General features: G+C 39.8%; 1 long non-coding RNA gene across 2 annotated transcripts; it reads right to left on the bottom strand.

Annotated features, from left to right (window-relative positions):
- Positions 1-37,779: 37,779 nt before the first annotated feature.
- On the bottom strand, positions 37,780-57,744 carry LOC125109605 (uncharacterized). 2 transcript variants are annotated; one of them, XR_007130296.1, is made up of 3 exons: positions 57,214-57,744; positions 53,202-53,321; positions 37,780-37,935 (listed from the first exon to the last, which is right to left on the bottom strand). It is a non-coding gene; the product is annotated as an uncharacterized LOC125109605 (long non-coding RNA). The 2 variants fall into 2 exon arrangements; XR_007130297.1 differs by having other exon boundaries at positions 53,202-53,317; positions 57,391-57,744.
- Between the last annotated feature and the right edge of the window lie 14,345 nt (positions 57,745-72,089).

Genomic DNA, 72,089 nt, shown 5'->3' with positions numbered 1-72,089 from the left:
TCTTTAATGATTTCAGCTGCAGTACAGCCTGTGAAGAAGAGTTACGGCCTGAGGGAAGTTTGGAGTCTCTTCCACACATTCTAATTGTTCCAGTACATGTGCAGGTGGTAGCACCCCCATTTTGAACCTTGTCCTTTACTGAAACTTTCTTGATACCACGCTCAACAAAATGTTTTAAGCTGCTCTTGGACCACAAGCATGCTTTATCTTTCTAAGTCTCTTCAGAACTGAGCTGTATTAAAGGACTCTCTCATTGTTTCTCATTTAAGCTTAGCTTTGGGAACTTGGTTATACTGAAGTGAGATTAATGTCTTGAAATGTTACTCAAATCTCTTAGTTCGAGTCTTGAATATTCACAGATTCTGTGGCCCAGTCACCATAACTCTTATTCTTTTTTTTTTTTTTTAAGATTTTATTTATTTGACAGAGATCACAAGCAGGCAGAGAGGCAGGCAGAGAGAGAGGGGGGAAGCAGGCTCCCCTCTGAGCAGAGAGCCCGAGGTGGGGTTCAATCCCAGGACCCTGGGAACATGACCTGAGCCAAAGGCAGAGGCTTTAACCCACTGAGCCACCCAGGCACCCCCATAATTCTTATTCTTGAAGAGGCTGAGAAAACACGTGTCCGGGTTGGAAGACTAGAGAGAAAAAGGTTTTCCAACATTCTCATAGGAGTATACAATATTCGTCAGGGAATCTTTGCCAGTTGTGTGCTTCTGGGCGTGGGTTGTGTCTGTGTAGTTCACTGTTGTGTTACAACACTTAGCACGGGGCCTGGCCCAGGTAGAGATTCAATGGATACTGGATGAAAGAGCGAATGAGAGAAAATATTTTCATGACTCTTTCAATGGGACAACCGGGAGCTCTATTTTCAATGATAGCTGGAAGTGTATATGAGAAAGCTTGTGAAAACTTTATAGAAACTTCCACCCACGTGCTATTTTATTTAATGCTTAAAGCGAGCATGTCCATTAGTGGGAAAAAAAGACCCAACTACTAGAAATATGTCTTGGGATCTCAATTCAGGTTGTTAAGATGTCTCAAAATATGACATTTATTTGCCCAAGTTCAACTCTAGTAAAAAACACTTGCCAAGGTAGGTATAGCCTAAATATCCAATGGCTTATTTAACAAAATAACTTGCCTAGAATAATCAAGAATTCTCAAAGAGCTATTGGTGATGACTAAGGTAGGCAATTAGAACATGAAACACATCATATCCTTTTCCAAATCCTTTGAACCCTTAAAGATATGTTTTTCATATATTTACAGTTTTTTGGCCTTGCATATTCTTCCCTATTTTGAGCAAAAAACAAACAAACAGACAGACAGACAAAGAAGCAAGCAAAAAAACCCAAACCTTCTCCCACCATTTTATTTCTTTTCTTCTCATGCTCTCTTCTTAGGATGTAAAGTGCTTTTCTTTGAATAGAGTAGAAAACGAGAGATTGTTTTTCAAACTCTCCTGGTAAGGTATAATTAAAAAAAAAATTCAAACATTTTGATAGCAGGCAGTGCTGTATTTAACAAATATTAATGCACTCAATATTCATATGAGTTGTATATGACCATTATTCTCATTTTGCAGGGGAAATTGAGGCATAGAGAAGTTAAATAATTTTTCCAAGTTCACGCAGCTAGGAATGAAAGAATTGGGATTCAAACACAGACAGCTTGGCTATGGTTCATGCTCTTACGCATGTACTATTACTGTATTATCAAGCTTTTCTGGGATTATTCCTTAGGTCATCTGAGGTCATTGCCTTCAACCCTGGGGTTGAAGCAGAAAAGTTTCATGCTTGAGGACTTATGGATTAGGAGGCTGCAACAACTGTTCAGATTTTCCATTTTTCTTATATTAAAAGTAATGAGCTTAAAAACCTGTAATTTGTAAAGGATAATCATTTTCTGAATTGTATAGGGAGGTTTTTCTACTATTTAAGTGGGAATTTTATGAGAATGAATGAATTTACTGAGAGAAATGTGATGTTTTGTATCTGAATTCCAGTTATGTTATTTTTTTCTAATAAAGGTTAACATTTCAAAGGGATACTTGGTGATGAAGACTCGACCTAGAAAGATGATGTTTGCGGGCATCTCCTTCATTTTTTGCTCTTTCCCTTCACCCATTCCTGTAGAAAGTGAAAATGCCAGGAAAAAAAATGAAGAAAGAGATAGTATTAAATCTAGTACAGGTGCTATTTTCATGGGTATTGGGAAGTTTTAGGTCTCCTATTTTTTATGTTCTCTATAAAGCTTAATTACCATTCTTCAGAGATAGACATACTACAACAGAGCCCCAAATTGCTAGGGAAAGAGGTTTCATTAACTTCACTTTTTTGTGCTCTCTTCTGTAGCACATATGCTAACATTTACTTGTTTTAAGGAGGAGACCATTAGGAAAGAAGAGGGAAAAAGAGTGACAACCTATGAGACCAACATTCAATTGAATGAAATTTTTGGAATTTTCTGATTTTATTTTTATTTTTAATCTTTTTTTAAAAAAGGACATTTATTTATTTATTTGAGAGAGAGACAGAGCGTGAGCAGGAGGGGCAGAGGGAGAGGGGGAGAGAGAGAGAGAGTATCAAGCAGACTCCATGCCGAGTGTAGAGCCTGACTTGGGGCTTGATTTCACACCCTGAGATCACAACCTGAGCCTGAACCAAGAGTCAGATGCTTAATCGACTGCAGCACCCAGGCAGCCCTTATTTTACCCTTATTTTATTTTTTTATGGTGTATTTCGTTTAACTTTCCAATAGAAAAATAGAAAGAAAAAAAAAAAAGGATAAGTACCCTGTGTTAGTTTCAGCTTCCCTAAGACCAGAACTTAATTTGGCAGCTCTCCAAAATGTCTTCCCAAGAAAAATCTACCAATTCTACTGTCAACTAAAATTAGTAGGGAAGGAGAGCATGGTGTGTTGAAGTAGGGTTTTATGTAATTCAACGAGCAGATTGGAATGCTTTGCAAATGAAGCATCAAAAATTTGAAGCCTTTCAACTCTAGTGGATGGATAAAGTCTTCATCCTTAATATGTAATGAACACACACAAATCATGGGAAATATTTTCTGAATGCTGATTCTTTTACCACATGTTAACAAAGACCGTTTCACAGTTTCAAACCAGTCACTGAAGTTAGTTTTGCTTCTTTCTCTTACCTCGTGAAAATATCCTGTTTGTACGCAAAATACAAATACCAATATCCTTTTGACTTCTGACTGAGAGTTGACAGATATTGCAAACAAGCAGTCAAATCCTGTCCATTCAGAATTTTGGCAATATTGTTTATGTACGTATAAATTTCAAGGATATGTGAAGGTGATTAATTAATCCCTCTGTTACGATCTTTATTTTTTCCCTTCACTTTTTTCTTTTTTTTTCAGTGTTCCAAGATTCATTGTTTATGCATCACACCCAGTGCTCCATGCAATAAATGCCCTCCTTAATACCCACCAACAGGCTCACCCAACCCTCACCCCCCTCCCCTCCAAAACTCTGTCTGTGAAATTGATAAGGAATAAAAATGACTAAACCAACATGATCTCTGACCAAGTTAACTTGATTTCCAATTTGATAATATTCTACTGAAGAATCACTTACAAGGGAGAGTCAAAAGCACATGTTAATGATAGTGCTGAGGAGGAGGTGGTCAGGAATGGGGGAGATGGGGGTGGGTGGAGTGAAGAAGCAACACAAAAAGAGACCACAGTGTTCTACCATGCTGCTGGTGTTTTCAGATTAAGATGGGGGATTAAGGAATTTTACTCAGCAATTTGAGATGCTTTGTTAGGGACTGAGGAGATTTGAGCTGCTTTGTTCTCAAACCACATGTTAGTGAAAAAGCAAACAGGCACTTAATCCTGACAGACAGCAGAACTTGACATCAATTTGCCCCTTGGGAGGTGACCAGGAGTTCTAGTTGACGGGTTAAAATGGCCAGCCCTTGTTTTCCTGGAGCCTAATGCCAACATTCCATCCTAACCTGTATTTCTCAGCAGAGTGGCCATAACATAGACAGTTGGACTGACCAAGAGTTTCTAGATATTAGAGACCCTTACATGTTTTCTAAAAAGTAAAAACAATCTTTTAAATGCAAATAATCTCCACGGTGCCAATATTTAAATAGATTTCAAACGGTTCTAATATTTTTGTCCCTCAGTTTTGAAAATGAAATATAGAGAGGCTGAGATTTTTTCCTTTTGGAAATAATGGATGGTTTCCTTTAACAATAAAGTCACAAGGCAACATATCAATTTTGAGCCTATACATGATTGTGAAATGAACATCAATTCTTATGTGGATCTTTGAGGGAAGTTCTACTGAATAACCAATTAGATTTTAAGGTCAAGTCCTTCAAAGTCACTGAAGTAGGACAAAAGCAAACAAAATGAAAAGGAAAGAAATTAATGGCTTCTTGAATTGGATTTGATACATTAGTAAACTTAAGTGTACGCAGTCATCCAGTCTGGCACATACTCTGACATTGTGGTGTAAAGGCTAATTTTGCCATCTTGAGTTGTGCCACCCTCAATCCATTCACCTAAAATGCACTTTCCGTAGGCTCTAGCTTTACTAAACTTTGGCATATGTAGGGAAACCATTTGAAAATCAGAATTGGAGCAGAAAATTTATAAAGTGTGTTTCAAAACAAATTTTATTACATTATAAGATTTTCTGGTTGAATATTCAGCTAATCAATGGCTCCTGTACCCTGGTAGGGTATAAAAATCTGTTACGTCTTAACAATTAAAAAACAAGTTTTGTCACCTGCAAGGTGGTTATAGGTTTGCACGGTTCACATACACCACTTTGAGCCAGACCATACCTCTGTTCCCACAGCTCTTGCCTACTGCTCACCCCCATATAAATTCAGGAAAACCTACTTCTTCATTAACCAACTACTAACTGCTAAACTTACCTCCACGCTAACATTGTAGGTGTATTTTCTCCATTTTGGTATGAATTCAAAAAGTTCTTCTTAAATAATCTTAGAATCATTATTCAAAGAATCTTTCTTTTTGGATTCGTGAGACCCTCTTTATGTTTAAATAGCACCAAACTCATTTTCAAATGAGCACGAACACAGGATGATGGAACTGTCTGTAGAAGAAAATTAATATTACTTCAGATGACAAAATCTGGTTGTTTTCGATTTTGAAACTTTAATCTGAAGGAAAAATGTCTTTGCATTGGCCAGTGGAAGAAAGCCATAAAGGTGTTTGTACGCTTAGTTGCCAGATCTGAAGAAGAGAGACCATTTCCATGACTTTGTATGTCCTTCGTCATTTATTACAAACACCAATGGGAGAGAAATCCAAAATTTAAAATACTTCAGAGGGACACAGAGTCATTCACTTCATTGAAAACAATCTATATTAGCTTTTAGATGGCTTTTGAGTTGTGTTGTGGTTCTGTTTGTAGGAAGCTTTACTGGGCATATTATAAGGATCGAATGCAGGGAGAACGAAAATCAGAAACATGGCATTCGTTCATTTAACTCTGGTACAGTAGAGCAAATTCAGGGTGACTCAAGGGACACAATGTCTTGTAAAACATATGTACTTAATATAAGGGTCATAAAACTTATTAAATTAAAAGCAAGGTTAAAAATAGGAAGAAAATTTATGCTGCTGTCTAAAATAGCAATAATTTCCTTTTGGCCTTTCTCTTTCCAAGTAATATGGATTCTGGTCAGGAGGAAAAAAAAAAAAAGCTAACTTATGAAATCTTCATTTTGTAGGACCATATGCAAATCTGTTTTAACTCCGGCATGCATTGTAATGGATAAGTGATATGGCTGAAAGTAGAAGAGCAGGAAGATAAAATGTTAAACCTTGAAAGTGTACTCGCGTCTAGGTTTCAGGGACCTTGTCCCTGAGCCTGAATGACAAACCCTACTAGTGCTAGTATTGTCCAGGAAGAATACTTTAAGGGTTATGAGGACAACTGAAACACTATTTTTTCAATAGTCGATCTGGCCATGGGACAACAGTGAAAGGGCATGGCACATGAACAGTCTGGGGCTGCTCGGTTGGGGTGCAACAAAACATCCCCCCCAAAACCTTTCATCTTTGTTCAAGCAAAGCCTGAGCTGTACAAAATCTATGGAGCCCAGAGAACTTGAAATCAAGATTGACCTTCTATTCACCCCTCACTCTGCAGCTGATGGGCCACACCGGGGTAGAAAATGACACATTACTCTGACAGACAACTTCAAGGGCTTGGGATCAAGGGTGGCCTCAACTTTTTAAGCACCTATGTTCCTTTTTAATCCACATAGCTAAAATAGATTGAGTTCACGCAAATGTTTACCCTCAATATGATAGCCATTTTCCTAGTTGGTGCTCCTCCGTGTAGCACCTTAGGAATTCAAAAGCAACATAAATATCAATTTCCTTCTGCTGTATTCACACAGGGATTCATTTGGAATTTTATTTCACACACAAGTCTTAAGGCTTTTGAGAAGGAACCTTGCTTGGTCATGTACCTGTCTGCTCTGAGACCCATTCCTACCCTTCCCCTGCTCTTTCATATTCTTAGGGGGCAGAGCCCTGGAAAGTCCATTGCCATCTGCCTCCTACAAAGGTTCTGCCAAGGATGCCTCTGAGTAGAGAGGACGGGAGAGGCTGGGATAGTCCATGCCCTGTCCCTGAGTGCTTTCAAAGTGGTTCTGGCAATAGCTGCATCTCCACTGAGGTCCCAGAACCTGTCCTCTTTCCTTGTTCCCTTCCATCTAGGGATGGCAATGGCTTCCCGCTATTGCCAAACCCTTGGCAGGTCTTCATTTGACTTTCAGTTCTTTCACTACCTTCGTGACTAGTTTGTTAGTTTAAATCCCCCTGTTGAACTATCTGGTGGTGATTCTAGTTTCCTGACTAGATCCTGTGATTCTGTTTGAAATCTTTGGGGGTGTTTCTTTTTCTTCTGAGCAGCGGGTAGGCTGCTGAGTCTCAGTGGTCACTTTGGCAATTGGCACTCTCGTTGGTAGAAGTGAAACAAACATGTTAGAAGGCAAAATGAGGAAGTAAGAACCTCCAAGGACCTTTATAAGATGGACATTTCAGGGGTACAAGAGAAGACACATTGAAAGGAGCATGTGGACCTGTTGTTGACCTTGGCTAACTTGGCGGAGCTGGGCAGTACAGAGCATGAATATGGAGGCTTCCTGCAGCCCTTGGAAAAACTCTCTCAAACCTCCATAATACATCTTTCTTTTGCCCTTGAGCCTATTTTGAATTAATATGGGCAATACACACATACACACTCAGAGGTACCACTAACTTCCTTCTGTCAATAAAGGATCGCTCAAAATCATAAACCAGGTTCTCTCTCTCTCTTTGTTCTCCCTCTTTCTCTACTTGATCACATTCCTAGAAGAACTAAAGTTGGTTTCCATGATGAACTTCATAGGTTGCTATCTGAAATGAGTTTGCCCAGAGGTGCTCTAAATACCGGGGGAGAAAAATACCCAAACCCCAACCCAAGCAAATTTGCCATTCAAAATACCTTCTTGAAGACTGACATTTGCAGGGACCTTGGGAATACAGTATTCGGGGATTTTAATCCTATTTCTCCAGTGATAGCTGGGCCTGGACCAAACAGTTCTGCCACTAGCGTTGTCATTGGGTGGGATGAGAGGAGCTCAGGAAACCATTCTTTTTGCTTTTAACTTCAGAGCCTTTGGGCATCCATTCCCCATTCACGGAACTCACACTGGCCTCACTGAGCTGTATTTTCATCAGGCTCTCAGTAAGGCTTGGGAAAGCTTGAGAATGGAATGCTCATTTTTTTTGAAGTCTTTCTTTTGAACCCACTAATTTTATGAAATTTAAGCACATTGTTCATTGTGTAATTATAGATGAAATATTAGAGAAGTGGACTAATTATACACAATGCACTCAAGCCTAATTAAACTAGCGTCTGTGGTGAATGTAAGGGTATTCTCTTTCACTAATAAGAAATACTTTCTGAACAACAGAGAATAAAATCGTTAAATTGGATATGCTGTGGAGATTATAAATATCCTATTAGCATAGAAAATGAGGGTTAACCTTATTTAATCACCGCACGCCAGATCATCAAAAGTCATATTGAACCCCTGTAATGTTCCTGTATCTGTTCTGGAAAATAATAATAAAAAACCCACTATTAATAAACATAGCTCACTCGATGCTATCTCGTGTACTAAATTAAACTGTTGGAGAAACTCAAGTATTCCGTTAATTGCTTAACAAAATGGCAAAAATACTTTTGTCTTTCATGGTGACATTACGGCTGATTCAGATTTATGCCATCCTAGTAGCCGGAAAGGTGTGTCTCCCTAGCTAGGCAAATTAGCCTACTTCAAAATAAGTAAAATATATAATCCCTTCTAGCAAGTACCACAGGTGACCTTTCGAAAATGTAAATTAAGTGATTGCACGCACCAGGGGTGTGTTCAAGATGAAAATGTATGTGCTTGAGACACCGTGCCGCCATTGCCACAGCCATTAATTGGCAGACCACGAACCCAGAGATATTTGTGTTTTAATCTGGGTCCCAGGACGTTCCATGACTCTTGTTTTTGTGATACATCGTCAGGTCTGGGCAGAGCAGCCGGTGTAGTTCAGCAAGAACAGGGAGTTATCCAAATTCAAGTTATCCCTTATTTAAAGTGTTGGCTATGGGCAGTCACAAGAAATTCATGACAGCAGAACCGAAGGCAGCAAGTTTATGTTTCACTCGCGTGGCTCGTAACTTGCACAGCTGAAAGACAGAAATGGGGATGGATGCCGCGGGAGCATGTCTCTTTTGTGACAGAGTGGAAGAGCTCAAATCAGTCTTCCTTTTCCTCCTTCCCTCCCTGTTCTTCCTCTCTTTCTTTTTTTCCCTCCCTCTCTTCTGAAGAGTTCTTGTTTATATCCCTCCCAAGATTTGAAGGCTGTTTGCCTTTTATTCTTGTGAAACTCTTAAGGAGCCTGGAATATAAATATATTTATAAATATTGAGAAGGACTGTGACTATTACAACTTTATGTTCCTAATTAGGTGCACATATTATTTTTTTTTTAATTTAATTTTTTAGGTAGGTTCCACACTCAGCTTGGAGCCCAGTGAGGGGTCTGAACTCACGACCCTGAGTTCAAGACCTGAGCTGGTATCAAGAGTCAGACACTGAACTGACTGAGCCACCCAGGTGTCCCTAGGTGCATTTATTAAAAACAAAAATAAAAACAAAAACAGAGGGACGCCTGGGTGGCTCAGTCGGTTAAGCCACTGCCTTCGGCTCAGGTCATGATCCCGGGGTCCTGGGATAGATCCCACATTGGGCTTCTTGTCCAGCAGGGAGCCTGCTTTCTCTCTCTGCCTCTGCCTGCGACTCTGCCTGCTTGTGCTCTCTCTCTGACAATAAATAAATAAATAATCTTAAACAAACAAACAAACAGAAACATGTACACTTTTTAAAAAAAAATTTCCAGTGGGGTCCTTCCTCTTACTATGCCTATGTCTTCTCCTCAAGAAAACAAGTTCGGTCCAAACTTCTGTGAAGGCTCAGATGGAATTTCAAAGAAATGGAGAAGAAACTGGAGGTTTCTGCAGGGGGCAGGACAGCACCCTTTCCCTGGGACGGGGTTGAGGGGGGTGGGGGGTGTTTGGGTGGCAAGCCAGGTCTGCAGAAGGGTCTGCACGGGAAGTGGAAATTTGAAAAAGCACAACAAAGACATAAATACCATGTGATTTGATCCCATATGTTTCAGGCTGCCCATTCAAAGAAAGCCAGGTGTATGTGCCAGAGAAACTATAGGGAACTGTTTTTGAGTCCTCGGGACCAAAGCCTGTTAAGCCAAGGACGGAGATTTTCTTTCGTTCCAGGGCCATACACCATTCCAGTTTTTCTGCAGGTTCCTTGGCTTTTAAGGCCACTTGCACCCATAATATATAATATATATTACTATATGTATATATGTGTAATCACTTATGGCTCCTTTCTGCTACGGAGACGGCAATATGAAATGAATACAGTGGTAATAATAACGGCTATTTTTGCCCTTTTGAGCAAACCAGCAAGTAAGAGTTTCAGCTTTTATTTTTGTTCTCCTTAAACCCAAAGAAAAGGTGCTCTGCCTTCAGGGGTAATTTTTACAATTCATTGGAAGTGCTGGGTGAATTAGACAGTCCTGTGCCTACACATTTTAGTGGAGCTGGTGGGTCTGCCATGACAATAGCAATGTAAGTGGACCTTCTTCCTCCTTTTCTTTTTTCATTCTCTCCAGGTCCAGCTTGCCTCGCCATTTAGCCAGACCTCAGCATCATCACATTATGGGTAAACGGTTTGGTTGTGACACGCGATCATTTTGACTTCAGAAAAGCAGTAGTCAGTGTCTAGAAGGGGGAAAAAAAAAAAGCTCTTTATCGAGACGATCAAAAGGGACATAAAGGCAAAAACTGACTTTCAGGGCAATAGGACTGAGGACCAGGCCTCCAGTGTCCTTATTATAATTCATTACTTGTTTCTAGGCCCCGTGATAGAATTCTTCCAGAACAGACAGAGGACTTTGTGAAATTGTAAATGAGTATGACTTCAAGCACTCTGTGGAAATATATTCTCCCCCTATAGCCCATACATTATTTCTGCTTAGTTATGGTGCCTCACATTTCCCGTAACTATCAGAGAGAACTTAATTCAACTCACACCACATCACTTTAAAATGGTGCAGCTCTCTTAATCAACCTTGGTATCAGCCACAAATGTGCAGTATGACCTAATTTGAAAATGTCTCAAAGTGCTGACTCAAACTGTTAGTGAATAAAGGCTAGTCATTACCATTATGACACTAATGTGAGGCAAAATAAAATTGAGTTGCATCAGCTAAACATTAGTTTGCAAAAATATTAGTGATTGAAGCCATTTTCTGTTCATATTTTATTTATATGTATATATACATACATATGCATATATTTACTTATTTTTTGTTTTTCTGAAACAGCCTCGCAATGAAATTTTTACGTGCAGAGGAAGGAAGTCACGTCTTCAACACTGACAAAGCCACTAGATTAAAAGTAGATCCTATGTGCATCATGAGCTCCCTTCTCTAAGATGAAGACATATGCCTGCTGAGTCCTTATTAGAATATTTATATACATATAAGCACTAATGCATGAAAATTATCTTTTCCCCTGTACTTTGGTGCCAGATTCTCAGACTTTCAACAGCCCTGGAACTGTTTATTACTTACTACTTGGCCTCACTCGCAAATTCTCTGACTTTCGTGTTTTGGAATAATAAGGATTGGAATTTATTTCTTTTAGGGACTCTCTTTCCAATTCCTTTACTTGAGCGAGAAAAGTTTTTTGAGATAGAAATACTCTGAATAAATATTGCCATTAATTATTTTTGAGAAAAAGAAAGTAGGGTAGAGGACTGGAAATTATTTCACCTCACTCCTACTCTCACTACTTTAAGGAATGGCCCATACATTATTTTTTTCTTATACAGTTTAGATGGTTTTCAAGAAACGCACATGGACTTATTTAAATCTTACACATCCCTGAGCTGGTATTGGTTTCAATCTGCAAACTGATCATTCATAGTTGAAAATAGATGGGCATGAATCTTTCCTAAACTGGAGGAACCGTCCCAGTGGTCAACCAGAAATTCTGCTTTGCGTCCCAGTTTGGGTCTTCTGAATTCTGAAAATTCTGAACAGAAAAGCTATGCTTCAATGATTAAAAACTTCTGATTTTATTTATTTCACAGTGAGAACAAGCCAAGCACACACATACAAAGGAGATGGGTTATTCTTGAAAAATTTTCAAGGACAAGGAGTTTTGGTTATCAAGAAATTATTTAACCAGATAGAGCGGCGATATATATACATGCTTGTAATATATCATTACAAGCAATCAGTAGAAAGTACAGCTAAATTAAAATGCTGACAAGCTTGGTTCATTCCCTTCTCAGAAAAACAAGTAAAACCTTAGAGCAAGATGTGTAGAAATTTGCTACTATGTGATGACTTTAGTATTTTAGTCCGTTTTACATTATGTCTTACGCGGTTTGGGCTGTTTTTATGACCTGTGTTTTATTTCCAAATTAAGATAATCCAGATCTTAAAAAAGTAAGTTTGAAAAATTTCAAAACGGACTTGCCAAAACCAGCCTTCAGCAGCATGGGAGCACACACACAAACACAGGCACACTTTCAATTTACCTAAAAAAAGAGGATCGCCTCTTTTCAGCTAAAATACCTTTGTTCTTACTTTCAGGTTCCAGGGGAAAAAGGTGTGTGGGTGTGATTGCTGTAAATGGATTGCCAGTCTCTTAACAGTCCATCATTCTTAAATGATAGACGCGTAGCAGCACCCTCTGAGAAAAATCTTTCCCGTGGATTTGACTTTGTCCATGCCAGGACAAATTGCGTGCAAAGTTGGAATAATTCTAAGATGTAAGACACCTCCATGACTGTCCTTGGAAGACTGAGGAGCTGACATTCCTCTTTGGAAGATGAGGGGAGAACGGCCCCTCTGCCCTCTTAATTGATGATTTACTGTGCTATCCCCTGGGGCCACAACCGATGATCTGTAAGCTTGTTGAATTTTGAAGCAAATACTAAATATAATCAATATATTAAAATTAAAAAAAAAAAGGAAGAAAAAATGCAATGAAAATTTATGACCTTAACATTCCTTCAGGGTCAAGCAATTTATCAAATTCTCTCACTTTCTGGTTTCAATTACACAGCCATTGTGGAAGGAACTTATTTTAGCAGGTTCATTTGCCTCAGTGGGGAATACAGGACTTTGGCCTAATGCTTCACCTTTAGTGCAGGCCATTTGAGCCTTAGAACAAATACCAATCATCACTCTTTGGGAAAAAAGAATCTGCATCGGCGTGGCCTATTGGAATGGGGTTTCTGTCAAGGTAAACGGTTGTCGGCAATGACTGTGGTAGAGTGGCGATAAATCCCATTTTATTGCTGAAAAATTCCAGCTTCTCTCCATGCCTGACAGCTCCCCACATTCTCATACCCATTTGGGCAATTTCTGCGCTATGTCCATCTGGTTCTCATTACCTCTCAACCTGCCTGCGTCTGATCCAGAAAAAGTACAGGTCAGAAACAGGGGGAAAGAGCCGAGGTGATGGACAAAACAGAAAGCAGAGTGTGGGGGGGTGGCCCTTGGGGGTCAGGGTAGAGGTGAGGAGCAAACCGGGAAGGGGGATCCCAGCTCATGTTTGGACCGGTTGTTGGAAGGGCCACTTAGAGATGTTACCGAACGATAAGGACAGAGCCCCAGCCAGGAAGCCAGAGGAACCTGTCTTTAGACTCAGGCCTTTAAAAGGCACCTGCTTGGGGCACCTGGGTGGCTCAGTGGGTTAAGCCGCTGCCTTCAGCTCAGGTCATGATCTCAGGGTCCTGGGATCGAGTCCCACATTGGGCTCTCTGCTCAGCGGGGAGCCTGCTTCCTCCTCTCTCTCTCTCTCTCTGCCTGCCTCTCCGTCTACTTGTGATCTCTCTCTGTCAAATAAATAAATAAAATCTTAAAAAAAAAAAAGGCACCTGCTTTACGGTGGGGGTGGAAGAGACAATGTGGTGGGTGGAGAGGGTTAATGAAGAGAAGCAGAGAAGGGACAGTCCAGCCCATTCCCTCTATTACAGGCACTATAGCAGGGAGTGGAGGACCCAGTCCAGAAGAGAAACAAGCATCAAACATCAAGGACCTTGGAGAGTCATATGTACAGTCGGTGTGCTTCCACATCTGGGGATAAAACTCTGCTAGAGATTCTGTTTTGGTTCAAGAATATAATCTTTGGAAGAAGAAAACTCTAGGGCTTTCAACAGAGTTGTCTCCATTCATTTTTCTGAGAAAATTAATATTTAAAGTGAACGTGTCCTAATCAGTGTCTTTAGGATGAGCTCATTCATGAAATGAAATGACAGGACCAGTGCTGAGTCACCTGGGTCTTCCTAACTCTACACATGATCACTTTCAGAACTGCTGTGCATTTGTACTATCCGAAAGTTGACCTCGTTCTCTGAAGCTGAAATCATTTTGATCATAATTGCTCCTGACTTAAAATTACCTAGAGTCATCATAAGAGGCCTTCTGGGGACAAAAACGAAATAAATATGGTAAATATCTGACAATAGGTCTTAACGATAAGCCCCCTTAAAGATTAAGCAATATTAGACTAGGAAAAATCTATATATCTATAGATGTTTAATATAAAATTTGCTTGTTATTATTGTGCTGGGATAATTATAATTAATACTGAAATAAAATTTGTGGGAAGTATATTGAAGTATAAATGATGAAGATCCAGAAGCTTTTTCATAAAGGAGAAATAGAATCAGCTGAATGGTGAGATGAAAGGTAGTTATTTTACCACCTGTTCCAAAGATGGTGAATTCTACACACAAATGTCTTAAAACCAGGTAGGCAGTGTGTTCTGAAACACGTCGGGAAGCTATGGCACTCCTGTGATTTGCAGAGGGTCTACTGTGCTTGGTGTGTTGGGACAGACATTATCTCTTAGCACTTTCTGCAACCTGGGGATGTGGGGTGCCTGTCAGGTCCTCGAAGTTCACTTTTTTTTTCTTATAATTTTTTTATTTTTTTGTAAACATATAATGTATTATTATCCCCAGGGGTACAGGTCTGTGAATCACCAGGGTTACACACTTCACAGCACTCACCATAGCACATACCTTCCCCAGTGTCCATATGAAGTTCACTTTTTTGACAGTGAGACAGTGAGACCCCTAAAGGCTGCCACGAACGTCTCAGTTTTAGTCGTTGAATTCTACTGTCGAAATTGGATTAAATTTTAGTTGCCAAGCTGGACGCTGTAGACAAGATACACTGGCTTCCAAAATTTGAGATTTAATTTCTAAAATTTTAAGCCGCGTGTGCTCCAAAGAAAGTCTACAAAATGTTCCTGGAGTTGTAAGGGAGCCCCACAAGGGACGTTCAAATGGAGAACGAGACCGTCGGGATTTTAAATTAAAGTAAATAGATAATTTGGACTGAAGTAAATAACAGGTGATCAAAAATAGAAGTTTGTTATTTGGTAGTTTTAAAATGAATACCTTTAGTCAACAAATACAGTTCTAAAACAGACACTTTTACATGTACATATTAGAAGGCATAAGCCTTTGACTAGTACCACATACCCATTAAAATGGCTATAGCGAACGGCATCTCTAATTTGGAAAGTAATTTCAGATTCTTAGCCCAAAAGAATCTCTCTCGCTTGAACTTTACTTTTCTGGGCTGTACATGTATCAGCGATGTGATCATTGGAAGTCTAAGGGATATTTGTTTCTCTTAGTAGCATAGCAGAAAATTAATGGCGTGGGGGAGGGGGAAGTGACAACTTAACTTGATGCTTGATAGCTGTTTACTTATAAATGTGTGTCCAGATTTCAGTGTCCTGTAAAAGAAAGGGAAAATAAAGAAACCAAAGCATTCATAGGGCTTTTACGCAACTTAGGACACATGGAAGAAAGTGCTTAGAAGGCTAGTGAAATATTTACTAAACAAATAATTTACATTAAACTTTTATATACGCGAAACCCAGAGCACCTACAAAAAGAGAACCCACTTGAGCTATAAGAAATATTTCGGCATCAAAATGGTTAATAGTATTATAGCTTCAAAAGAGCCTATTGGCTCACCCTCAAGGATGCCCTGCAGTTGTTGTGAAAGTCATCAGATGAAGCTAGCCTTCTCAGCTAGCCTTAGATTTGTCTGCTAACAGTAAAAATACTATAATAAATCGGTAACATATGTTGCCAGGCAAGGAAAAGTGATATAAATAAAGAGACCAGGAGACCCAAACCAAGTACAATGTGAAAAGAATTTAACTTTCAATCTATTCGTTAGCTAATTATCATTTGAAAAGTAATTTGAAAGTGTTACAGTTATTTGCTTATATTCTTCCTCATTTCTCTTTTTTTCTCTTCAGATTGCATTCTTACCCAAATACTCTTCGTGATTGCCTGCTTTGCGGCTTTGGGGTAAGTCCCAGTTTTCCACAACCTTAAGGAAAAAAAAATGCATAACATAAAAGATGCCAAAAAGACTTATGGGTCCTGATGTGCGGGTTTTGTGAAATATACATGGGTTTGTTGTGGGGGGAGGGAATAGGAAGCGATGTTGGTAATGAAATAAAGAGAAGGGGTTTGTTTCTGCAAGGATCAGGGGTGTTCAAAAGTGTGCATTGCAAACGAGGCTCCCTTCAGGAAAGCCACCTCTGGAATGGAAATGACAAAGCTTGGAACACACACAATCAATTATTTTCACTAGCATTTAAAATATAGAAAACAAAATCTGCTTTGGGAATTGACTGAATATTTTATTTAGCTTTTTTATTGAGACATCCTTTGAAAAATGGCATAATATAAATAGTTTTACAAAGCAACAATATAATCAATCTCTAAACTAGAATATAAATCAAGGATTTCATTAACTGCTAGTAGCCAGTTTAAATTGTAGTCTTGTCCATAATGTCTATCTATCTATGTATGTCCAAGTTATATTAAAAACCTTTAAATGGCTTTGTAATATCAGCTACATCTAGCTATTATAATAATTAATGGTACTGTTTTATAAATCAATACATGTATTCTTGATAAATTCATATCCAGTTAATGGTGTAATTTAAATAAAAAATTAATGTAATAAAGGACATACAGAAACAGGCAGGAAATCTTTAAAGGTTAAGAGACAAATTTGTCTAAATTCATTTTTAAACTGTTTTGAAAAAGTTTATACTTAAAATCAGCTGCGATTTACCTTGTTTCTGCAAAACCAATCTTGCCATTTCTATTGGTACCCAGGAATGAACCTGTAAGTTATTCTCTTTTTTAACTGTTAAGTTTTAATTACATACTTACGATACTACGAGATATTTTACTATCGTTACTCTTTGACAATTATTGAATATTCTTTAGAAAAATAGAACAAAACTAAAAATCTCAAACCAGTAATTTATTTTTAATACATGAATGAAATGTAAATGCTTTATGTATATATTTTTATATCTATAAATGAACTGTTCTGAGCATCTCCAAGGCCATATACAAATTTTATTTAAAGCGAAAAAGGACGATTAGTTCAATAAATTTGCATGCGCAAGAGCCCAGCGTTTTTACTGCTTTCACTGAATGAACATCCTAGGAATTTGAGAAAGAAAAGAAAAATGCATTGAAGACTCTGAAATGTATTTTAACGCTGCACACGGGTGGAGAAACGCACTACAAAGAGAAGCGTGTATCATTGCTCTGATTTAAAAAACACATACCAAAGGCATAATATGGAATAACAAGATCTAGAAAAACAACTGGATGTTGTATGTTATCAAACACGATCTTAAATCATTCCAAATAAAATTTCGCTTGGTTTAGAGAGTAAGCATTTTGCACAAAATATCTTTCAGAATTATGCAGACCAGTCTGCCCTGCCATTCTCTGTGACATGGTGCAGAAATGTTACTTTAATCCACTGAGCTTTTTCTGACATTTTTCTTAACATTGCTGAGCCTTATTTAGAGCAGCAAAGGAGACGTGTGCAGTTTCCTTTGACACTGATGGGTGTTTCAAAATGTTACAAGAGAGAGAGAGAAGAGAAGATTTGCTGCCAGTCACTTTATCAATACAGCTAGAGGAGCAATTACTATTTGTTAAAAGTTTACATTTCAAATGAAGCTAAATTTTAAAGAAGGCTCATCTTTTTAAAAGCTTGCTGCTTGGAAACGGGGGAAGAGAATGCACGTTACTGATCACTTATTAAAGTGCACTCAAGTACTGGAACCATTTAAAATGTATTGTGTTTTTAGACGAAACCTACAGCAAAACCACTCCTAAGAGGCTTAATTTAGGTTTTATAGGAGGAACATAAAAAAGACCAGGTTACAGCAACACACTGAAATATGGGGTACATTTTAAATATCTTCATTTAAAAACGTATGTTTATTTTCCCTCCTGGGATCACTAACGTGTGTCTCGACAGAGAAAGCAAGGACATGCTACATTCTTAAAAATTATCTGTTAAAGGGATCACATTCCAAGACAGGTTTGAGCATTTTTATTACTACCGATAACCTCTTAATTATGTCACTGCCTTCCACTTGTTAATCAGGGACATTCAACATGGTTAACCAGTGAATGGTTGCCTTTAGATGACTGCATTATTATTAAGAATTAAAAACTCATTTTATTCCCATCATCATGTTATTGCATCTATGATTTTAGCACTGCTGAAAACTGACTGACCTGCTTTAAATACAGAATACCTAAGAAAAGGTCTAGATGCCCATAACAATGTGGTTAATGACTTCTTGGTGCAGCTCATGGGACGTTTAAGGGAGAGATAATTTTACTTTTGCTGCTCACCCCCCCACACACCCCGCTGCCTCCCCCACTCCCCCACCTCTCCCACAATTCCTATTTGAACCAATTTTAGGTTTCTTCTGTAGCCACCAGCGTCTGAGATACTCAGAGACTTTTTCAGAGAGCAAGGTGTAAGTGGAGTAAATAAAATTATGTCTCACTGCTGCTTTATCAACCCTCCTAGGTAGTTTTCCTGCCAGCCAACCTGTGCCGTTAAGACCCAGAAAATTATGCAATAGTGACTTCTTTGAGGTCCTCTAATCAGATGATGGCCAGTGTTAGGAGGGAAGGGCCCAAGGCGATGTTGCTGGCACTTAACGCTGGGCTTGGTCATTACTTGTCTGGTAGAGAGACCAATAAACAGATGATTACTATACTATAAGGAGCCAATATTTTACATTTATCCTAGTTATTTCTTTGCTTTTTTTTTTCCATGTCTTATAACAGCAAGTATTTGTCAAGAAGATCTATGAGGAATAATCTCACAGGCCCCTTAAAAATAAGAATTTTCCTAGCGTGCAATGATGCCTTTTGTGGAATGGTGAGAATGATTTGGGTTTTTATAAGAGCAAAGGTTTGATGACTTTAAAGTTGTTTTCTTTCAGAGTGGACAGTCCCAGACACGCCCCCCCCATCCCCTTCTCTGTCCATGACAGGTTCACAGGCTGCAACCGAGGGGTTTTAAAATGCAAATATTTATATTGGATCTCTGGCAATAACAGAGTCATTTTGCTTCCTCTGTTAGCCTGTGATAATTGATGCTTCATACCTGGAACTACGTTTCATTTATCTCTTTACACATGAAGATATTACATAAATAAGAGATAATTTATGGAAAGGAAACAACCATTTGAAATAATAATCCTAAATTTGACTGTATGATCTTGAAAGACTTTAAGAGTCAAAGATGCAGATTTCTGTTTTTAAAGAAAACTTGGTCGCTTCCAGGAAATTTGTGCATTTTTGAACATTTACTGAATTTGAATGCCTGCATGGATCCAAAAAAAAAAAAAAAAGAGGGATAAAAGGAAGGCAGGAGAGAAAAGGTGTGAATTTTACATGTGCTTTAAACGACTGCATTCAACCACACGTTCAGACTTCTCGTTACAGTCTTATCGACTTTTTACCCGAAAATCATCCTTAAACAGCTAAGGCAAATTGCAAAATAGCGAGTCTTCTCAAGTGCCTTTCCTTCCCTGGGATCCTCATCTTAGAATGAACAGAGGTAGTCCCGGAACTGGACCCTGATTTCACAACCTCCTACAAAGCCAGGCGATTCTCGAGCCAAACAAACAAAGGGGGTGTAAGTGGTTTCATTTATTTTGATAATCCTCCTCTTGCACCAGACCATCTTGCTGTCTTTGTCAAAGTGAATGACAACAATTTGGCTAACTCTCTCTGAGCTGCACTCAACAGTGACAGGCAAATTATCAGAGGCCCTGCACTTCTTATTATCAGAGGAGAAGCCATCAGGGGGACGCATGGAGGATCCCTCTCCCTTGTCACTATTTGTCAGTGGGACAAGGGCCACTGCTATGGGTAGCTGACAGGTAATTTCAACAATAACAATTACTCCTATTACTGGTGTCATAAACAATTCGCCCAAGGCATGACAATAGCAAAGCTTTATAATTCAATGCCATATAAATAAATGCCAGCAGGTAACAAGTAATTTAGCTCCAATCAAGCTTTCACCCCGGCATTAATATTGTTATTGCAAGAAAATGGAAAATTGAAAAAATTCAATATGTTAATGAATTAAGAGAGGTTCAGGGGCTAGACAGAGGGGTTGAAAAAGGGAAACCAAAATTATTATGTCGTCATATTTGGTGCCATCCTAAGGACCAAAGAGCAGCACAATTACTTTAAGATAAGAAGGGGAACCAGGAAGGCTGTTGCCTAAGACCTGGGAAAAATGTGACAGGGCCTTTCAGAATCCCCTCTCTCCAATTTCCGAAGAATATAAGTAGAAATATGAGAATGTGTGTATAATGTAGCATTTCACTGGCTTTTTTTTCTTCCCCACCTGAAATATTTCACATGAAACAGAGGCATGAGTATCAAAGGAACATTTCCGTCTGTTGAAGAAAATCACATCAGCACCTGCTTCCTTTGCATTGAGTCTTGTAATGAAACTATTTTAGTGATCCTATTCTTGTCTGTGGCGAAGGTAATGCTGGAAATCCCTCTTTGCTCTCCAGCTGTCCACCTTTTGGGAGAGGACTGACAAGAGGACACAGTCCAATGTCCCTCCATAAAACTTCCTGATCAAACGAATTTGCAATTTCAGTATTTGTCCAGCAAGACAATGTGCCATCATGGTGACAGCAGTAAAAGAATTTGAAAATCTCTAATTAGGAGAGCTGCAGAGCAATTAACGCATGTCAAATTTTACTTCATCAAGTGCCACTCTAATTTTCCTCTAAAAATTAATGGATTTTTTTTTTCTTTTGGTATGTGTGTGTGTCCCCTTAAGGCAATGTTGATTCAAATCTGCTCAAGATGCAGTGTTGCACAGCTAAGCATCTTCTTGATTACAACCCGCCACACTTGTAACTGCGCTCATTCTCACTGCCACAGATACTTTGTCAACAGTCAAATTACACCACGCTGATAACAATGCATAATGGTGTTCCTCCTCCCAGGCCCCTGGCAGGAGACGGGGTTCATAGAAATGTGATGTTTTCTTCTCAACTGTTTCTAAAGGAAGTTTGTCTGACCAGGTCACTGGTCAGGCATTACGTTTTTGAAATTAATTTGTTAATTGCAAGAGAAGGAATGCAATGATACAAGATGAAAATATCTCATTGAAAAAAAAAATCAGAGGAAGGATGAGGAATTGAGAATATCTGTGGCCAAAGTTTTGCTTAAACACTTCATTTGGAGACATTTTCAAGAGCACTAGTCTTGGTAAAATACCAGGGTTTCTTTCTTCCTTTCTTTCCTTTTTTTTTTTTTCTTTACTTGTGAGCTATAAACATTGGAAGCCTCTCTTGAACAGACAGTATTTAGATTGTGAGAGAAGTTTGTTTAACTGCCGTATTTGCCAGAATCCTCAAAACATCACAGGACACAGAAGATAAATGACTTTTTTTTTTTTTTTTTAAGGTCAGGACTGTATCTTCCAGATAAATGTTGATTCATTTTAACTGTTTTTTATCCCACTTGTTTGTTGCAGATTCATGTACCTGAGTCATCAGCCATGGGAGGATTATTTCCCGCTGAAAATAAATGAGAGAAAACCACAGTGATGAGATGATTTTACATTCAGTCTTTTTAGAGTTTATTCAGATTTTATATTTTGAAGACAGGATGGGATCCAAAAAAAAAAAAAAGGTGTGGGGGGGGAATGAAATAAAATGCTGAACGGATCTCTTCGCAGATGCCTCAGGGAGTAGAGAACATTCGTGTGGATTGACATCCTAATTTTCTCATCCTGTCAGTATATTTTTGATTATCTATTTCTTTAATCATATTGATTTAGTTAAAAAAAAACTCAATTCACGGAGCATACGCTTCATTTTTTTTTTTTTAATTCGCAGGTTGAATCTCGCTTTTTCATTTACCGACAACTAACTCAAAAATCTTAAATTTGATATTTTGAGATTTGTATTTCCAAATATCCAAAAACTCTTCCTTTTCTTATGGCCCCTCCCCAGAATGTTCTGAAGTGGTCTATTTCAAACAAAAGAAGGTGACATCCCTCTCTCAACTAGCAAATGTTGGATTCTCTAAACCGACTGGGGGCAAACTGGAAGTTTTGCAGTTCGATTCACACAAACCGAATTATGTTCATTATTCCCAAACATGCTTCCTCGAACTTCACAGATATAACGATACTGAGTTCAGAGTTTCCTGTGGCTTGTTTACAAATAAAGGTATCTCGATAAAAACCAAGCTCTGTGTTATTTTTTGAGAAACGAAAACATGGAATGAGCTCATATTAAAACCTTACAAGGGATTGTAAAGGGAAATTTAAAAGGAGGAAACTTGATTATATAATGCAATCCAGCAGTAATCAATTTTACCTTCAATATCTTGCTTTTGTTTTCAAAATGCTAAATAAACAATACATAATGCATCCCTCATCAGCCAAACCATGGAGGCTCTGTGCTCAAATAACAGGAAACATATTCAATTTTCCTAACAGAAGACAGTTCATTAAGCTGTGCCACATCAAATAAAACTTTAATTTCTCCAGCATCAGAGTCGCAATGAAAGCAATTGAAGAAGATGAGCCATATGGTACTTCTATCAGCAAACACATATTGCTCATTCCCCCAAAGTTTTCTAATTCTGCTCCCCAGACCTGTGTAATATAGATAATGTGCTCCGAGAGCAGCAACCATGAGCTATCTAGTGTACACTTCTAATACTGTATTTAATGGGAAATAATGAATCATAAAAGCCTGGAGAAGACGGCTTTTGCTAACCTAAATCTCAGCTGTAATTTCATTGTTCTGTGCCTAAGATGCTGTTCGCCCTTTCCAAACAACAGCAGTGGAACATAATTATGCTGCTTCAAACCTGGGCTTGAAAAAGCATCCCTAATATAACCAAGTTTTTATTAACTCCTGAAATCCTGAATTTAATGATGCACTGACTCAGACGTGGAGATAACCGAGCATGTGTCATATTAAAACCCAAACAGGCATTTTCTCCTTCTTCTCTCTGGCCAGAAAGCTCCATGCGTTTATGTTCCCTCCTCCACCCCCTTCTCCAACCCCCAGCCCCGTGCAACAGGAGTGGCATGATTAAAAATGAGGAGATTTTCTTGTTATTAGCAAATTTGACATTTGCCTGACGAAATGCACATAAAATGTGAAAGCTACACAGTACTCAGAAGAAATGTCTCCACTCCAGTGCAAGCCACCGAGATGAAATAATTTAGGCAAAGGCGATGTAAAGATCATCGTACGTCTCTGCTGCAGAATGCTAGGATTGTATTATAAATGAAAGAACCAAATCTTGCGGAGCTTCGAGAGCATTAGTATTTTGACACGTGGGACGTGTATAGTGTTTCTTCTCTCACCTCCAGTGCTTTGATTATTAACCTAAACATCAGACGTATGTCCAAATGCGGCAGTTTCCGTGTCCTGGGTCCAGGCTGTCTCTGGCAAGATCTTGGGGCTGGGGTGCCTAATTCCTTTCTAGACAAAAAAAAAAAAAAAAAATGTTCCTTTTTGCCCTAAATAGGTTGATGATTTTAGCTGTTCCATTTTTTGAAAGCTCATCAAATCAATATTTTACCAACACAATGCTAATTTAAAACGCTATCAAATAACACCGCAGATACATATTGAAAACATATTTTAATGGTTTTGTTTGTTTTGGCATCATATGAACCAAGGGCGATTAAATTAAAAAGAGACTTTTAAAAGTTAGCGATTGCTTTTTTAAAGCTTATTAAAATCAGCATGTTACATGCCTGTCTCTGAATTAGCTCTACACACTTGATTGCCATCATTAAAACTAGTTGTTTGGGTGCTGCTCTGTGATGGTTCAAACCCTTCCTCAAAGCCGAGTCTTACCAGTTATTAACTTGAAATCTCTTTCCATTGAAATGAAAAAAATAAAAAAATCATTCCAGCCAGTGGAAGAAACAAGTCCCCAGAAAGTGAAATGGCACAGCGAGACGGCAACATTAAACCCCGAAAAGACCAACAGGTAAAATAACTACAACAACATCTTAAAACACACTCAGGAAAAAAAAAAATCACAACAACACAGAAGCAGTCCATTGATTATATTTCATGAATGCCTTAAAACAAATGTTTAAACAGTTTTCTGAAACAGCGCCGAAAACCTCTGCATGCTCCACTGGCTTGCAATGACAATGGTCTATTGCAATGTAAAACACGCTGGAGGATAAAAAGGTGCTTTTTGTTACCATTTTATCAAAGCTGTTCATCTTCGAGCTGCGGCAGCATTTTGCTGGAATTGCAGATATTTCTCTGTCCAGGCTCCTTTGTTTGTGCATCTCATTTGCATATATTTATCTCCAGCTGAGGGTGCTTTCTGCTCATTAAGGCCTCCCTTCCCATTATTTCATAAGCCAGCTGCTAAGAGGGATTTCACCTGTGGTGACTGAGAAAAGAGGGGTGCAAAACTCAATTCTTCATAAAAAGGAAATCTTCTGAGTCTCTTCCCCTATAAATGGGCACCATTTGTGTTAAACAGCCTCTTGTCATGATAGATGCCTCCCGAGGTCAGGGGTTAAAGTTGATTTGAAGGTCAGCAGTAAAACAACAGACAAACCAGACGCCAAACTGGTTCCTTAGCTGTCGGTGGGAGCTGTGGTACAAACAGGTCTTGAACCTTTTTCAACCTCTAATAAAACAGGGGATGAATCTGAAGTGGATCAACCAGGCCCCTGAGGCAGCGGCACAGAAAAACACAAATAATATCAATATCAGGCAGCCACAGGAAACAATGGGGCATTTCTGCGAACGACATGCATGCTGCTATTGTTTCAAGGGCTGGGGAATTAATTCCACTTATTTATTTAAGGCGTGTCAACTCACTGCCTAAACCTGTTTCAGTGTCAAGATGAATAAAACTTTTATGGCTCATAAAATAGAGCCATTCATCTCAATGTTCTTTGTGGTGCGTGTTTTTTTTTTTTTTTCCTGGCATACTGAGCTAGGTCTCTGCTCCTAAATGATTACATCTGAACCCACTGTTGCTGGGATCCACACCATACTGGAGGAAGAAAATGATTTCACCGGCAAGTGGACCTCAACAGAAATGACAAAGCATTTTGGTTGTGATGCAATTGTTTCCAAGTTCCTCCTAAATACTCCTTGTGCGCTTGCATCCGCTTTGAGCGTGCGTTATTTACAAAGCAGAAGTTTCATTATTTTAGAGGAGAGAAAAGTTCAAACATGAGAGCAATAAAAAAATTAGTTTCCCAGGCTAGTACAGATTTCATTTTACTGCAGAAATGCAACCTTGGAAGGGTAGCCCTTCCCATTCACCACCCCCTACCCCAGTTTTCACTGTTACATAGTCAGCTTGTACCCAAGGAATAATCCAATGCCTTCTTTAGCTCCAAAGCTTTGACTTATGTGTAATTTTCAACGTAAAATTCCAAACCTAAATGGAAAGGAAAATGCATGCAAGTGCATTTTGTATTTTAAGTTTTTTTCAAAGTTCAGTTGTAGAATTAACTTTACTTTTGATACCAGACTCATGAGTTGAATAATCACATACATTAGTATCACACACGTTAACAAACACGTTAACATTTATGAAATGCCACACACAGTGTTAAGCACACACCCATTTTCTCATGCAGTTATTAGTGATAATTCAATCCAACTCACAGAAACCCAAGCAGAATGGGCTATGATAATAACCCTCTTCCTTACTCAGAACACATCTTAGCTAGAACACAAGATTCTGATCAAACCATCTCATTACTCCTGCAGATGCTTTTACAGGTAACATCACGGGAATATGATTGCTCTACATGAAAAGGAGCAGAAAAGACACAATTTGATGGTGTTTCACAAATTCTCCAATCACAGCTTAACCCATGTATGGGACAGTCTTTTGCTCTATTGCATGTAAATGGATTTGCGGTGAACCCCTTATGATGCTGCCCCAGCCACTTTGCTTTTGGGGCCTCCCGTGAATATGGTACTTATGATGCCACATTATTTCTCCTTGAGTCGGTTGGTACATCAGTCTTTCCCCCCCGACTCCGGTTTCTCCAGCAAGTAATTTCTTTGAGAATAGCTCAAACGGAAGCTGTGCTTTAACATTTTGCCTGTGCACACAGGACCCTCCTGGGGAAGGAGGGTTCAGTTCTTGGGTGCCAAGCACGGCTCGAGATTCAGCGGCTCTGAACCTCCCACTGGACCTGGTGCGCGTGCCAGCGGCTTTGCATAGGGACGGCCCATTTACCAGCCCTGTTGGAGCATGGAACTGCTTTCAAGTGGCCAGCAGGCCCTGCGAAAAATATTTCAGCTCAGAGTTGATTGGGGTTTGGTAATCTCTGTCAATGTGTTCTCGTTTAAGCATGGAGCGGGAGATTTTTCTTCTATAACCAATTACAGTTTAAAAAATGCAAGTAGTCTTGCTTCACACAAGGAGCGCAACTCGTGGTCGGAGAAAATTTCCAACTTATTAAATGTTGTTTATATCCTCATCTTTGTAGACTCTCTGCCTTCCCAAAGCATTTTATAGCTCCCTCTGTATCTGACGTACTCATTTTCCTTCAGACCTTCCACGTTAAATCCTACCCCACTCCTACCCTCCCCCCAAGCTAGAACCTCCAAGTAACTGGACCAAAGCAAAAATACACAGTTGACTCCCCGCCCCACGTGTGCACCCGTATCTCTCGTTTTTCTTTTACTCTAATCTAATCGCTAATTCTTAAGCTTGGCCAAATAGTTAAAAATGTTAAGTGCTAGCAAAGCCTTTTACCTCCCCCTCCTATCTGTCTCTGTTTATGGAATGAGCCCAGTTTCCTCCTCTTCTCCTTCAGCCCGGGGTCCTCAGGTCAGAATACTGTAAATACACATGGCTCTGGCCCGACCCATAAATCTGAGCAAAGGGCAGGCTTATATATTCAGATAAGCGTGAGTGAGGGTGGGGGCCTGGAAGGAGCGGGATCCAGGAGAATCTGATGCTTCACAGCCATGTTCAGAGAAGAGAACTAAAAGGGTCGAGAATCTTTAGTGGCGAAGCAAAAAGGATTTTTTCTCAAAACATGTCTCCTTATTTCTAATGGATGAGGTTGGCCCCGTTTCTTCTCCTCCTCTCTCCCTTCTTCTTTTTTTTTTTTAACATTGTCCACATTGCTTATTTTCATATCCTTACCAACATATTATCTTAGAGGCATTCACATTAGACAGTATATTCCACTTATTTCCAATGTCTTTTTTTCCTCTTAAGTGTATTGGTTTGTGTTTTGAACTTAGCACTGTGTGTGTGTGAACTGGAGTCACTTTCCCAGAAACTGTTCTCTGCTGTAATTTTTCAAACCCAAGGTCTTTCACTTAAATAACCATGTTGTTAGTCACCACATTGAATCCCAAAGAAAAACATGTCTGAAGAAGTCGGAAATGACAGTGATAAATAAATGGCTGCGTATCCTTCAGTCTTCAATGCTTTGACTGTATTCCCAAGCCCAAGTTTTTTCTGTTGGATTTTAGACCTCAGGACTGTCTGTGACCCCTGCAAGACCATCATCCTCCATGGGAGATGTGGCCCTTGTGAATACGGACACCATCACAATAGAAAATCCCGAGCAAGGGGACCCTGACTTTCTATTGTTCTTCTGCCCCTGTTCTCTTCTATGTGCAAGGAGCCACGCCACCGATCTGCCTTTGTCACTTGAGAGTGGGAAAAGGTGGCACTGAATGTGTTTTCATCACTATTTTGTATACATACATGTTCTTTTTATCTGATTTCTCCAGGTTTTTCTTTTGGCTCATAGAGAACCGATTAAAAAAAAAAAAGGTTAATTCATGTTCCTCCAAAGAGCCTCTTTTCTTGAGTGGCAAAAATTCCATGTAGGTAAGAGAATTTTGTGGGAAAAATTGTCAAGAGAGTGATTGGGCTGGTAGCCCAGGGTGTTTTCGGACTCATCTTCAACAAATCCTTGAAATAATAATGATAACAACCATAATATCACCATTTATGGAGCACTTCCTTTTGGAAAGCAACGTGCTAGGTGCTTTACATATATATTAATTTTCATCCTATGACAATGTGGCAAATGGAGTATTGGCAGTCTCCATTTATAAATGAAGAACTCTGGTTTGAAAAGTGAAGAAACATCCGGAACACACATCAAGCCCAGGATCTGAACGTGAGGCTGGGCCCGGAGCTGTTTCTTCTGAGCCACTTCTCAGGGCCTCCAGTTCTGCGTCTTTAGGGTGAAGGTTTCAGGTGGAACGGTGTCTTTTTAGCAGCAACATTCCGTGTCCTCACACCCGGTCTTGGTATTTTCGATGGTCCTGGCGCCTTGGCCTCACTTTCATGGTCCTTCTGGGCCACATGACTGAGACTAGACTCCGTAATCCCTCACCTGATCCGCTTCCTCTCCAAGATCCATCCATAGTTTCCTGGGAGCCCCCTCCACCCCATTCAGCTGTCCAAGCTGAGGGCTTTCTGCCTGTCCCTACTCCCTCGTGCTTCACCTAACCTCAATGGCCACCCAGCCTGGCAGAGCAGAGGCAAGTGGACGGCCATTACTGTCCCTCTGTGGGTGTGAACCCTGGCTCCTGCTTGCCAGCTGTGCAGCACTGGGTAAGTTACTTTCTTCCTCTGTGCCTCGATGGTCTCATCTATAAAATGGGTCCGGAAATACCACTTATTTTATAAGACTCTTTGTTTTGCTTGACTGAACTGTTAAAATAGTCTTTAGGCTGTTTTCTCTGTAGCCAGCTTCTACCTTCTGTAATCTGGCCTCCTTGCTTCACCAGAGGTATCATTGTCAAATAATAAGCATGATACTCTTCTGCTTAAAAATCTTTTTTTTTTTTAAAGATTTTATTTATTTATTTGACAGACGGAGATCACAAGTAGGCAGAGAGGCAGGCAGAGAGAGAGGAAGGGAAGCAGGCTCCCTGCTGAGCAGAGAGCACGATGCGATGCGGTGGGGCTTGATCCCAGGATCAGCTGGGATCATGACCCGAGCTGAAGGCAGAGGCTTTAACCCACTGAGCCACCCAGGCACCCCTGCTTAAAAATCTTTAATAAGACCTCCTGTTTCCCTCAAGTGTAACCACTGAGTCAGGCAAATTGGCTTGCCCAATTGGCCTTTCCAGGGTCTCCTGCCACTTGGCCTTTCCAGGGTCATTTTCCACCATGTCCCCCTAAGCAATTTGCACTCTGGCAGCAAAAAATCACACATGTGATATGCTTCTATGCCTCCAGACTTTTGGCCGTGCTGAATGCTCTACCAGGCGTGCCCTTCCTCTCCTCTTGCATCTAGGGACACGTACTCATCTTGGCTCCGTTCGAAAGTCACTATTTTTAGGGCAGCATAAGTGGATCTGTTTCACCTCTAGAGTACATTCCCCTGTTGGAGAACCTAATACATTGACTGGTGATTATATGCACTGTAATTACTTGTCTTCCACTAGGTTGTGGACCCCTGTGGGCAGAGACAACGTCTTTTTCAACCTGATACTTTTTGTTCTGGAGCTTTGCACAGAGACTACATTTAGATTAATATATGAAATACCATTCTTCACTCCTAAAAAATGGCTTAAAGTAAATGAGAATGAAATGCCTGTAATGCTAACTAGTTGAATTAACTCTTGTGAGCTTAAGATGATAAAGACAGTGAACTCATAACAAAATTAAATTAAAAACTCAAGGGCAATTATATTGTTCTTACCGTCTCTGAGATAAAACCGTCGTGTTTCCCCCCCCCCAATACACTATTACATGTTATGATTTTCTGACACCTTAAGGAAATCTAATAATGAAAATTCTTTAAGACATCATTGAGGTCTCTCTATTTGATACAGTGTTTCATTAGAAAAAGAGCCAGATTCTTCCCTTACTCTAAGCATAGCATTTCTTGGGGGGCAATGTATTAGTGATCATGATCATAGGCTCTAGAGCCAGAATGCCCGGTTTTAAATCCTGGTGCTGCTGCTTGTAAGCTATGAAACTGTTGGAAATGATTTTCTTATTTTCTTGGGGCCTGTTTTGTAATCTGTAAAATGGGTATCATAGTAACATCTACTGTAGAAAGTGGTTGTGAGGGTCCAATGACTTAATGTATCCATGAACTTGGATGGGTATCTAGCAGGGTCTTATAGTAGATACTCAATAAATGTGCTCTGTTATCTGGTTGGTGTTTACAAGAGAGGCACCTGGAATACTTTTAGGAAGGTGAGGGGTATTTCATCATTGGGGAATAGTGGAGAGAGATGGGAGAGCCTTGAGAGGTTGTGAGAGTTGGCCATTCACCTGTGCAAGGACGAGTTATCCATACAGATGTTTTTCCAACACTTAAGCCAAGTTGACAGTGAATTTCAACATTTTACATAAGAAGCTAGATCTAGGATCAAAGCCTAGTTTTAATTTAGCAATTAGGGCTGTTGGTTCCAGAATTGTCCTGCCTGGGTTTGAACCCAGCTCCATGATACGCTGGTTGTGTAAGCTTGGGCAAATGTTTTCATTTCTGTAAGTTTTTCTACTTTGGCAAATGAAGGTGGAGGGAAAGTTCACCTTCCATCTGGTGTGAGCATTAAATGAAAACGAAATCACTGGACATGCTTATCACGGTGCCTGGCATATGGGAAGTGCTTAGTATGTGCTAACCACTACTTCCTTGTTGAAGGTATGTATGGTGTGGTTTAAATATTTACTTCATGGTGAAATATACCATGCCTATGCAAGAGTGTAAAAACATTTCCATAGATGAAAAAAAAATTGGGTGAACACCTATATTCTCCTTCGTCTCAGGAGGTTACTGCTTTCCGAATTTTGGCTCATCATATACTTACTTATTTCGTCCTTTCAGTTTGTATAAATGTTAACAATACGTTCCTTGTTTTTATCTTTCAGGAACTTTATATTAATGGATTGTAGTATAATCTATTCCTTGTCTTGCCTTTTGCTTGCAACAGATGCTACTGGATTGATGTGGACAACTCTAGTTCATTCAGTTTCACTGCTGCATAGCATTTTATTATACCAATACCCCACAATTTATTTTATTTTATTTTTTTCTATTATGGGCATGTGGGCTGTTATTGATTGATTGCTATTACAAACACTGCTGCCCAGAGCATTCTTATCCATGAGCCCTGGTACACACATTTAAGACTGAAAATTTCTAGGAGGTTAAATCCAAGAGTGGAGTTGCTCAGTAGTAGGATATGTGAATATTCAAATTTACCAGGTAATGGTACACTCTTTTCTACGTAGAGGCTCATGAAAGAAATTTTTGACAGAAGATTATTACATACAAATTTTGGATCCTCACAAAAATCACTCTATGTCATAGTCAGTCTCTCAGATTTCTCTGGTTTCAACCTAAAAACCAAATGAACCCTTTTCTCTTAGTATTCACACTTTTGTGTGGTCCTCTCCCACACTGCACTGACCTTAGTCTGTGTGACCAAGAGAATCGAGTAAGAGTGATGGTATGATTAAGTTACACGAGACTGTAGCTCTGTTTGGGGGTATCCTCTATTTTTCTGTTGCTTTTGGGTCTCTCCCTTTGGGGGAAGGAGCTGTCATGTTTGAGTACCACTATGCAGAGGCCCATGAAGTAAGAAAGAGAGACCTCCACCCAACAGCCAGTAAGGAACTGTGGCCTACTGACCGCCATGTTGGTGGGCTTAGAAGTGAATCTGAGATGGCTGCTGGTTGATAGTCTGGTGAGAACTTCATGAGACACCTTGACCAGAAGTGCCCAGCGACGCTGCACTTGACACACACAAACTGTGTGAGACTATAAAAGTCTGTCTAAGCTAAGTTTGGGAGTGAATTGTTATGAAGCAAACATAACTAATACATACTCTATTAAAGAGGCAAAACTTTAAGTCCCCTTAAAGAGTTTGTGAAATAAAGCAGGATATTAAAACAGGTTGAAGTGCTAACAGATCTAGGTGTTATTAAATTAGTTAGTCATGTAAAAAACACCAAAAAGGTGGGAAACCAAGGCTAATTTATCACTCGTAACCTGTAAAAACACGGATCAAGTGTCTTCAAACTATTTTTTTATTTTGATTTATAATTATTGAGTCCTTTAGATGTTTGTATAAGTTATTCTTAATGCAAAACATTCATTATAACACAATACTAAAATAATAGAAGGCATCTAAATATATGAAAATAAGAAACATATATATCCACTCGATAGAGTATTATGAAAAAATGAAAAACTTTGTTAAAAAAAAGAATGACCTGTTCCCAACATAATGTTAAATGGAGAGAAGGATACACTGTACAACCAGGATAAAACCAATTATATAGAGACTTAAACAATAAAAGTGGGCATTTCTCAGCTGGATTATGTGGGATTCTGTTTCCTGCTCTAAACTTGTTCTGGACATTGTAAGTTCTCTCTAACAAGCATGTGTTATTATTTTATTATTAGAAAATATATTTAACACCTGGAAAATTATTCTACTTTTTTTAAGGTTTTATTTATTTATCTGTCAGAAAGAGAGCACAAGCAGGGGGAGTGGCAGGCAGAGTGAAAAGCAGGTTTCCCATTGAGCAAGAAGCCTGAGGCGGGACTCCATCCCAAGACCCTGGGATCATGACTTGAGCTGAAAGCAGACTCCCAACTGACTGAGCCACCCAGGTGTCCTGGAAAAAATTACTTGATTAACTTTCAGCAGCATAAAGAAACAAAGACTATAATTTCTACCTTCAAATTGGGAAAAAAAAAAATTTATCAGATAGATACCAGCAACGGAGCATCTGCAAAGATTTTGGTTGGTAATCTATTTGTTGTTTTGTTGACATCAGAGGTTCTGGAGAAGGAATCAGAGGTTGCATTTATGGAATCTCTAAAATTTCATGTGACTATAATTCATATTCTTCGGTTTTTGCTCATGAAATTGAGAGGAGGAAGAAGGAGGTAGATGAAATCTCATGGAAGGGCAACATGGAGGTGAGGGCTGCCTGAGACCTTTTTAAATTCAGAAGGGTGTTTATCCAGTGGTGACTTCATTAGGTCATGGGGTCTATGGTCATAGCCTAAAAAATGATGCCTTGTGACAGAAAAAAATCTGAAAATTTATTTTGATATTAAAAAGTATTTTGATAAACCATGACCTGAGCCGAAGGCAGAGGCCTTAACCCACTGAGCCACCCAGGCACCCCAAATTAAAAAAATCTTAAAACAGTCTTTGAATAGACTAAAAATATATTTTCTTTTTAAAAAAAATTCTGCTAATTAAATAAAACTTGGAAAAGACCTTGAGATACAGGATTTAATTTGAAAGAATTCACCAAACTCCCATCACTTAGGAAGAACTGCTCCGACATTTTGGCATGTTTCTTCTCGTATTTATATTCTTTCTATGCATTTCCATTGCATCCTGGGCTCCTAGACTTTATGCTTTCTTGTGACTGCTTCTTCCCATGATGACAGTAGCTCTGTCTTTCTGTCTAACTATCCTTTTCTCAGTGCTTAGAGCATGGTAGGTACTTAACAAATATTTAATGACTAAATTGTTTGGACGATACTAGGAAAAAAGAAGAGCCATGAGCAGTAAAGGAAGCTTCAGATTTAGGAGGAAAATATCATGGCTTCTAGGTTTATCTGAACCGTAGTACTGAAATCACATTTGCTTCCCAAAAGAAGGAATTATTTTGTTTTATCGTGTACAAAATACTGATGACAAATATTTCAGGCAGTAAGAAAAAAATATTACCAGTTACGGCAAGCACTGGAAATTTATAATTTGGTGACTTCATAAAGATCTAATCAATCCCACATCATGTTTCCAAGCATTATTTTATTAAGCGCTCCATTTATAGGGAATCTCGTAGCCAGAATTTATTGTTTGTTTAGATTTTTCCAATGCCCTCATCACTGAGGTCCTTGGTTGCATGTGTAGAAGATTAAGAGATACAATAAACTCAGAAGAATAGACCAAGCAGCACATACTAGATAAGGCCAGAGTAAATAAATATGTCTCTTTCTAAGTCCTGGAGTTCAGCAAGAATAAAAACAAATTCTTCCATGTAAAATAAGTAGAATTTTCATAGGGAAGATCCATCGACATTAAATTGATCTGCATGTGCCCACGTTAAATAGCTGTTTAATCTATAAGCCAGGATTCAGAATTATTTTATATCTCACAATTATACTTTTGGAAGGAATATGGACTACAAGGAAGTACACCGAAGAAATTAAAAGTAAAATTCCCGAAGGTGTGGATTAAGGACAAGGCCTTTGTTTCCAACTCAGAACAAATGACCTTAAAGATCCTATTTGAGTCTGCCCTTCGTAAGTCCACAAGAACAAAATCCAGCCAAATCCAATTCTTGTTACTGTCAGGTTAAAAGCCAGCTTCCCTGGGTTCAATGTCTAGTTGTATGACGACAGACGACTTGCTCAATCTCCTTGTGCCTCAGTTTCTCACCTATCACGTGGGGACAATAAGCGTATCCATCTCACTGTGTTGTTGTGAGAATCCCGAGTTAATGTGTGTCCAGTTCTGAGAAGGATGACCCACATGGGGTAAGTGGCATGTAAATACGAGCTAATTATTATTAGACAGTGAAACAAAACACTTGCCTTTTGTTACGTGTGGTCTCATCTTTTTACTTGACAAGAGAACACCTTGGTCCAGCTCTCCAGCTTGAGTCTTTCTCTCATTCTTATCTTTTGTTCCTCCTTTCCAAGAATGTTTCCCCTCGCTCCCCTGTTGGCCAAATCTGATCTCTTTGGACTTAACCACTTAAAAGGTAGAAGGCTACAGTAGGCGAGGGCCAGAAATGGCTCCAGAATCATTCCTTTGGAAACTGGTGTTTTTGCATTTCCCGACATTCTAGAATTAGTTGTAGCACTTGAGAAGACCTGAAGCCCTTTCTAGAAATCTGTTAAGAAAATATGCGCCATCTCTTCAAACGCTTGTCTTCTTAAAATGAAGCTCTTCAAACATGGTGTCGGTCTGCTTCAGAGTGGAGGAATTGAGTACCTCATACGTTTATCATGTCAAAACAGAGACTACAAGAAACACGCTCTGTGTGAGGATCATTGTTGACATGTTTGTGCACAGAGAAACTGAATATAATTTTTTCTTTCCTGGGCGATCTGACATGAGAAACCTGTTGTCTGTCTCAGTGCTTCTTCCCCTGCCACCTCCTCCATGGCGACAGCAACAGCACACAGTGGGCAGAGTCCCAGGCTTAGCAGGAGCTGATGCCCTGGTGTTGTACCTGCCATTGCAGACCGTATCACACAGGCCAGCTGCTTCCATTCCCGAGACGCAGTGGCTGTGGCTGCATTGTGCCAGCTGGACCGCCGTGCCTGCATCAAAGCAGGGACCGGGCCCAGGCAGCATTGTGAGGTCCCTCCCACTTCTTCAGTGCTTGAGTCAGTTGACTTACTTTACTGAGAGGACATTGTAACCTCTCTTACCAATCACAAAAGCTTTACCATCCAGCGTTCCAGCAAAGAAATCTCCCACCGTGGTCTCTCTTCTGGAATATTTGCCTTCATCTGTGGGACTGGAAAGTCTCTTAAAGAGGAATATTTCTCTCCTGCGGCCAAGGCCCTCCATATCTTTCTAAAGACCATCGGAATCATGTTAACTTCCCTGCATAAAATCTTTCAACTGCTCTTCCTCGAGTACAGGGTAGTATAATGGTATTTACATGGCACCCATGACCTATGGTGGGCCCCAGGGGTACCCTGGCCTCTGGTCCTAAGAAGCTCAATCTTCCCCTTGTTGGCCATCTTCTCTCTTCCCCATGCCTTGCCTTTGGATGGACCATTTCCTCTGAAGTTAACATGCTTCTCTGCTCTCTCTGCTTCAATGGAGGCATCTTGTCTTCTAAGAAGCCTGTCATGAACCTCTAAGGTGGACCGAATGCCCTCTCCTCTGCCCATCTGCTCATTGCTTCCCATTGCAGCATTCGCCATGCTGTGGTGTATCTGTCTGTTGGTGTTTGTGTTGCCCACTAGTCTGGAACCTTTTTTTAAAAAATATTTTATTTATTTATTTGACAGAGAGAGAGAGAGGCGGGCGGGGGGGAGCACTCACATGTAGGCAGAGCAGCAGGCAAAGGGAGAGGAAGAGGGAGAAGCCTGATGTGGGACTTAATCCCAGGACCCTGGGATCCTGAACTGAGCTGAAGGCAGACACTTAACCAGCTGAGGCACCCAGGTGCCCCTAGTCTAGAAGCTTTTGAGGACATTTGGCAATGTCCTCAAATGTCTCATTTTGGCAATTCCGGCATTCAATCCAGAACCTCATATAGAATAATAGGGTCAATACATGATCACCAAACAAGTAAATGAATAAATCCTTAATTTCCAAGATCTCCTGTATATAATTAAGGATACCATAAACCTAGAGATTATAATTAGGTTGGTATATGGCTGGTGGAGAACTGTTCCCAAAAAACTTAGCGAGGGCAGGCCTAAACCAGACAACAAGCACATGACGGTTTATAAGAATGTGAGATATGATGCAGAAGCTACTGAACCCAGGCAGGACTCCTTCAACAGGTCATCCACCAAAATGATTCAGCTTTGAAACTGATGAGGTGTGAAATCCTGCTTTTTGGACTAAGAAGATCATTACGCTAATGCAAGTCGTGGGAAGAAAGCTTGTCTGAAAGTGACCCCAAAGAAGCCACTATTTATTGAGCATCTACTTACTATCTCTTGGGCTCTTTGATTGGATGTTTTAAATTCATAGCTCATTTAGTTCAGCTCTCATAACGTCTCTAGGAAGGAGGTAATCATAGCCTTATTTTGTAAACAAGGAGACTGAGGCTAAGGAGGGTTGATCATTATGTGCCAAAGGCCACACTGCTTTGAAGAGGTAGCAGTGACTGGGCTGCTCCAAAGGCTATGGATCAAAGGAGGAGCACCTCACTTCTTCTGTACTGGGCGCTGATGTGAAGATGGTCATAGACAAACCAGACTGCATTCTGAGAGGGGAAGCTGTTGAAGATTTAGAGGTGACAATCACACCTTCCTTCGTCTTCTCTGATTTGTGAATCAAGCGAGGAACACAAGAAGTCAGATAGAAATCCAGATTCAAGATTTTTCAGAGGAAATGAGAGCTGTGATTAGACAGACATGTGAATCCTGTACCCCCAAACCAAGAGCCACATGTAGCTTCCAGAACCATAGGCCTGGAAGGGGCCTGCCCCCTAAGCTTGCCACATGCAAGGGGAAAAATCAAACTCTGCCTGTGGTTTTAAAGTAGAAGGTTCTGTGAAGACTTAGCTTTGAATGCTCAGTGAAGCCTTCTGGATTCATCTATCAGTCCGACCAGTGTGACTCTACATCTCCTCAGAGAACTAGAAAGCAGAAGAATCAAGTCCTTGCCCCCTCCCCTGGCCAGAAAGCTAACTGACTTATCAATGTGACCAAAGCACGGAAAGGACTGGTGTGATGGTTCATTTTGTGTGTCAACTTGGCCAAGCTATGGTGTCCAGTTGTTTGGTCAAACACCTGTCTAGATGTTGCTGTGAGGGTATTTTCTAGATGTAATTAACATTCCAATCAATAGACTCTGAGTAAAGCAGATTATCTTCCCTACTGTGGGTGAGCCTTGCTTAATTAGGTGAAGGCCTTGAGAGCAAAGACAGGTTTCCTGAATAAGGTCAAATTCTCCTTGAGACTGCAACATCAACTCTTACCTGAATCTCCAGCCTGCCAGTCTGCCTTCTAGATTTCAGACTTGCAGGATTTTGCTAATCTAATACAACTGGAATTATTGAACTTGCCTCTGAAGAGTTAGGCCATGAAAGCTGTGTTCATGTTTCTATGGGTTCCTATTGGAAGAGGTACTGGGCTGATTCCATGTGTCCCATCAGTGTGGACTATCTGGAGATCTTTTGACCATCTGTGATGGTTTAAATAGCACTTGATGACCCTTGTCCGTGGTGCTGTGGAAAAGACATTCATGTTATAAGGAGGCTGACTCCAATGGCTGGCTGCTGGGGGTGCTCAAACTATTTCAAGAGTAGAAACATTATCTTATGCTCTTATTAAAGAATTCTCATGCAATTTTTTTTTTTACAGCTTTATAAACATATATTTTTATCCCCAGGGGTACAGGTCTGCGAATCGCCAGGTTTACACACTTCACAGCACTCACCATAGCACATACCCTCCCCAATATCCATAACCCCACCCCCCTCTCCCAACCCCCTCCCCCCATCAACCCTCAGTTTGTTTTGTGAGATTAAGAGTCACTTATGGTTTGTCTCCCTCCCAATCCCATCTTGTTTCATTTACTCTTCTCCTACCCCCTCAACCCCCCATGTTGCATCTCCTCTCCCTCATATCAGGGAGATCATATGATAGTTGTCTTTCTCCGATTGACTTATTTCACTAAGCATGATACCCTCTAGTTCCATCCACGTCGTCGCAAATGGCAAGATTTCATTTCTTTTGATGGCTGCATAGTATTCCATTGTGTATATATACCACATCTTCTTTATCCATTCGTCTGTAGATGGACATCTAGGTTCTTTCCATAGTTTGGCTATTGTAGACATTGCTGCTATAAACATTCGGGTGGACGTGCCCCTTCGGATCACTACGTTTGTATCTTTAGGGTAAATACCCAGCAGTGCAATTGCAGGGTCATAGGGTAGCTCTATTTTCAACATCCTGAGGAACCTCCATGCTGTTTTCCAGAGTGGTTGCACCAGCTTGCATTCCCACCAACGGTGTAGGAGGGTTCCCCTTTCTCCGCATCCTCGCCAGCATCTGTCATTTCCTGACTTGTTAATTTTAGCCATTCTGACTGGTGTGAGGTGATATCTCATGGTGGTTTTGATTTGTATTTCCCTGATGCCGAGTGATATGGAGCACTTTTTCATGTGTCTGTTGGCCATCTGGATGTCTTCTTTGCAGAAATGTCTGTTCATGTCCTCTGCCCATTTCTTGATTGGATTATTTGTTCTTTGGGTGTTGAGTTTGCTAAGTTCTTTATAGATTTTGGACACTAGCCCTTTATCTGATATGTCATTTGCAAATATCTTCTCCCATTCTGTCAGTTGTCTTTTGGTTTTGTTCACTGTTTCCTTTGCTGTGCAAAAGCTTTTGATCTTGATAAAATCCCAAAAGTTCATTTTTGCCCTTGCTTCCCTTGCCTTTGGTGATGTTCCTAGGAAGATGTTGCTGCGGCTGAGGTCGAAGAGGTTGCTGCCTGTGTTCTCCTCGAGGATTTTGATGGATTCCTTTCTCACATTGAGATCCTTCATCCATTTTGAGTCTATTTTCGTGTGTGGTGTAAGGAAATGATCCAATTTCATTTTTCTGCATGTGGCTGTCCAATTTTCCCAACACCATTTATTGAAGAGGCTGTCTTTTTTCCATTGGACATTCTTTCCTGCTTTGTCGAAGATGAGTTGACCATGGAGTTGAGGGTCCATTTCTGGGCTCTCTATTCTGTTCCATTGATCTATGTGTCTGTTTTTGTGCCAGTACCATGCTGTCTTGATGATGACAGCTTTGTAATAGAGCTTGAAGTCCGGAATTGTGATGCCACCAACTTTGGCTTTCTTTTTCAATATTCCTTTGGCTATTCGAGGTCTTTTCTGGTTCCATATAAATTTTAGGATTATTTGTTCCATTTCTTTGAAAAAAATGGATGGTACTTTGATAGGAATTGCATTGAATGTGTAGAGTGGTTTAGGTAGCATAGACATTTTCACAATATTTATTCTTCCAATCCAGGAGCATGGAACATTTTTCCATTTCTTTGTGTCTTCCTCAATTTCTTTCATGAGTACTTTATAGTTTTCTGAGTATAGATTCTTAGTCTCTTTGGTTAGGTTTATTCCTAGGTATCTTATAGTTTTGGGTGCAATTGTAAATGGGATGGACTCCTTAATTTCTCTTTCTTCTGTCTTGTTGTTGGTGTAGAGAAATGCAACTGATTTCTGTGCATTGATTTTATATCCTGACACTACTGAATTCCTGGACAAGTTCTAGCAGTTTTGGAGTGGAGTCTTTTGGGTTTTCCACATATAGTATCATATCATCTGCAAAGAGTGATAGTTTGACTTCTTCTTTGCCGATTTGGATGCCTTTAATTTCCTTTTGTTGTCTGATTGCTGAGGCTAGGACTTCTAGTACTATGTTGAATAGCAGTGGTGATAACGGACATCCCTGCCGTGTTCCTGACCTTAGCGGAAAAGCTTTCAGTTTTTCTCCATTGAGAATGATATTTGCGGTGGGTTTTTCATAGATGGCTTTGATAATATTGAGGTATGTGCCGTCTATCCCTACACTTTGAAGAGTTTTGATCAGGAAGGGATGCTGTACTTTGTCAAATGTTTTTTCAGCATCTATGGAGAGTATCATATGGTTCTTGTTCTTTCTTTTATTAATGTGTTGTATCACATTGATTGATTTACGGATGTTGAACCAACCTTGCAGCCCTGGAATAAATCCCACTTGGTCGTGGTGAATAATTCTTTTAATCTACTGTTGAATCCTATTGGCTAGTATTTTGGCGAGAACTTTTGCATCTGTGTTCATCAAGGATATTGGTCTGTAGTTCTTTTTGTTGGGATCCTTGTCTGGTTTTGGGATCAAGGTGATGCTGGCCTCATAAAATGAGTTTGGAAGTTTTCCTTCTATTTCTATTTTTTGGAACAGTTTCAGGAGAATAGGAATTAGTTCTTCTTTAAATGTTTGGTAGAATTCCCCCAGGAAGCCGTCTGGCCCTGGGCTTTTGTTTGTTTGGAGATTTTTGATGACTGTTTCAATCTCCTTACTGGTTATGGGTCTGTTGAGGCTTTCTATTTCTTCCTGGTTCAGTTGTGGTAGTTTATATGTCTCTAGGAATGCATCCATTTCTTCCAGATTGTCCAATTTGTTGGCGTAGAGTTGCTCATAGTATGTTCTTATAATTGTCTGTATTTCTTTGGTGTTCGTTGTGATCTCTCCTCTTTCATTCATGATTTTATTGATTTGGGTCCTTTCTCTTTTCTTTTTGATAAGTCTGGCCAGGGGTTTATCAATCTTATTAATTCTTTCAAAGAACCAGCTCCTAGTTTCGTTGATTTGTTCTATTGTTTTTTTGGTTTCTATTTCATTGATTTCTGCTCTGATCTTTATGATTTCTCTTCTCCTGCTGGGTTTAGGGTTTCTTTCTTCTTCTTTCTCCAGCTCCTTTAGGTGTAGGGTTAGGTTGTGTACCTGAGACCTTTCTTGTTTCTTGAGAAAGGCTTGTACCGCTATATATTTTCCTCTCAGGACTGCCTTTGTTGTGTCCCACAGATTCTGAACCGTTGTGTTTTCATTATCATTTGTTTCCATAAATTTTTTCAATTCTTCTTTAATTTCCTGGTTGACCCATTCATTCTTTAGAAGGATGCTGTTTAGTCTCCATGTATTTGGGTTCTTTCCAAATTTCCTCTTGTTATTGAGTTCTAGCTTTAGAGCATTGTGGTCTGAAAATATGCAGGGAATGATCCCAATCTTTTGATACCGGTTGAGACTTGATTTAGGACCAAGAATGTGATCTATTCTGGAGAATGTTCCATGTGCACTAGAGAAGAATGTGTATTCTGTTGCTTTGGGATGAAATGTTCTGAATATATCTGTGATGTCCATCTGGTCCAGTGTGTCATTTAAGGCCTTTATTTCCTTGTTGATCTTTTGCTTGGATGATCTGTCCATTTCAGTGAGGGGAGTGTTAAAATCCCCTACTATTATTGTATTCTTGTTGATGTGTTTCTTTGATTTTGTTATTAATTGGTTTATATAGTTGGCTGCTCCCACGTTAGGGGCATAGATATTTAAAATTGTTAGATCTTCTTGTTGGACAGTTCCTTTGAGTATGATATAGTGTCCTTCCTTATCTCTTATTATAGTCTTTGACTTAAAATCTAATTGATCTGATATAAGGATTGACACTCCTGCTTTCTTCTGATGTCCATTAGCATGGTAAATTCTTTTCCACCCCCTCACTTTGAACCTGGAGGTGTCTTCGGGTTTAAGATGAGTTTCTTGTAGGCAACATATAGATGGGTTTTGTTTTTTTATCCATTCTGATACCCTGTGTCTTTTGATTGGGGCATTTAGCCCATTAACATTCAGGGTAAGTATTGAGAGATAAGAATTTAGTGCCATTGTATTGCCTGTAAGGTGACTGTTATTGTATATTGTCTCTGTTTCTTTCTGATCTACTACTTTGAGGGTCTCTCTTTGCTTAGAGGACCCCTTTCAATATTTCCTGTAGAGCTGGTTTGGTATTTGCAAATTCTTTCAGTTTTTGTTTGTCCTGGAAGCTTTTAATCTCTCTGTCTATTTTCAATGATAGCCTAGCTGGATATAGTATTCTTGGCTGCATGTTTTTCTCATTTAGTACTCTGAATATATCATGCCAGCTCTTTCTGGCCTGCCAGGTCTCTGTGGATAAGTCTGCTGCCAATCTAATATTTTTACCATTGTACGTTACAGACTTCTTTTCCCGGGCTGCTTTCAGGATCTTTTCTTTGTCACTAAGATTTGTCAATTTTACTATTAGGTGACGGGGTGTGGGCCTATTCTTATTGATTTTGAGGGGGGTTCTCTGAACCTCTTGAATTTTGATGCTTGTTCCCTTTGCCATATTGGGGAAATTCTCTCCAATAATTCTCTCCAATATACCTTCTGCTCCCCTCTCTGTTTCCTCTTCTTCTGGAATCCCAATTATTCTAATGTTGTTTCTTTTTAATGTGTCACTTATCTCTCGAATTCTCCCCTCGTGGTCCAGTAGCTGTTTGTCCCTCTTTTGCTCAGCTTCTTTATTCTCTGTCATTTGGTCTTCTATATCGCTAATTCTTTCTTCTGCCTCATTTATCCTAGCAGTGAGAGCCTCCATTTTTGATTGCACCTCATTAATAGCTTTTTTGATTTCAACTTGGTTAGATTTTAGTTCTTTTATTTCTCCAGAAAGGGCTTTTATATCTCCCGAGAGGGTTGCTTTAATATCTTCCATGCCTTTTTCAAGCCCAGCTAGAACCTTGAGAATCGTCATTCTGAACTCTAGATCTGACATATTACCAATGTCTGTATTGATTAGGTCCCTAGCCTTTGGTACTGCCTCTTGTTCTTTTTTTTGTGGTGAATTTTTCCGCCTTGTCATTTTGTCCAGATAAGAGTTTATGAAGGAGCAAGTAAAATACTAAAAGGGTGGCAACAACCCCAGGAAAATATGCTTTAGCTAAATCAGAAGAGATCCCAAATTGTGAGGGGGGAGAAAGGGGATAAAAAGGGGTTCAAAAAGAAAAGAAAAAAAAAAAGAAACTATTTAAAAAAAGAAAGCCGATAAAGAAAAAATATAAAAAGAGGAAAAAATATATATATATTAGATAAACTATTTAAAAAACGTTAAAAAAGAAAACGGTAAAAGTTAAAAAAATTTAGCAGAAGAAGAGAAAAAGAAAAAAAAATTGAAAAAGAAAAAAAAATTAAATTAACTGCAAGGCTAAAAAATCATGGGGAGAAAGCCATGAGTTCCGTGCTTTGCTTTCTTCTCCTCTGGAATTCCGCCGCTCTCCTTGGTAGGTGAACTTGGTCCTGGCTGGATTTCCCGTTGATCTTCTGGAGGAGGGGCCTGTTGTAGTGATTCTCAAGCGTCTTTGCCCCAGGCGGAGTTGCACCGCCCTTACCCGGGGCCGCGCTGAGTAATCCGCTCGGGTTTGCTTTCGGGAGCTTTTGTTCCCTGAGCGCTTTCCATAGAGTCCGGAGGACGGGAATGAAGATGGCGGCCTCCCGGTCTCCAGCCCGGAGGAGCCGAGAGCCCGGGGCCCCTCTCCTCAGTGCGCCCTCAGAGAACAGCGCCCAATGACTCCCGTCACCCTGGCCTCTGGCCGCGCTCCGAGCTGACCGAGCCTGTGACTGGTTCAAGGCAACCCCGAGCTGAGAGTCACTCCTCGGCTCTGTCTCTGTAGCCGGCTTCCCCGTTCTAATACCGGTAAGCTCTGCGACACTCAGACACCCCCGATCCTTCTGCGACCCTGCGGGACCTGAGGCCGCGCTGACCCCGCCTGGGCTTCACCCCAGTTAAGCCTCTGGAGCGATGTCCCTCAGCGGAACAGACTTTTAAAAGTCCTGATTTTGCTCCGTTGCTCCGCCGCTCGCCGGGAGCCGGCCCCTCCCCCCGCGGTCTATCTTCCCGTCGCTTTGGATTCACTTTTCCGCCAGTCCTACCTTTCAGATAGTGGTTGATTTTCTGTTTCTAGAATTGCTGTTCTTCTTCTCTTCAATCTCCCGTTGGATTTGTAGGTGTTTGCAATCTTTAGATAAGCTATTTAGCTGATCTTCCGCTACCCGAAGTAGTCTCAGCCTGCTACTTCTCCGCCATCTTGACCCTCTCTGCCTTCTCATGCAATTTTTTTCATGATTTAACATTCACAAATTTCTTTCATGTCTGTTAATTTATTGGTTTTCCCATAGGGCCTAACACACAGTGAGGCAATTCTGGAATTAATTCCAGAGTATAATAATGGCAAATTAAGAACCAAATTTCAACTTTAAATTAACCTATATTTCTCTGTTTTCTTCACAATGAATTGTCCCTATGCATTTCTTTTTACAGTAGTCATTTTTATGACTAGCATATTAGTAATGTCCTATTATTACTTGGTTATTTAATTATAAATTAAAATGCATAACTCATAGGATTTTTGACCAGAACTAAGCAAGAAATTAAAATACAAATGAGAAAATAACTTAATTTGTAAATAACATTTCTCTGAAATCAATTATCTTATTTTCATAAGGCACACAATTGGAAGGAGAAATCTCTCTGTTAAATTCACCTAAAAGAACAAAAGAATTATTGGAATATTTTTAAAAAAAAAGTACCGCCTCTTTAAATATTAATGAACACCAGCTTTATCATTTCTAAAGATTTTGCTTCTCGTTTTCCTATTCCAGTGAAGGGTTTTCCTGTCTCTTGTCTGGTAAAGGGACATGGGTTTGAACCTGAGATTTGAGACCATATAAATATCTGATCTGGACATTTCAAGAAAATGTCATCCCCCTCCCTTCCTGTGCCGTTATATTTTCTGTCAACATTCTTGGTCTTGCCAGTGTCAGTGGAGCCACCATGTCATGTGGGCCCAGCAGCTTCACTTTGTGCTCTACAAGCAAGAGGAGTCTTTTTGGAGCCCAACACCAGTTCCCTGTTCAGATTGTCTTGCAGAGCCGAGAATGTGAGCCTCACAGGAAGTCACAGGAAGGCCAAGGCTGAGGGTATTAGCAAGTCTTGCTCTTGATATTTCAAGACAAACCTAGCAGAGCACTGAGATGTGACGTCATGTCTTTGGAAGCAGTGTTCAACCCTGCAGTGCTGCGAAGGTGTGTGGAACAGAGTCAGCCTTCCCTCAGACACAGTTGACAGCAAGGACCAAGAGTGGTCCCTCGACCAACAGCAGCGGCAGTGGCAGCAGCCCTTGGAACTTGTCAGAAATGCACATTCTCAAGTTCCACCCCAGATCGGCTGAAGCAGAATGTCAGGGAACAGGCCAAACAATGTGTTCAGCGGGTCTCTAGGGGATTCCGATGGACCCGCAAGTTTGAGGTCTACTGGTGTACACCAATTTGGATCCTCACAGAGCCAGATGCATGAACATTTTGGGGTTTCCAAAATAAGATGAAAATCACATTTTCATAGACTAGTTCCTCAGTAAAGAAGGCTCTGGTCACATAAAAAAACTGTGAGAGAGGGGTACCTGGGTGGCTCAGTCTGTTAAGCATCTGCCTTCAGCTCAGGTCATGTTCTTGGGGTCCTGGGATTGAGCCCCCCATGGGGCTTCCTGCTTGGAGGGTGTCTGCTTCTCCCTCTGCACCTCCATCCCCGCTTGTGCTTACTCTCTTTCTCTCTCTCAAATAAATAAATAAAATCTTAAAAAAAAAAAAAAAACAGTGACACACACACACACACAGAGAGAGAGAGAGAGAGAGAGTTGTTTGGAGATAGAAGCGATAATCAGGAAGGCCCAGTTCAGGGATCTTTGAGGCCCTGACTACAGGGACTCAGGGCACAGGGCCAGAGGTAATATCTGAGAACAGTCTCCATGAACTTGTGGATTCTAGATTCTTGGAATACCTTCTTTCTGGATCCCTGTGGCTTCATTGAGCAAGGATGGCTCAGCCTGGGTCTTGGCACAGTGTGGCCTCAGGGTGCCAGGCTGGGGGTGACATGGGTGGCTGTTCCTGCTTGACTAGAACTGGGGGCACTGGTGTGCTCTTGCCCCCTCCCTTTCATGAAAGACTGGACTAGGGTTAGAGGCCTGAGTGGGACTCCCATACCCACCTCCACTGAGCTGTGTATCTTGGGCGAGTCCCATCCTCTCTGGGCCATCTTGGGTTGGGGAAGGGGTTGTGATGGTGCTGAAGGCACTGCCCTCCTCCCTGCCCTTTCCGTCCCGTATATACTGAGGGCTTCAGCAGAAGATAGTCTTCTACCTAGGACTTCTCCTACCAGAGAAGAGGTTCATGAGGTGAGTGATTTCTAGGTTCACTTCCATGCAACAGGCCAGCCTTGGCTCAGAGTCTTAACTTTGAAGCCCCGTGGTGATAGGTTTTATATAACGTTTCAAAGGGCTGGAAAACCTCCTCTGAAGATTCATTTTCTGGTGGTGGGCTTAGCAACTCTAGTTCTTCTTTCTGAATCTATTTACTTTTACAAAGAACAAATGCCCCCAAGTACAATTTGCACCCAGATTACTAGACTCTCAACTTAAACATTACCAAAAGCTATAATTTAGAAATTCTTTTATCTATCCCAAGCTAATAGCAGTTTTGCATGTCTTTATATTGTTTTCATCTGTTTCCTCAAACTCCCTCCCCTTTGGTTATTGTCTCTGGAATATGTGCGGGCTTGTTGAATTTTAGTGCTGAATTTGGGATATGGAAAAGATTACTCTTAATTATATTACTTATTTATTGAAATGTAATAATTTTTATATAGACCTTCTGTGCTACAGAAGCAGTGTGTTCTTTTGTGAGGACGTTTCAGGAAGGTTGCTGAGGCGAGGATCTGAATTAAACAGGGTTCTGGATTGATCTAGCCTTCAGTACTTCCAGACCAACTTCTCAAGTGCTTTCTTCAGTGTGAAGCATTCACACTGGCTTAGAAACCAGCCAGCTCAAGGTGTGTTTCTTCAACTCAATGAACCAGTGACATCCCCTTCTGAAACAATCACCGCAGGGCCTCACCAAGATTTCCCTCCCCGGGGGCGTTAGTCCATATTGAATTGGGTTGAGTTGATGGCACAGTCTCCCTCTTGTTGGCCTAGTGGTTACAATCTCTCTCTTAAACTGCACCAGGTCCAATCACAGCCCTTAGGGCTTTTAGAAAAAGATACAATGCCACTAAGGACTAGAAAATAAATCCTTGTCAGGTTTCTACCAAGAAGAAAACAATATGCTATCGCCTCAAATTTCTCACTTTGTCAATACAATTATCTGCCTCGACTTCCTCCATATTTCTTTGAGCCTGCTGGTCAACCGGGAGACAGATATCCCCAGCTTTGGGCATTTGGGACAGGGTCTGGACACTGGACACTGCTCTACAGGAGAGAGGGACCGGCCACCTGATCTGAGGGGCTCAGTTCGAAATGAAAATGTGAGGTCCTGGGCTCAAAAATAATTAAGGATTTCAAGATGGTAACCGTAGAGCATTAAACCAAACCCAGGGTCCTTCTGGAAGTTTATTTAGTTCCTGTATAACTGAGCAGGTCACACATTCAGGGAGGCAGCTGTGGCTCGAGGGGAGACCCAGTTCAGGAGGGGAAGTGCCCATCTCCTCTCTCTGTCTTCAGGGCAAGCCACTTGGCTTCATCTCAGGGTCTGCTCTCAGTTCTCCCCACGCAGCTAGCTGTCCCCCTCCTTTCCGTCTTCACTCACATTCGAGACTATCTCTACAGCAACCTGTATATTGCTCTCCCGCTAAATCACATGAGGATGAGCCCTCCGAGGCCTGAGGAGAGCCGTCAGAGGGCAGAGAGCGGCTTGGAAAGGCAGCCTCCCAACTCCCCACCAAGGCTGCTCCGCTCTCCCTGAGGCAAGAGGTTCGCGGATCTCCAGCTCCATCTCCAACTATGGAGTTTTCTCTCCCTTGGAGTCTGACAAAATCCTTTATAATTCTCTCTAAATGTTCCAGGGCATTTTCGCTTTTTCAAGTGAATGTTGTCAATGCCTGCCAAATGCCTTAGCTCTTCCCTCCTTGTCTTCACTGTAAATGCTTCCCGGGCTCATAGCAGCAACATTCCGGCTATACATAGTAGCAAAACCTCTGCAGCTCTCTGGTTTTCTTTATCCTTCTGTTCTCAAAGAATTCCAAGTTTTGCTCTATTGGTGTTTATGTAATTCTTCTATGATGAATCCTCTCCAAAGCGGGCCCGATATGTACTCATAATCTCGCCTATAAAGGGTTATCTGCCATTCCCACTCCTAATTGGATTTCTAGTTTCTGCTCATACAAGAAACGATACAGTGATGTTCTAAACAGGGGCTCACGATTGGCCTGGTGCTACTTTGCCAAATAATGAGAGTGTTCGGAAAATGCTGCCTCTAAACCAAAGTGCTACTATGTATCCTGAAAACTGGAGATTTCCAGAAGAGAGGGGTGAGAGGCATTCGTGTAGAATTTTCCTGCCAGTGGTGGTGGCCGCGAGACCATGAAGTACATGGACATTAGGAAACGGGTAGTTCAATTAAGTCTCTCTGGGCCTTACTTTGGCTGACTGGCCGTGACAGTCGCTGGTGGGAGAACCAGAAGACCTGGGTCCACTAATCCTTTTTTGGCTCTTTAACTCCTCTGTGACTTTGGCCAGATCCCCAAAGCCCCAGATTTCCCCGTTGTAACCATGATAATGCTAACAGTGGGCCATTTTTTTTTTCTTATCAGTGTTTGAAAGAAAGGATTCTTCCTTTAAACGTGAACTTTCCCCTTTAGATCTTCTCATTGGATCCCCCACGGATTTCTTTGTTCTTTTGAAGTACAAGGCAGTGGGAGTTACCGCTTGGAATATTTTCCAAATGTGTAAGCGACTTTGGACGTAGAATTTGTATCCATGGCTGGTTGAGGAAGAGGTTCCCCTGGAAGCCTCAGAGGATGAGTTCCTCACCCATGAAGCCTCCCCGTTTGTGTCGCAGTGCAGGTGCGAGAATTTCTAGCTCCCTCATCCATTCATTCTTCCTGCTGAGGGTGCTTCATTGCTTGTCTTGAGGTGCTTGAGGCGTGGGACTGTGTGCTCAGCTGAAAAAGTTAGCAGATGGACTGGAAGCCCCGGGAAGATTGTTTTCTCCAGCCTCATCATTGTTATGCAACCTCTGCTCTGATAACAAAGTTGTTGTTCTTCTCAATGAAACCATACGGGAAGGAAAAAGCCCTTTTGGGGTGACTGTAAGTCCACAGCCTCCTACCCTTCTCCACGGCTCCCCAGAACATCGGTGCTCTCCAGTACCCCATGGAGCAGGCCTCCCTCTGCCAGGCCTTTCTTCACTCCATCATGCCACCAAATACGTTTTGCTAAAACAGGGCAGTTTCGGGTTGTCTTGCCAGAAAATAAATCTCTGCTTCAAAGCTTCATAGCATTTCATCTTTCCCACGTTACTCTGAATACGTTCCCTGGGTTTCCATAGGCTCATCAAATAATTTCTTACAGACCCTTTCCCCTTTGTAGGAAGGCTCCTTCCTGTCTTCCGTGACATCTCTTTCTTAAGCTCTTGGCAGACTTTAGGGAACCCTCAGTTCCTGGGAAAAAGGATTATCGAGGAAAAAGAGTACGGGTGGGATTTGGAATGTGCAGGTTCCGGGAACACCAGCTTCTGTGACTCACTGGCCGTGAAAACTGAAACCATCTCTGTCTCTGGTTCCTTTACTGCGAATGGGAAAAATAAAAGGCCCTTTCCCCACGGAGGCACCATGAGGGTGACTGGAAATAATACACATTGAAGTTGGTTTTGAATATTTTTAAACGTGTGTTTACTACGACTTTTGCTTGTTGATTTTGTTTTAATTTTTGTTAGATTATCCCAGTTCAAGCAAATAATCCATACCTTCCTTGCAGTTTCCATTTAATTTACTGATAAACATGCATTTACTTTCTTCTGATATTAATTGTTGTTTTCGGGCCAGGTTTTGACCTTTTTTTACCCAAGGAATTTAGAGTCGGAAATAAAAGGAAAAATTATAAGGAAGAAACTTAAGTATAGTTCAAGCCCTAAAGTATGCTAATTAACACATCTGTTTGCCTTTGGAACATCTGGGACAACAACTACGTACTAATTCTCTTAAAAATGATTTATTTAACCATTTGTGGAAGATTCAGGTGTGTGAATTTAATTGCACAATTAATTAATTATTGGTGAGGTCTTTTTATTCCTTCCTAGTAATCAACATAATAAAATACTGCAGTGTAAATTATGGCAGAAAAGAATTAATAAATATAACTACAGTTTTCATTTTTATTCTGAAAGTCTGTTCAAACAATTTAGTTTTGATATTTCCCTTCCCTTTCTTTCATCCTTCTCCCTCCCTCCTTTCCTATTTTCTTTCTTTTCTTCCTGTCTTTGGTATATATAAACAAAAGACAATAATGAGAATAATGTTATATGGAAGAAGTTAATCTAAAAGTATTTAAGCCATGAAAAGAAGAAAACAAAGGACTGGATACCAGTGGTGAATCTGAGCTCCTTCTATAAATTAATCAGGTAAGCAGGAAAAACAAAACAAAAAAAAAGATGCTCATATTGTAGATATGTGATATGTGTGGTTGTTTATAAATCACTGGCATATTCATGCCCAAAGAAGGGTTCATTCCTTCTGACATTTTGTTGTTAGAAAATGTGATTCTGTTGCTAATTATTTCTTATCTTTTAGATCAGGAATTTTCTACTTGATTTTTGCCACATGGTGAATGAACTTGTCAATTTCAGTCAATAAAATGTGAGCTTGATGTTCATATAATCTGACGAGTGATAAATGTTGTCACCCCAAAAGAACTATTTGAAAATCACATCTACCCATCTTCTAATGTACCTGGTACCTTTATTGTCCTCCATTAATCTCTCATCTGGGGAAAGACTTCAAAGGTTTCTGGTAAAATGCAAATATGTTGGAAAAAGCATATCATAAAATCATGTTTACCTATTAATAATTTAACTTGAATGGGTATCTCTGTGAGACTCCAGGACTGTGAGACTCCAGAAAGCTCCAAGGTAGAGACATGGTGGCCAGCTGGACCCAGTTCCTTTACCTTGGTGGGGAGGAGGTTTCAGTTGAGGGCCCTGTGTACATTTAGAAGGAGGGTTCTGGTAGGGTAAGTCACTAGAGAAAAGCCTTCCCCTTCACAGTGTTGCTTAGAATGATGGTACATTGAATAAACGTGTTTATTTGCATTGGGTCTAGAAGAGGTATATACTTCTAAGCTCCTCTGCTAATTAACTGCAAGACCTGGACTGTTACTTAACATTTCTGAGGCTGTTTTCTCATCAGCCAGAGGTGTACGGTAGTGTCTGTTTTGATGGGTTGCCATGATGATTAAAGGTGGTAATGCTTATAAAGTACTTAGTACCTGACCTGTATTCAAGAAATATCAATCAACTGTGTGCTTACACTAGTATCTATATTGATACTTAATTTCCTGTTTCTTAAGATGCCTTAAATTGCATGTAACAGAAAAATATAATTCAAATTTAACCATAAAGACTTAGACCTATTGGCTGACATAAATAGAAAGCAAAATTGGGCAAGCCTTCAGGTTGGGTTGTCTCAGTGGTTTAAGAATATCACCAAAGTCCACAGAACCGTTCTTCTCTCCATACTTCCCTTCTGCTGTTAACTTTATCCTAAGGTTGGCATTTTGGGGGGCTTGGCAGATGGCCACGAACACTTTCTGGGTTTACATGTTTTCCCCTCCAGGAAATCGCAATAGAGTGAGAAATCTCTTTCCCAGATCCTTCTGTGTCTTTGTGATCCAATTTGGTCTATACTCATCCCAGACCTGAAAACTGTAGCCAGGGGAAGGGATTATATTGATGAAGTTGAGCCCGAGTCACATTTAGGCCTTGATGTCAGCTTCCCCCCAAAACATAGAAGCTGTAAAGGGGTGATGTGGATATCCAAGCGAGGGGGCATGGATGAGGAACAACTTTGGCATCCATTATGGTGTTAATTACATTGAAAGCACTACCAATAAATCTAATGACTGGAGAACGTTACCTTCCCTCTATCCCATTTTGGAGGAGGTAGGAGGTCTCCGAGGTCATTTAGACTTTGAGAGGCTTCATTATCACAGATCTTGTTAAGATCAGGACCCAGGTGCCCTAATGTTACACTGGATCTCTTCCCAACACACAATCTTACCTTGTCAGATCTTCCTGCAGTGTCCTCTTCTAATTTTACATTCATTTCAGCATTGTTAACAATGTCAATTCCTATAAGCAACTTAAATACCCACTAAAGGGGAAATGGAAAAATACATTATATTTATAAAATATAATACAATGATGGAGATCCGTACTTGATGGGAACCTTTATATAAATACTCACCCAGCTACAGTTTCTATAAATGAAAGCTTTGTTCAGAGGAATGTGTTATCATGCCCCTACTTGTGTGTGTGTGTGTGTGTGTGTGTGTGTGTGTGTGTGTGTATGCTTATATATACACTTAAATTTCTTTAAGAATACTAAAGAACCTAGAAATAGTTGCCCTGGGGGTAGAAATTGAGGATCTGACTGAGACAAAGATATTTTCACTAATTGACTTTTTACTAGTTGATTTTTATTTATTTATTTGTTTGAGAGAGTGAGCGAGCACAGAGGGAGAAGCAGACTCCCAGCTGAGGAGAGAACTCAAGGTGGGACTCGATCCCAGGACCCTGAGATCATGACCTGAGCCAAAGGCAGTTACTTAACAGACTGAGCCACCCAGGTGTCCTGATTTTTTACTAATTGATTTTTAAAAATACAACTTAAGAAAGGACTCAGTCTCCTTGGTTTCAGAGCTTGGATAGCAAGGATTTTTTTTTTATCATTGTGATTTTAGGCAAGGCTCTTCATTTCTCTGAACCTTAGTTTCCTCTTCTGCCATGAAGATAATGGGTTCAACACAAAATTTTTATGCAGATTAACTCAAGAAAATTCTTTGAAAGTGCTTTTTAAGCTCTCATGGGCTATCGTAGTGATTACCATGTTGCATTTTTCCTGATGATCCTTTCCTTCTGCTCTCCTTCCCACTGCTTCAGGGATGATGTCTTTGGCATCCAAGGGTAAATAATCTTAGAATTTCTGGGCAGCCAGGTGCACTGGCTGAGAAGAGAGATTGAGGAATTCAAGTAAGTCTACTTTGGGTCTCTCAGCCATTTTTCCCCTTACAACTTGATGAGCATTTTAATGATACGTTACTGGACCCAGTTTTCCTGGATCCTCTCTCTTTCTTCACCTGTCCTGAGAAGATGGAGGAGTTTAACTCCACTGCAATTCATTTATTTGCTCAGCCACTAGTTACCAAGCACTGACTGTGTGCTAGGCTGGGTGCTTCAAGCTGTTCGCCTATCCTCTGGACTTTGAAGTAGAGCAGACTTGGCAAATACGTATTAATCAACTATTGTGCATAGTATTAACCATTCATTTTAAATGAAAGATGAACAGAAACTCTGACAACTAGTGACTTCTGGGCTGCAGTTACAATAATACCCATGAACGCCAGGTTTTAGGTCTTCATTGCTAACATAAAAACAAAGTACTTTCCAGCTCAGAGTTTATATACACCCATACACTCATCCTGGACATATTTCCAAAATGCGACCATGGTTAAGGGGCCAATAGGAGCCAGATATGCAGACTCTCCAAGGGTTGCATCTTGACTGCTAATCTGGGTCTATGAGTTTGATCTATTCATTGCATCTCCAGGAAGAGAGCTGTGAGTGTTAAGAAGAGAATAACAAGTAGGGACCACTCAGAGACAAGGAAAACATCTTTTCAAGACGTAGCATTATTGATGAGAACCTGGGAGGAGCCACAGACCATGAATCAACTTTGGGTCTTCTTTCATAAGAAGATTGTAATTCCTGTGCAGCAACTTTCTTTGCTCCCCAATTCTCCCCCACAAGCCCTCCCCCTCGAACTTTCCTACTCACCATAGTATTTCCCTATCAGAGAGCTTGCGTTCAAATAATTCAGGTCTGAGAAAGAAACCTCCTGTCAGAACACAGACATCATTGACAATTAGCCAGAATTCCAAGGAGAAAAAAAGGGAGGCCCAGGCAAGGTAAACGCATTTGTGTTTATATAGCGTGTGATGTGTTTTGAAGTTTTCCCCAAGGAGAAAGACCCTCTCTCCTACTTCAAAAGCCATTTTCATGTTTTTGAAATTACTAGAAATTATGGGCTAAACCCCCTTCACACATAATTTATTTCACCCAGTATCTCATATTTTGTGATAACATGCAAATACCATATGTTGCACTTTCTCTTTATGGGTGGAGGAGGGAAGGAGGGAGAACTGGCAGAATTATCACTAGGCACTGCAAAACCTTCCATTGAAATCCACATTCACCATAGTGACGTTTACTAGTTATGGCAGAGTTGATCAAGTGCAGATTTTCCTGCTGCTGAAGCTAAATTGCAAGCTGCTTATAATGCCATCAGATGCTGCTGGTTTTCTAGCCAGTGAGGACTTTAAGAACGCTTCTCTCCCTCCCTGTTTTCTGTTGCCGCCGAGCCTCTCCCCCTCCCCACTCCAGGCCCACGCTCTACAGGATTTGAACTAGACTGACCTCACGTAGCTCTTGCCCGGAATAAATCCAGCTCCCCATCATCTCATGGGTTCCAAATACTCAAACCAGAAATCCTAATGCATTCCCAGGGCCTTCATTTTTATTTTCCCTAACAGGTATTTATTTTCTTAAATGAAATGGTCAATATTTAGGAGTATATATTATTCATAAGACTGAAAGAGGAAAAAAAAAAACCCATCTTGTATTCTCCTCTTCCATTTCATCAGAGGCAAAATGTTTTATGCCAGGCCAAGTGAGTCAAAAACACAAAGCTATTATTCAACTCATAGCTGCTTCAATCACTTCTTTACCAACAATGGTGAAAAGATGTGATTTTACAAGCAAACAGGAAGAAAAAGCTTGAACACACCCTGGGAGCATGTTTAAGAAGTTGATTTATGTTTCATGCTGAGTCTTACACCTGCAGTTCAAGTAAAACCCAACTTGGCTGCCCCAAAGAGTCTGGTTTATTAGGTATCAAGGAGTCGCAAGAAGCCATGTAATTAAAACCGTAATTAACTGGAAAAGGAAAGTGCCACCTGAGTTTTGAGAGGCTGTCAATTTTATTTCCATTACAGCCCTCCTGGCTCTCCTCTCAGACTCCCCCAAACCCGCCCCTTTTGCTTGATAAGAAAACAGTACATAGTCACACCTACTGCATACCTACATGTTTTTTTTTTTTTAAAGTATTAAAACATGTATATATGGCTACTTCTTCTAGACAAAGTCACAAGAGTTATTGCTTGTCTCAGGTTTTCTAGATCAACTTCTTCATCAGAGAAATGTTCTGGAAGTACGCTACCCAATACTGTAGCCACCAGCCAGGTAGCTATTGAGCACGTGAACTGTGCCTTGTCTGAATTAAGATGCGCCCTACATGTAAAGTACTTGTCAGAGTTTGGAGACATAGTGTAAAAAAAAAAAAAAAAAAAAAGTAAGATCTCAGTGATATTTTTAATATTGATTACTTATTGAATGAAATTTTTTCAGATATATGCGATTGTGTCAAACATGATGGTTTCATTTCACCTGTTTCTTCTTACTTTTTGGGGGGGTCTACTAGACAATTTAGAATTATAGGCAGGGGTTGCACTCTTCCTATCAGACGATGCTGTTCTAGAGTTAGGGTCCTGTGTTTCCTGCTGATGTGTGGGAGAATGTGCTGGAAGTACCTCTTCTTGTCCTTCCTGCCATCCCTAGGATTGTGAGGGGCTGGCGGGCAAGGAGAAATGGGAGCATTTTGGTGGCAGTGTACGAAGATGCTGGAACAAGTTATTAAGGGACATGTTTGTGATTGCCAGATCGTTGAACTCAATTTCTCCATAAAGAGCTCAAAGCAAGATGTCTGAGCAGCACGAAGGGACCTTCAAGGGTCCTTTCTTCTCTAACAGCCCCTTGGCCAGCAGAGATTCCAACGCGCTATGAAATATGTTAGCGCCAGAACAAGGAGTGCTGGAAACTTCAAACGAAGGGACTGAAAGCGAGTTCAAAACCAACACGTGTGCCTTAATTTGTGAATTAAAGTGCTGATAAAACAATCTTTTGAAAGGTCAATCCATTTACATTAGATTCTGTAAACATCCGTCCCACGTTATTACACCGTCTTTCTGAACCATATCCTTTGAGGGTAATAAAGAGGTTCTGTAATAAAGACACAATTCTGTAATAGTTTTGAAGGTGGCTAGGGATGGAGGCTTTTTGGCAGTCTATAGTGGAAACAGGCAAAAAGTTTTAAATGTCTTAGCCTTCCTTTGCTCTTTTTAAATAAGTTTTGGAGTGGGGACAGTTAGCAGAGATACAGAGTTGGGACTCATTCAGGAAAGAAAGCAGCATCTTGTTTCCCTGTTAACAATATAGTGGTGACAAACCTCTTAAGGAAAAGTGCCCAAGGAAGGTAAGAGACTGACACTGGCTTTCTTTGGGCAGAGGGGACAAACTACCTCACTCCCCCTCTTTTCCCAGCTCAGCCGCAGTTGCATATTTTTAAGTTGCATTTTTTCCCAGGTAAGGGTCTCTGGAATCTTCCAGTTAAGAACAGAGACGTGTTGGCACGTAATTTTGGGAAGTGAGCCTGAGGTACCCAGAGCAGATGACACATGGGGCTTAGGTCCCGATTCAGCTACAAGTCAGCGGGGGCACCCCGGGACCATCTGCGTTCTATAAATTACAGTAATGCCGGCACATGGAGCCTGTAAATCACCAGCGAACAGGCGTCACCTTGTGACACACGACATGAACCCTGTTGTATATTCCAATAAACTCCCATAAACCATCTGATATAAACTCCGGATTATATTTCTTTAAGGGTTGGAGTAGACTTTTTTTGCCATCTGATTCCCCTTCTACACGAGAATTGAACAACGCTTTCCCTTCTCTTTCCCCCTCACTAGGCGTTTTGCTGTTTTTCAAGTCCAGAATCTTACTTAGTGGTTGACATGTGCAATTTGGTGAACTTTAAAGGACTGATCTTTTCTCCCTCCTTCGCCTTCTTTAATAAACTTGTTTCTTTCAGCACAACTGTGAATGTCAAAGTCTTGTGGTTACTACACAAGGAAAATACGATTTATAAACAGCAAATTAATGGCCAAATTGTCAGTAACCTACTTCACTGAATATAAATAAACGTGTATCATAAAGGGTCATGTCGTTAATATGGGTTTGCTGGCTTTCTGGCAACCTCCACAGCTGCCTTCTACAATAGTTTTTTTGTGTGCCGGAGTATGAGGAGGAAGAAAAATTGGAGTGGAGATAGCATTCAATTCCATTTATGGCTCATCCACAAATGTCTCCAAGCAACTGTGTCTGCTTGGAACACGGTGTTATCCTAGTCGTGGAGCTCTTCCTCCATCTTTAGGGAAATCCCTTTTGAGGAGTCACTTCTTGGAGTTTGTCATAGCCGACTTGCTGGCGGCAGTCACAGAAGTGAGAGAGTCCTTCACAAGACACCCAGCTTTGCTTCTGTTAGGAAAGATGGTAATATAAACAAACAAACAAACAAACAAAAGTAACAAGGACAAAATCTAGATTTCTAGTTTTCATTATGAAAGTATTTTGTCTTTTAAGAAAGTTCTTCTGGTTCAGTGTCTTCAATGCGACAATAAAGTATCTACTTTATGACACTTTTTATAGATGTATAGGTAGAAAGGAAAGGGATAGATCACTACTATCCTTTGCAGCATTTAAACTAAACATAAAATGGCTCAAAATTCAAAAATTCAAAAACTTCGGTAGCTTCTTAAGGAGTTAAAGGGTGAGATAATTAAGAATTCATTTTATTGGTCTGACATATCTTACTCAAGTTTACCTGAAAGCTAGGTTACATTTCCATGGTCATTGTTGGAAAAAATGCTTTAACATTATTTTATATACATACAAGCCTACATAAAGAAAACACAGTGCTATTTTTATTTACGGTGGTAGAGGATTCATGTACTCAATGGAAATTAGATAAATTGCTTCAAAGTTATGGGAGTTCTTTGGGATATATAAACATACTGAATGTGCATAAAGTTTAAATACTCAGGTTCTGCTGAGAAAGGTCCCTGAAGCTGAACATAATTGCCTTGTTGGAAAAGAGGTAAAACTAAATTTTGCTAAGACACACAGCACCACTACTGTGAATTCAAAAAATACAACTTTCAGGGACTTCTAAATACATTGAAATATTCTTTAATTAATGCAGTTGATCCTGTAATTTTAGGGATTTATTGATACTGGCAGAAACATTTGCAAATAACTTAGAACACTTCATGTATGCATCTCAAAGGATTTCATTCACTTTCTTCTTCTTTTTTAGCTGCAATCAATAATTTCTTTCAAAACCCTTAATACGCTAAGATAGAGTATAGTTTAAAGATCGTTGGAAATTCTCAAAAGGAAGATTTATGAAAATAAATATGAACGATGAACTTTGTAGCATTACGTTATTTTCTTCCATTCACATAATTTTGAACAAGTTCTGCCTCTGTTTTCCATTACACCTAAATAGTTCTCATTTTTATTCAACACCGAGATATTAATGTGGGTACATCAAATCAGAGTTTGGGTTCTTTGAACCTATCAAACTATTTTTTCCCCAAATATCTGGGGTTTGATAAAACCTCAAATGCATACTAGAAGCACTTTTTCCATTAATTATTAAACCCATATGCATTTTGAGGAAAATTTGATCCATATGGGTTCTGGTCCATTTATGCTTTACTCATCAAAATACTTTTTCTTAAAGTCCATGTCCAAGAAATCTTTTGAGCCCCGTTAAGTTTTTTGAGGTTTGCCAAGAACAAACCAAGTTGAACATCGAAAGATTCAAGTTGGTTTGTAACCCTATACCTATGGAGCATTAGTGGGTTCTAAACTTGGAGTGAACACACGCTCTTATCCCTAATAGGTAGTTGGATGTACCTCCAGAGGGAAGCTGGAGGCCTGGTACAGAAAGCAAAAGTTAGACATACATCAACATAGGCACCAGATAATCCTAGAATGCATCATAATTCATTACAAATTTACTTTGATTATATAATTTTTGGTATATAGATACACAGCTGTTCCCTGGAATTTGAGCTGGAAGGTTAAGAGGCATCCCAAGTAGGTAACAACAACAACAAAAATGTATTATTATCTAAAATGTGAAACCCGAGTATGTCGATAACAATTCCTAAATCATGGGACTGGATTAAAAATACATAATTATGGAGAACACCCAATTACCTCTTGGTAGGGAAAAATGGGAATGCAGCCCATGATTTTTTTACTTTTATATGTCTTCCTTTCCAAGTGTCTACTTTGGAAGTGAGTTTTTTGTTGTTTGTTTCGTTGTCATTGTGTGTTTTGTGTCTTTTGCCTTTTCTCCCCCTGCAACCAACAGGCCAAGTCAAATGGAAGCCATAGGTGAACGTAGATTGGATTTTAAGGCACCACTCTTTGGTGAGACTGGGTTGTTAATCTCAAAAATCCAGAAAAGGACAATCAAAAGATGGTTATAAGTAAAATAATATACTATTTCAAGAATTCAGGGAAAAGAAAATCTAAGGCTTGCAGTCTTGTCAAAAACGAGTCCTTATCTTCTAAGGGCAGCTGGGGGGCTCAGTTGGTTAAGCACCTGCCTTCAGCTCAGGTCAGGATCTCAGGGTCTTGGGATCAAGCCCCGCCCCAGCTCCCTGCTCAGTGGGGAGCCTGCTTCTCCTTCTCCTCCTGCCTCTCACTCCCATTCCTGTTCTCTCTCTCTCTCTCAAATAAATAAATAAAATCTAAAAAAAAAAAAAAAAAAGGACAGAGAGAGAGAAAGAGAGAGACGTCTTATCTTCTAGAGATCTCTATTGAATATGTGTAGATGACATGACATGATTTCTGGGATTTACTTCAAATTTCAGCGGGAGATAAAGATACAGATGGAGATATAGATAAAGGAAGATAATTGTCATTGCTGGATACGGGGCATCTTGATGTTCATTACAGCATTCTGTTTTTTTTAGTTTGTGCGTTGGGAATCTCCTAGGCCTTCCATATATGCTTTGGGTTTGCCTTAGCCATTGTCATAGTAATCCCAGGAGCAGGACCGGGCCTCAGCTGAACCATGCATCTCTCCTGCCACAGAGAACATCTACAGAAACCTTGCACATCACTCTGATGCATGAACAAATTTGAAAGTGTGAGAAAGTTCCCACTCCATGGGATAATTCTTTACTAATGGGGGACAAAACTGCTGGATGATTCCAGAGTGCATCTTACATGGAAATTCAGAGGGTTCCTAATGGACCCCCCAGTGTGATCCATTTGATAACACACCCTGGATGGGTCTTTTCTTCTTCCTTGTTATTCTTGTTTTGGAATCTTTCTCCTGTACCTTGTGATTACCTCCTTAAAGAAACCTTCTGGGTCAAATCCTTACAGTAATTTCTAAACGTACATGGTCTTATAGTCTAAGCCCTTATCTCTCAGGCTAAAAATATTGGTGTTTGAAATTTTTCATAATAAAAAGTTTTGTAAAAGTTTTTACCTTTTTTCTCTCTATATAATAAAATCTAAATTTTATTTTATTTAAAAATGCATGAATAAGCTCTTCTTTAACAGTTGGAATTTTATATGGTTACTGTTTATGATTTAAAGCCTTTTATTGACTATCCAATCATAATTCTGTCACAGAAATATACACATAAATTGAAGCTTTATTATTGTTTTTTCAAATGTCCTATAATCATAGGGTTTTAAGCATTAAAATATTTATTCTGAGTTAACATTACAAATACCTGTGGTACTTAACTGATCAAAAGTAATTAGAATATATTTAAAAGCTTAAAATATTATTAAAGGCAAGAGTAAAATTTATTGGAAACATCTCTTAATGAAATGGATAGAGCTTTTTTCAAATTAGTTCACATATTACAGAATATTATTACAGAATGAGGAAGATCTCATTTTCTTCCTATTTTTCATGATAATAGATGTAAATTCTGAAAAAACTTGTTCACATAAACAAGTAGGTGCATATAGAGAGAATTTTGTAATGGTGTCCATTCAGTTCCTTGAAATTATTCTGAGTTACACTGAAAATTATATTGTGATTTATCATCAAAAATTATTTCTATCTGATAACTTGATTAGTTGTTCCCTCAATTTCCTTGATAACAAAAAGTTGGAAATCAACTTTCTCACAAAAGGACTTGTTAGGGTCCTTCACCAATATCTTGAATCATCTGTCTGTTTGGGCAATGTACCTTCAAGGAATGTACCATAAAAGAATAAAATGAATGAAAGAGATGCCATTTTTTTTAACAAAGTAAGCAATTTTAAAAGGGGTGATTGTTTATATTTTTGTCACACACATTTTTATTTAAATTGAGATATAATTCATATACCATAAAATTCACCCTTTTAAAGTGGGTGGGTTCAGTGGGTTTTAGTAAATTCACAAAGTTTCACAGCCATTATCACTCTATAATTCCAGAATATTTTCGTCACTCCCAGAAGAAACTCTGTAACTATTAGCAGCCACACACATTCCCCCCTCAACCAAGCCTCTGAAAGCCATTAATCTACTTTCTGTCCACGTGAGCTACTTATCCTAGCCATTTAATGTAAATGGAATCTTACAATATGTGGTTTCTTGTGTCTGGCTTCTTAAACTTAGTGCAAAATGTTCAAGGTTCATCCATCCTGTGGCATGTGTCAGTATTTTATTCACTTATGCCATATTACGCTCTATGTATACACAATATTTTCTTTAATCTTTCATTATTTGATGAGTGTTTGTATTGTTTATACTTCCTGGCTATTATTAAAAATGCTATTATGAACATTGATGTACTTTGTGTAGACATGTTTCAGTTCTCTTGTGTATATGTGGAAGGAGCTGCAGGTACAACAGTGAACAACATGATCTCTGCTTTGTTGGAGTTTATAGTTCCAGGATGATGAAGGATGAGAAACAAACAAACAACAAATTCTTATTCTTGGCCGGGATGATATTTTTTATACATCTCTGTAATACCATCTTTAATATCTGGTATAATGTCTTAAATGTATTCAATACACAATAAAGGTGGGGGGCACCTGGGTGGCTCAGGGGGTTAAACCTCTGCCTTTGGCTCAGGTGATGATCTCAGGGTCCTGGGATCGAGCCCCACATCGGGCTCTCTGCTCAGCAGGGAGCCTACTTCCCCCCTCTCTCTGCCTGCCTCTCTGCCTACTTGTGATCTCCGTCTGTCAAATAAATAAATAAAAAATCTTAAAATTCACAATAAAGGTAGAATAATTTCTTTTTATATGGTTGCTGCCCTATAACTTGGTTGGGAAGATTAGGTTATGCATACAGAGTAAGGTGAGATGTATACAAGAAAAAAATAATTTTATAGTTTTCCTCCTATTGTAGGGGAAAGGGATGTGTGAGAGTTTGAAAACCTAGTCCTCAAAGCTTGATGCTTAAAGACGGAGAAAACCTCAAACAATGCACCTTTTCCACAAAGCTGCCCATTGTACCTATTTATGTCTCTTCTACCAGCATTTCTCAAACTGTCGTATGTAGAAAAATCATCTGGGGAACTTTTTTAAATGAGGATTTTGATTCCATAGGTCTGAGGGGCCAGAATCCTCCATTTCTAGTAAACTTCTACAAGATGCCTATGCTGCTTCAGACCATATATCAAGTGGCAGGGCTCTCTACCCCTCCTTTTTCAAAAGCAAAGAAACAAGAGATATGAATGAGATATAATGAATTAGGGAAAATTCCCTCCAGATTTTCAGAGGTAACTGAATGGCTGCAGAACTGTTTGTTGATGAGAAGGCCTAGAAAAATCATTGGAGTCTTCATACAACCCACCACATCCTATGAGAAAACCAGCAGAGAGGGAATAAGGGAACTCTTATCTTCCTGAATGATGTCATTTATGCTGAAACTTAATTATAAGCGAACATCCATCTTTCCTGTCAAACAATGCAGTGTACATAGGCCAAATCATTTTTAATGTAAATATAAATGGTTCTTGTGTGTAGCCGCTGGGGAGATGGTTAATATGGGGAAGGAGGAGGAGGATGGAAAGCTAATTCTACTTCGTGAAGGAAAAATTGTCTCAGTGTCTTGATATTCTGTAACTATTAGGAAAAGGAAAATCCCCATAAATGTTAGTAATAGGGAATTGGCTTGCCAGTGTCCAAAATGCAGAGATTTACCATGAACATTTTTACTTTATTTCTGCTTTCCAGTCAGATAGTCAACCTATAAATATGTGCTTTTCCTATCAGCATGATGGTTTGTTTCTTTTTTCATTTATACGATTGAGTTTTCTGGCACATTTCTGTTCCCACAAACAGTTCTCTGGAGTTTCATATATAAAGAAGCTTTAAGTAAAAGACAAATTTGGTAAAAACCAAAAATTACTCATTGAAACTAGTATACTATGTTGTGAAATCAGAAAATATAGAAACCATAAGCTCCTCTTATTGGTACATAAACGCATGTATTTGGGACTGTTGCACAACTGAAACTGTCCAATTTCAAAGGCTCATAAAGTACCAGATAACTCTGTGAATCTTGATGGGAAAAATAGACAACCCAAGTCCCACAGCATATTGGGCATGAGTCTAGCAGGAAGGTGATTCCAGGGAAGTAAGAGTATACATACTAACCAAGCAGTGCAGGTGGGATGAAAAATATCTGTGGTCTTCTACACAATTTTACACATTATATGCAAAAACATCTAGGCAATTTTGGAATAGAGTTCTAAAATCAACGAATACTAACATGGACTTTTTTTGTGCCTGCTAATGTACGTAGGACTGTATTAGGTGATATGAAGAGGTGTAGGGCATTGTTCCTACATTCAGTAAATGACAGGCAAACCCTGGCAAGTAATTCATACATAGACACTAAAATATCACTCACATTGTAAGGTAATGCTCATTTGAAAGGAGGACGGGAAAAAAGAGAGTGAGAACTGCCTTCTGCCTTTTGTCCGTGATGCTTAGGAGACTTCTAGACCATGATCTGGGTACATGGGACTCTGGAATTGTCCATTCCAATGACCCTGGGCTGGCTCCCAGGGCTGTGCACTGGGGACATCTTGTTGCTGCAGGGCAGACTTAGGCTACCTCACTGTCCTCCATTTGCATGGCCAACTCTCATGAGTCCATAAGGCCACTTTAGACATAGGGATCCCAAGATGATTTCTGACAAGTGTTGTGAAGCCATATGGAGGGAGCTGTGTGCTCATGACAAAAGGGGTCATTATGTTGCCCAGGGCATACTTAGGCTTCTTTACCTCAACAGACTTCTAAGTTGTGATGAAAAATTAGAATTGGAACTCAATCAAACTTGGGACTCTTACTTCCAGTATCTTTTCTCTGTTTACACATTTTCTTCACTGTATGTTTTCATCCCCCCCCCCAAAATAAAGTATTACTTTTTTTTTTTTTTTTTTTTTTTTGAGCAAGCACTGAAGTAGAAAGAAAGAACTGGAACAATTGTCCTCCCACCAACTCTGACCATTTGTCTCAAACTCTTAATGCCATTTATTCCCCCACTTTTTTAGTTTGGAGAGAATCAGAAAGGGGAGAGGAAAGAGGGAGTGGGAGAGGGAAAAAGAGGGACAAAGAGAAAAATTTCCTCTGGAGTTGGTTGTATCCAACCAACCTACTCCTCAGGGAGTAGAGGTAGAGCTGTTTGATGGAACAGGAATAAGAGAAGGATACACCTGTAACTATTATACAGACATATACGTACAGCAATTGTCTATCTATCTATCTGTCTATCTATCTATCTATCATCATTCCATCCACTCACCCATCCACCCATGTATCTGGCTCTTCATTCTTGCTTCCTACAGGACCTAGAATTAAGATGATCTCCTTCTTAATCCAGTGCCTGAAGCAGAAATTGGTGGCAGTAGTCCATACTTCATGCTGGGTACATGTTGTCTGACTGAGTTTTGTGGTTTGGAAAAAAATCCTTCTTCTTCAATGACTTTCTAGAAGTGACCTCCTGAAAGAAAAAGCTTCAATAGTTTCCACAGTGGCCCTGTCGCTGGCACCAATGCCCACATAGCTGTCAGCAGCTAATGAGTGTGGTGAATAGGTGAGGAGGTGGTAGCGGTCAGCTTTCTTGGTGATCTATTCACCATGTTTCTATAATCATGGGCTGTGTGTCGGAGCTACTGCTTTGGTTTTTATTACCCTATTTTTGTACCAGCTGGGTTTTAGTTGAAAATGTCTATCTTGTTCTTCTGTTCTGAATCCACTAAATCTGAACTTAGTGGTCTCTCCGTAAGGATAAGCTTTCTCCAGCATTGTCAAAGTGGCCTTGTGAGAGGAGATGTATTTTGGACCATGTAACCCCAGTATCATTCAAGAATACATTACTCCAGTCCTCTTAGACCCTAGAGTAATAGAAATTTTTTAAAAGAAGGAAGATGAAACCAAAATTTTCATTACATCTCTTTTAAGGGAAATCCCAACAGCAAATTAATTGCACCAGTTAGTCAATAAAAAATAGCTACCTATAAAAGACTGCTTAGGCTTGGGATGAGTTAAGAAAATACTTAGGATGAAGTCATTGCCCACAGTGGAGCAGGAGATGCGCTCAGCGTTGTCACAGGTAAGCTACCAAAAGTGAAAGTGTTTTTCCAGGCAGAAAAATAAAATGTTTGTATGTTAGAGAAGTTTTGGGAGATTTTGAGGGCAAATATGTGATCTGTACCTTTATTCAAATATAACATTTCTTGAGCACAGATCCATTAATATGTGTGCTTTGGAAAAAATACTGGCAATAGAAGGAATGGAAAGGGAAGCATGCTATTGTATTTCACAGAATCTAAGATAGCTTTGATTGTAAGATGCACCATTATTTTATGCACTACTAAGAAAGAAAAAGCATTGTTAATTAAATTATGTCATGCCATTGATTGGAAGATGCAGTCCAATTTCACAGATGTTAAAGTGTAAAAAACAAATGCGAGTCTTAGACTTGATAACATTCAGTGTATCTCCCGTTTCAAAGATATACAACACATTTTAATAGCTCTGAGAAATCCCATAGGGAAAAAAAATCTGTTTAACTCAGCTTTACCCCAATTTTCTAACTTAAAGTGTTTCCATTGGGCAAATATCTTTATGAGCTCATGCGTTAAAACGTAGTTGATGGATTTTAATTCATCTCGGTTCTAATACTATTGAACTTCAACTTGTTGAATCTCTGGCTACAAGACTCTCTTCCAGTTGTGTCTTGAGTCCTTTGGGCATGGCTGCTAATCGTTGAGAACTGTCTTGCTTTCTGTATATCAAGTTTCTGATCTAATCTTCTGCATTTCCTTCCATGTTTCTAGAATCAGTCATTTTAAACACAGTTTAGTCTTCAAGATTTCAAAAAAAATTTCTAATTTTAAAAAAAAATTCTAATTTTTTTTTAGTTTATCATCTCATTTCTGAGTTTTGATTTTGGTTTATGTTTTTCTTTCATGCCTTGTATCATTTCCTTAATGTCTTTTAGCTCATTTAGGAATAGGATATTACAGTTCTGATCTATATTTTGAATATGTCTTTCTGGCATGCATTTATTTTATGCAATAGTAATATTCTGCTGTTTTTTTTTCTGATATTAACTTTGTGTAGAATATTTTTCTGTGGATCTTTTTAATGTGAAATTAGTTTTATAAGGAGGCTTGATTCAGAGAGCTTTTCACACTTCACAGACTGTTGCTTTTATGTAGTTGTAAAAAATATGGTAGCTGTCTTCAAAGACTCCTGCTTGCCTCCCCATTTTTACCTATACCACCTTTTCTTCCTCTCTATCATTCCTGACATGCTCAAATTCGATCCTACTCCTAGACCCTTCAGTATGGGGCTCTGTCTGGGAAGGAAGTCATGAAAAGTCAGTTTCAAGACTGTTTAAGTGGGCAAAATCCTTCCCAGATTCAGCTACTGTTCTCATATTAGCTCTGTGTACTTTCCTGTGAATACCTAGTCACTGTTTCAGCTTTCTCTTCACCCCATCGCTTCCTCCTGCTTTTACCTGCATAGATGCAATACCATGCTGTTCTTGAGTCTATTGGTGGTTTATCTCTACCTGCTTCTATTTTGAGTTTTATGGGAATACTTTACTATCTAGTTTTGTTCTTACTTTATGAGTTTAGGTTTTGCTGTTTAATCGGTCTGCCAATTTTTTAGGGATTATGGAAGATCTAGCAGCTCGGCTGCTACTACCACTGCCCTATTTCTAGAATCCTCTGGAATACCCTTTTAATGGCATAACCATTTTGGTCTTATAGAGTCGTAATCTGCAGAGTCTTGGTTTGATAAATGTTATTCTGATCTATTAGGACCATTAATGTTGACTTAGGGGTACTCTACTCAGTGCTTGAGAAAAAATCATTATCTTCTAGTTTGATTAAAATCTCTAGTGTCAATCATAATAGTGATTATAACTTCTTCATACTATAAATAGCTTTTTCATTTATAGAATACTTGTACAACCATTATTTTAGTTAATCCTACTAACAGTCCTGTAAAGTGGATAGAACAAGTAATGCTTATTTTGGAGACCAAGATTCGGAAACTCAGAAAAGTTAATTACCTTCTCCAAGTTTGCACAGCTGGGATGTAGCACGGCTGAGAATTCTCCCTGTCATTCAGTGTCATAGTCACACTTCATGCTATTAACCTAATCAAGCAAACAGGCTGAGATCTTCTGCCTTGCGTATGAACACATCTGCATGAAACAGGGATCTTTGATCTTTGCTCTGAAAAGGATAGAAATTTCTGCTCAAGAGAGGTGTTCTGGGGGAGATTCTAGACAAAAATTCATCAATTAAATACTACATTAGTCTGTTCAGGCTGCTATAACAAAAATACCATAGACTGGGCGACTTTACCAACAAACGTTTATTTCTCATAGTTATGGAGACTGGGAACTCCAAGGTCAATTGCCAGCAGATTCAGTGTCTGGTGAGAGCCTACTTCCTGATTCAAAGATGGCTGTCTTCCTTCTGTGTCCTTAAATGGCAGAATGGGAGCAAAAGAATTCTCTGAAGTCTCTTTTATAAGGGCACTAATCACTTCCCATAGGTCCTACCTTCAAATGCCATCACACCGAGGGCTAGACTTCAACATATGACTTTTGGATGAGGCACAAAAATTCAGTCTATAGCACATATATAAGCTTTTGCCTCATACCGACCACTGAATGGAACCTCTCATGTTGGTGTGTTGGACTTTTCCACATAAGTCTCAGATGTTGCTTTGATCTAGGGCAGGACAGACTTAATGGTCTGACCAGTGCCTCTATTTTCCAGGATCTTAATCTGAACAGAGGTTAGAGCTGTCTCTTTAAATATGGAAGAAATTCCATGCCTTTCTTACCACATTAGCCCCAAGGAAGAAGAGAGGGAGAGCCGGGACAAAGAACAATAGCCAAATGTGGGGTTTTAATGGGTGTGTGCCACAGGTACTCTTGAGATGTAAAGATCTTTTCTAGTCACACTGGAAGACTCTCCACCCCACCTCTACCTTCCACTCCCCGCACCCCCCCCCCCCCCCCGCCGCCCCTTGGTGCTGGGACATAGCAGTGCTATTGGTCTAGATCCACATCAGGGACTTTCCTCTTTGGTGTTGGGATGGGGGACAGTGAAGAGGGTGGAGAATGGTGAGGAGATGGAGGGAAATTTAAGCTTTGACTTTTGTCTATTAGAGAGAGGAAGTTAGACTAACTGGAAAATCATTTAGAAGTGGGAAGAAGTCATGTCCTTCTCTTTTTCAAATGTGTGTGCTTCCTTCTCCATATGAAGATTTCTCCCCAAGGCTCTCCAGCACCCTTCCAGCCTTTTGACTTTCCTAATGCTCTGAGTTCTTAGGATCATGGACACCTTCTAACTCCAGACACCTATTTGTCATTTGTCCTCTTTCACCTGTTCTTATACACACATTCATGTTTCTGTCAAAGAAATGCAAAGTTGCCTCTTCTCATGACACTTCTAATGAAAGTATTAGTTGCTTGAGGCAAAGGCTGATTGCTACTTCCCTTTTTATTGGACTCAACAACTATCATAGTTCTGAAAAGAAAGCAATATTTGAAGGGAGAAGCAAGGTACAGGTGTTTTTGTTTGTTTGTTTGTTTTGTTTTTTTAAGGCAGTAGGGTGACATAAGAGAACATGAGAAGCTGGGCAGACCCATGGCCATATCTAAGATTTGAATACTAGGCCGTATTTCTTACCAAGAGCAAGGATCAACAAACTAAAGCCCATGGACCAAATATAACCAGTTTCCAGTTTTGTTTTGTTTTTCTTTTTAAATAAGCTCCATACCCAGCATAAAGTTCAATGAGGGGCTTGAACTCACAACCCTGAGATCTTGACCTGAGCTGAGATCAAGAGCTGGATGCCTAACCAACTGCCCTGAGTCTTCCAGGGCAACCACCCAGGCACCCTGAGTCTCCAGTTTTTATAAATAAAGTTTTATTGAGGGGCGCCCGGGTGGCTCAGTGGGTTAAGCCTCTGCCTTCAGCTCAGGTCATAATCCCAGGGTGCTGGGATCAAGCCCCGCATCAGGCTCTCCACTCAGCGGGGAGCCTGCTTCCTCCTCTCTCTCTGCCTGCCTCTCTGCCTACTTGTGATCTCTCTCTCTGTCCAATAAATAAATAAAATCTTTAAAAAAAATAAAGTTTTATTGAAACAGAGTCATACTCCTTTGTTTACATATTGTTTATGGCTGCTTTCATACGACAGTGACTGAACTGGATATTTGCAGCAGAGACCTCATGGCCTGCACAGCCAAATAAATTAACCCTCTAGCTCTTTACAGAGAAAGTTTGTTGCTGATCCCTGCCCCAGAGAGAGAGCACTTGCATATACTAAAACTGGAGGGAGTCTTTCCTGTTTGGAATTAACTTCTTTTCTTTCCCTGCTGTCTGCTTTCAGTGTCAAGGGGAGGTTATAATGATACTTCATGGGCCCTAGTGTTCTCCCTTCTCTTCTGGAAAATCAAGAAGAAAAAAAAAAAAAAAGAGAGATAAAATAAAAGAAAGAAGAAGGAAGGAGAAGAAGTTCATAGCAGAACCTTTCTACTCTTTGGAAACTCACATAGGCTATTGCCCCTAATTCCTTGGCAAGTGGGATGTGAAAGTGATGCTAGAATAATATGTTAAATATATCTTCCTTTTCTGGAGAAACAGCCTTTTAGGTATAGCACTGCTCATACCCATTGTACATATATCTCATTAAAGGTTATATTGCTTTAAAATGAGCTTCTGGTTGAGATAATAGTATTGGATCAAGATTTAGTTTATATTGAAACAGTTTGATTGGAATATCATAGTATGAGGAAGCAAGGAAAAGGCCAAATGTGCTTACATTAGATGTAATTTAGTAAAAATGGAAAGTTCAGGCGTTTCTGGCATATAGAGAACATTTATAGCATTTTGGCTTTTCACATTCATCTTTTAAAGTTCCCAGTTACAACATTTTCTTTTCTTGGCTCCTTAAAAATAATGAATAATTTTTCTCTGTGCCCATAGCTTGAAATATTTTGGTATATGTTAATTCAGAAGATAAAATTTCTTTTGGAAATGTTCACTTTAGCCTGCATATTAAAAATGGAAAGTCTACTAGCTATAATTCTAAAATTACCAGTAACATTGGGTTCAATTATGAAATTGTTTTGAGAACCTTATTCAGGGGTCTGGAAGTAGTAACCATCCAATCAGAGTATCAACGCCAGACTTGGGTTCTGATTTAAGGAGTGTCTCCATCTGCCCATACTTTTTCATCAACATTAGTCCTGTGCTTTAGTAAGCATCAAACATTAACCTGCTTGAAAAGCCATGCCTACCCTACAGCTTGTGAGGAATACATTTCTGGGGACTGTTAAGATGATGAATTTCAGTGTCTACTGTCTGCAAAATATTTGTCTTTTTCTACTTCTAGGCAGTTGGTAGGTTATTTCCTTGCCTCCTTTATGTTAGGATTGGCCTTTTCTCTAACCACTGAAATGTGAGAGGAAGTTTTGAATGTCATTTCTGGTTGTAAGTTTTAAGAGCCTGCACAAGAATCACCACTATCACTTCCTCTTTTCCTGAGCTTTAGCCATCAGCAACATTTAATATAATGTGGGCTTTGCACATCTGGGTTCCAGAGTTGGATGATATGGAGATGAGGACTCAGGCAGCCTGTGCAGGATATGTAGTCAGTGCAGGAATTACACCTTTGTGTTTTAAGCCACTGGGATATATGGTCTCTTTTGTTACTGCATCATAACCTGGACTTTCCTGATTGATTCAGTATGTCTGGGATAGCTTTAAAAAAATGATTGGAATTTGCCATAGTGGGGGTTGGTTCTATGGGGAAATAATCATTTATTTTTCAAAAAATAACTTATATGAATGTTTGCTATAAGACTGTAGTCAGTGATTTCATATTAGTATGCCTCTGTGATACAATATCCACTTTCTACTGTCTGCTCAACTTTGTTGTTGCTGTTGCTGTTATTTATGTTATTCCCAAGAAAGAAGAGATTTGAAGTCCAGCTCTCAATCAGCATCCCCTAAAGAAAGCAACCCTAAGATGGAATTAAATGCTATTAGGCCGGGGGGAAATGCAGCTAGAGAACAACAAGCTATTAGCAAATTGGGTTGCTTTCAACATAATATAACGTAATGTAATGTAACATAACGGGATAATATAAATATGGATGAGTGTTCTAGTCCAAGTTTTTATTGTGAAAGGTACAGATGATATGAGTGGAGGAGAAGCTGAGACAAAGATTTAGCCAGAAAAACACATTTTTGTGTATGCCAGACCACTTAATCCATTTCTTCCCTCATTT

The sequence above is a fragment of the Lutra lutra genome, chromosome 9 (assembly GCF_902655055.1).
Source record: "Lutra lutra chromosome 9, mLutLut1.2, whole genome shotgun sequence".
Taxonomy (NCBI): domain Eukaryota; kingdom Metazoa; phylum Chordata; class Mammalia; order Carnivora; family Mustelidae; genus Lutra; species Lutra lutra.
This window is presented reverse-complemented; position numbering and strand designations above follow the sequence as displayed.